This window comes from Macaca nemestrina, chromosome 20 (assembly GCF_043159975.1).
Source record: "Macaca nemestrina isolate mMacNem1 chromosome 20, mMacNem.hap1, whole genome shotgun sequence".
NCBI classification, from domain to species: domain Eukaryota; kingdom Metazoa; phylum Chordata; class Mammalia; order Primates; family Cercopithecidae; genus Macaca; species Macaca nemestrina.
The window spans coordinates 44878515-44945860 of record NC_092144.1 but is presented as its reverse complement, the minus strand read 5'-3'; the positions used below and the strand labels follow the sequence as shown (position 1 = coordinate 44945860).

Genomic DNA, 67346 nt, shown 5'->3' with positions numbered 1-67346 from the left:
CGGAGTCTCGCTCTGTCACCCAGGCTGGAGTGCAGTGGCTGGATCTCAGCTCACTGCAAGCTCCGCCTCCTGGATTTACACCATTCTCCTGCCTCAGCCTCCCGAGTAGCTGGGACTACAGGCGCCCGCCACCTCACCCGGCTAGTTTTTTTTTTTTGTATTTTTAGTAGAGACGGGGTTTCACCGTGTTAGCCAGGATATGGTCTCGATCTCCTGACCTCGTGATCCGCCCGTCTCGGCCTCCCAAAGTGCTGGGATTACAGGCTTGAGCCACCGTGCCCGGCCTATTAATATTTTTGATGTTCAAGTTGTACCAGTCTGGGCCGGTGGGCGCTCCTTCAAGTCAGCTTCTATGTCGAAAATGAAAATTATTTGTTAAAAGAAAGGTAAGTTATTAAAAAGTGATTCCAGCAGGTAAAAAGATTGAATTGCTACTAATGGTCGATGGGAGGCAGTGTTGTCCACCCAGTGCTTAAGAACATGGCTTTTGGTGGCAGATTTCCTGGTTCCCAATCCTGGCCCCTCAGTGGATTCACTGTAAGACCTGCACTGTGTCTTTCCAGCTCCCTGTGCTTTATCCTCAGTCTGTAAGATTGCAGGCTATATGCTTAGTGTGGAGATCAAAAGAATCAATACTCCGAAGGTGCTCATAACAGTGCCTTGCACTTGACTCCCAGAGTTCCTGCTTTCACCATCATTATGAAGACAAAGTACTCAAAATCTACTACATGAAAAAGATTACAGGCCCTGGAGATTTTGCAGGCATGTTCATTCCAACTTTTTTTTTTTTTTTTGGAGATGGAGTTTCGCTCTTGTTACCCAGGCTGCAGTGCAATGGCGTGATCTTGGCTTACTGCAACCTCCACTTCCCAGGTTCAAGTGATTCTCCTGCCTCAGCCTCCCGAGCAGCTGGGATTACAGTCGTGTGCCACCATGCCCGGCTAATTTTTATATTATTAGTAGAGATGGGGTTTCACCATATTGGCCAGGCTGGTCTCGAACTCCTGACTTCAGGTGATCCACCCGCCTCAGCCTCCCAAAGTACTAGGATTACAGGCATGAGGCACCACGCCCAGCCAACTCCAACTTTTAAGAAGCAAATAATTCCCATGACATAGAAATGTTTCCAGAACACAGAAACACATAGAATGCTTCTCAACTCATTCTGCATTGCCAGCACTGCCCCAATGCAAAGGACTGAGAACAGCCCCCAAATGAAAACTATATACGACCCAAATAAGGCATAAGCAAACCATATCCATCACATATTAAAAGAATAATAGAGGCCCGGCGTGGTGACTCACACCTATAATCCCAGCACTTTGGGAGGCTGAGGCGGGTGGATCACGAAAAATTAGCTGGGCGTGGTGGCAGGCGCCTGTAGTCCCAGCTACTCGGGAGGCTGAGGCAGGAGAATGGCGTGAAACCGGGAGGCGGAGCTTGCAGTGAGCCAAGATTGCGCCACTGCACTCCAGCCTGAGTGACAGAGCAAGACTCCATCTCTAAAAAAATAAAAAATAAAAAATAAAAATAATAGATTGTGAACCAGTAAAGTTTTCCCAAGAGTATAAGAATGGTTCATTGTGAATAATTTTGTTAAAAGATTGAATTAAAATCTCATATGATCATGTTAATAGGTGCTGAAAAGTATTTAATATGATTCAACACAATTTTTAGGGTCTCACTGTGTTGCCCAGGCTGGAGTGCAAGGGTGTGATCATGGCTCACTGCCGCCTCTAACCCATGGGTTCAAGTGATCCTCCCATCTCAGCCTCCTGAGTAGCTGAGAATACAGGCACCAAGCCTGGCTAATTTTTTTTTTTTTTCTTTTTTCAGTAGAGACAAGATCTAGCTATGTTGCTCAGGCTGGTCTCAAATTTCTGGCCTTAAATAATTCTCCTGCCTTGGCCTCCCAAAGTACTGGGACACAGGCATGAGCCACTGTGCCTAGCCTCAACATAAAATTCTAATTTAAAAAATCTTGACAAGCCAGGAATAGAAGAAAACATAACAAAATTGATGAAATTTTGGTTGGTCATGGTGGCTCATGCACGTAATTTCACCACTTTGGGAGGCCGAGGCAGTCAGATCGTTTAAGGCCAGAGGTTCAAGACCAGCCTGGCCAACACAGCAAAATCCCCTCTACTGAAAATACAAAAAACTAGCCCCACGTGGTGGTACGCGCCTGTGGTCCCAGCTGCTATAGAGGCTGAGGCACTAGAATCGCTTAAACCCGGGAGGCGGAGACTGCAGTGAGCTGAGATTGTGCCCCTGCACTCCAGCCTGGGTGACAGAGCCAGAGTCTGCTTCAGAAAAAAAAAAAAAAAGATGAAATTTTTGTCAGAAATCTACATCAACTGCCTGACTTAATAGTAAAACAATAGAACAATCCCATACGAGGACGGAAACGAGGTTATGATGCTAATTTATTTTTTGCTGAAAGGTTTAGCAGAGGAATTAAAAGAATACATATATAATGAGGTATTAAAATTGTTAAGAAATAATTCAAATTTAGCATAGACAATCTAAGCGTGTAAAATGATGAATTATTACACCCAGAAATTTCAGTAAGTTCGCCACACAAGATATCAACATTGGGATACTCAGTACCTTTCTTCTACCCCAATAATAATTTAGATTATGTAATGGAAAAAAGGATTGCTTATAATACATAAAATAAAGCTAAAGAGGTATAAGTCCTATTTGATATGTCATATTTATGAATAGGAAGGCTTATCATAAAAATGTTAAATCTCCCCAAACTGAGAACTACATTTATTGTAATGCAATCAAAGTCAGATAAGATTTTTTTTTTTTTTTTTTTTTTTTTTTTGAGATGGAGTTTCACTCTTTTGCCCAGGCTGGAGTGAAGTGGTGCAATCTCGGCTCACTGCAACCCCCACCCCCGGGTTCAAGAGATTATCCTGCCTCAGCCTCCCAAGTAGCTGGGATTACAGGTGTGCACCACCACACCGGCTAATATTTATATTTTTGTAGAGACAGGGTTTCACCATGTTGGTCAGGCTGGTCTCAAACTCCTGGCCTCAGGTGATCCTCCCGCCTTGGTATCCCAAAGTGCTGGGATTACAGGTGTGAGCCACTGCACCTGGCCTTATTTTTTACACTTATTTGTTTTAGAGACAAAGTCTAGCTCTGTCCCCCAGGCCAGAGTGCTGTAGCATCATCATGACTCACTGCAGCCTCCAAATCCTGGGCTCAAGTGATCCTCCCACCTCACCCTCCTGAGTAACTGAGACTACAGGCATGTGCCACCACGCCTGGCTAATTTTGAAAAATTTTGTAGAAAACAGTTATCGACTTGCTGCCCAGGCTGGTCTCAAAGTCCTGGGCTCAAGCCATCCTCCTCTCTCAGCCTCCCAAAGCATTGAAATTATAGGCACAAACTACTGTGCCTGGCCTCATTTTGTGTTTACCTGGTGCTAAATACCAATTGGATGCCCAAGAGTGAAATTCAGGTTGGATGAAGTCTGGGAGCTGAAGTAGAGGAGGCTGGCTGGCTTTCTGAGGCCTGTAGCAGAAGATGACACTTGGGTCTGCCTGCTTATGTTGACATGGGCCATCCTAACCTGACATGGTTTTGCAGCTGAATGTGACAGGCCCCGCCTGGGCTGGATCTGGAGAAGGACAGGGATAGCTAACCCTCTAGATCCACTAACATGACAAACAACTAGGCATCATCCTGTCTCCAGGCATCCCCATAACCCAGAGCATTGTCCCACAAACACACGGGACCTGCCCAGACACCCAGGCCCACAGAGGAGACAAACTCAGCATCACAACAGTTACAATTAAGGTGGACTAGGGCCTTTGTTATTTCCTTCTATTATTATTTCCTATAAACCACCTAATAAGATGGTTGTCTCTGTTGGGCATGAACTTGAAGCTGTAATCCCAGATGTGCAAGAAATAGAACTCTATTCTCCTGCATCTGCACTGGTTCGGGTGGGTTGGGCTGTGGAAACAGGCCAAGCATGTCATTTGTCGACACAGTAGCCTATGTTCTGCTTGACCACATGAGGCAGTTGGGGGAAGGGCTACTGTTCCCAGAATGATTCAGGGACCCAGGCTAATGGGGTTTTGCCATGTCTATAACGTGTGGCCTTCTAAATCATCACATGGGTATCACTTGTCCTGTTGGCCAGGGGAGGAGGAGTTTAGAGGAGTGTCCCAGGAGACATTGAAAAGCCAGCTTTGTTTGTGGTACATGTCAGTTCTGCTCACATTCCACAGGACCAAAGCACATTTCATGGCTGCAGAGGGGAACCTCTGAGATGTGGCCAGGCAATGTTCCCAGGACAAAGAGGTGATGGACTCTGGGGGACTGTGAGCAGTCTCTTCCCCAGCAGCTCCATTGAATTTCTACTGAGAATCCCCATTCTCCATGGTGGTGGGAACTTAGTTCTGCTAAATATTGTGCTAAATATTAATCTGGTTCTGAACTTGGGTTTGTCCATGAAGCTTGGGCATCAGAAGCAGCCCCTGGGTATCTGTGGCCCACATTGTCAGTCTAGATCTCTGTTTTGATTCATGCAGGATGGCTCCCTGCTTATCCCTAGTTTTCTTCTATAGTTCTCTCTCCACCTGACACTTGGGATTCCTATGGAAGCCATCTTCTTCTCACTAGGCTGGGCCATGGGGTATCCTCCTTGGCTGTCTGAGGTCATTTCTTTGTAAATGTCTACACCATGTAGCATATCATCTTTGAGAACTTGGAGGCTTTCTAGGCCTTATCTGTGAGGAGGGAATACAGATAACAGCTGGGGTCTCTGACACCCCTCTTCCTCAGATGCAGGTTCCAGGAACCTTATGGATGTACTATTATCCAATCTCTCTCCACATTCCCTTTTCCATGAATGGTGAACAAATGCCTTTCTGGAGTGGAGGAGAGGTGGTCTTCATCGGCTATTCTGCCAAAGCTATTTGCATTTCTTGGGGACTTTCCATTCTTCCCCTAAGAGCTTGACATTTGGATGGCAGAAGCTGGAAGAGGTTTCTGTTTTCTTATTGCTGCTCTGAGACACTAGACATCTCCAATCCCAGCTCAAATGAGAAGACTCCTAGAGAATAAACGTCAATTCAGATTTCTAAATATCATCCACACATTGGCAATTATGCCTGCTTTACAGACAAAGGAACTATGCTCAAGAAAAGTATCTGTTCAGGGCTATACAGTTTTTCAGTGTCAGAGGTAAGTTTTTAACCCCCATCTGCCTGAATTCTATGTCTGTGGGCTTCCCCATTGGGACATTCTGATTTTCACAGTCTAGGAAACAGCTCCAGGGAAACAGAGACACTGGTCACTGACCCAGAAACAGAATAACAATCGTGGGCATGTTGACACACACACACACACACACACACACACACACACACACACACACACACACACACAGGAAACCAGAACATTCTATTCCAGTTTTTTGGTTTAAAGATTCCTCTGAAAGAACAACCCAGTGTCAAGGAGTTAAAGGGATCTAGGGCATGAAGTGTGGACCCCTAGGGTGGATGAAGACAGCTCTGGAGCTGAGTGAGTTGAAGTAGCACAGGCAGGTGGTCTGGGTGTTCCTGGGTTCGTGGGTTTCTTGAATGTTGAGTTCCTTGGTTGGAGGATTTCTTGGCTAGATGTCTCAGCAGTTGAGTTTCTTGCTCGATGGCTGACTTGGCTGGCTAGTGTTTTGGTGAGTGGCTCGGTTGGGGAGCGGACCCTTGGGTTGCTATGCCTAGCCTTCATTAAAATAGGACTAAGCCATAAATGATGCCTAAGCCGATCATTACCGCAAATGCACTGAACCAACCAGTTCGGCCTGAGTTGGTGTAAGCCTCTTCCCATTCGCTTTTCTTGTTGGCCTTCATAGTCTGTAGGGGTTGAAGCACAGATGTGGGTTTCTGTGTCTAGGAACCCTGGGGAGAACGGTTGGAGACCTGCAGTCACTGAGGGAAAGCCCCTGTGCAGGTCCCAGGACAGGAGCAGATGCAGGGGCCAAATGGAGGACAGGGCAGGCTGGGTGCAGTGGCTTACGCCTGTAATCTCAGCACTTTGGGAGGCCGAGGCGAGTGGATCACCTGAGGTCAGAAGTTCGAGACCAGCCTGGCCAACATGGCAAAACCCGTCTCAACTAAAAATACAAAAATAAGCCAGGCGCTGTGGCCCGTGCCTGTAATCCCAGCTACTCGGGAGGCCGAGGCAGGAGAATCGCTGGAACTAGGGAGGCAGAGATTGCAGTGAGCCGAGATTGCACCACTGCTCTCCAGCCTGGGGGACAGAGTGAGACTGGGTATCAAAGGAAAAAAAATAATAAAGGACAGGGGCTATGACTTGGCCATTATTTTACCTGGTAAGAGAAGTACAAAGCTGGCAATCCAAATGGAGGGAATAAAAGTACAGCAAAGATGGTCAAACATAGGTAGTTTGGGGCGTAAAACGCCAGTTCTTCTGGTGTCTGTGTAGGCTCTTGCGGCTCTTTGGGCACCTCACCTGGGGCACCTGGACCACCTGTGGTAGGGGAGCCATCTGGAACACCTGTGGTAGGGGGCTCATTGGGAGCAGAAGGTTTCAGGGCCATGACCTTTCCCCTTAGACAAAGACGGACTCCGAGTGTCTTGAAAACGGAGCGCCAGACCCACTAGGCTTCCCCTTGTACTAACCAGAATCCCAGGACCCAAACCATCAAAGGCTGAAACTTCACAATGGAGAAACCAGCACCCCACGTCCTGATTGGCTGCCTAGTTAGGAGGCATGGCCCCACCATTCTAGCCCACCCCAAGACTCAGAGCGTGCAGCCAATCAGGATGTGGGCTCCGCCCACTCTGATAGGGATTGGTTGGAAGCCTAAGTGGTGGCTCTTGGCTCCTCCTCCTCCCACTGATCTCTCTCTGCAGGCCGCGCGGATGGGCGGTGTCAGGAGGGTCTCCCAGGAGTTGCTGAAGAGAGAAACTAGACACGCCCAGTAAGAGTAAGAAATTTACTGAGGGGAGGAAAATGAGTAATGTCAGAAGTGGATTGTAAAGCTTTGAGTTAAAAATGAATTCCGGCTGGTCGCAGTGGCTCATGCCTGTAATCCCAACACTTCGGGAGGCCGAGACGGGCGGATTACCTGTGGTCAGGAGTTCGAGACCAGCCTGATCGAAGTGGCGAAACCCCGTCTCTACTAAAAATACAAAAATTAGCCGGGTGTGATGGCGGGTGCCTGTAATCCCAGCTACTAGGGAGGCTGAGGCAGGAGAATCGCTTGAACCTGGGAGGCGGAGATTGCAGTGAGCCGAGATCACACTGCACACTCCAGCCTGGGTGACAGAGTGAGACTCCATTTCAAAAAAAAAAAAGAATTCCTTGGTTTATGCTGACAGAAAGACTAGAGAAAAAAGGGGAAAAGGGGGAAAGTCTTTCTTTTTTTTTTTGTTTTGAGACGGAGTCTCGCTCAGTCGCCCAGGCTGGAGTGCAGTGGCGCGATCTCGGCTCACTGCAAGCTCCGCCTCCCGGGTTCACGCCATTCTCCTGCCTCAGCCTCCCAAGTAGCTGGGACTACAGGCGCCCGCCACCACACCCAGCTAATTTTTTGCATTTTTAGTAGAGACGGGGTTTCACCGTGTTAGCCAGGATGGTCTCGATCTCCTGACCTCGTGATCCGCCCGCCTCAGTCTCCCAAAGTGCCAGGATTACATGCGTGAGCCACCGCGCCCGGCTGGGAAGGTCTTTCTTAAAGTAGCACACAACCTAGTGGAACGATGAAACAGGAAATCTCCAATGTGATAGGCAGAACTCTGAGATGACCTGCTCCCTGGTGTACACACTCCTTCTCCAGTCAGTCAAGTACTAGTCTGTATACCGCTGGGAAGGTGTCTTGCAGACGTAGGTAGGGTCCGAAATCAGTTAACTTTAAGGTAGGAAGAATATCCTCTGTGGGCCTCACCTAATGAGGTGAGTTCTTGAAAGGGACTGAGTCTTCCTGGCAAAAGAGGTTTCAGGTGTAAGAGGATTCGAGGCAAGCAAAGGTCTCCATTGCTGGTATGAAGATGTCGCCGGGGCCACCTAGGGAGGAATCCAGGCAGCCTCTGACTGAGAATGGCTCCCAGCTGACAGCCAGCAAGGAAACGGGGTCCTTAGCACTGCAACAGCAAAGATGCGAATCCTGCTGTAATCACATTCATTTGGAAGAGGATCCTGAGCGCCACATGAGAATCCAGCCCAGCGGACACCTTAATTTTAGCTTTGGTAGATCTGAGCAGAGAAGCAGTCATTCTGACTTACAGAACTGTGAGTGAATGACTGTGTGGGAATTTGTTATGCACCATTAGAAAACATTTTCAGGCCAGGCGCGGTGGCTCAAGCCTGTAATCCCAGCACTTTGGGAGGCCGAGGCCGGTGGATCACGAGGTCAGGAGATCGAGACTATCCTGGCTAACATAGTGAAACCCTGTCTCTACTAAAAATACAAAAAACTAGCAGGGCGTGGTGGCGGACGCCTGTAGTCCCAACTACTTGGGAGGCTGAGGCGGGAGAATGGCGTGAACCCGGGAGGCGGAGCTTGCAGTGAGCCGAGATCAGGCCACTGCACTCCAGCCTGGGAGACACAGCGAGACTCTGTCTCAAAAAAAAAAAAAAAAAAAGAAAACATTTTCAAATACCATGGTAATTGCTGATTCAGGTAGGAGCTTTTAATGAATGCTAATACTGTGGGGTTTTAGCTGATGCTTCCTTTAGCTGGTGGTTCTAGGGGAGTAGAGGGTTTGAGGAGTCACTTTTCAGGAAGTTGGGAGTGGATGGGAGATGACACTGTGCAGTCTACAAACGTAGACCTCAGTATGGCTTGTCCAAGACACAACCTGTGTATGTAAGACCAGTCCTGGACCTAGAAGTAGTTAGAAGAACAGTGACAACACATGCAATCCAGAAGTCAGGATATTCTTCATGGAGGAAATTGGTTCAGAGCCTTTCAAAGGACCAAGTGGATATCCCAGGACAACAGAACATGTGAAGGTTGGGTGAGATAAAGCATGTGTATTGGTTGCTGGCAAGTCCCTTGGATGGTGGAACAAACAAACTAAGACAGGCTTAGAAAGGAGCACATGGACAAATGTGTCAAGCCCTGAGACACGTACTCCAGCTCTGAAGGCGGGAATGAATTAGCTCCTTTGGTAAGGGCAGTGTCAGAGGATCAGCAGAAGCAGTGGCCATACTGCAGGGATCCAGGCAGTGAGTAAAAAGGGGGTCGTATAGACAATGTAGACATTTATTCCAAGAGCTTGGAGGCGAAAGAGTAAGGAGAGCAGTGCCACAGCTGAGAAGAACATGGGTTCCAGTTTCTGGAATGTTGTAAGCCAACACCTGGTTTCAGAGAGCCATGGATTGAGTGTGAGGTGTGGAACTGGAGAGAGTGTACACATTTGCTTCACGAATTTTGCCTATGGCTGGGTACAGTGGCTCATGCCTGTAATCCCAGCACTTTGGGAGGCCAAGGTGGGTGGATCACGAGGTCAGGAGTTCAAGACAAGCCTGGCCAAGATGGTGAAACCCCGTCTTTACTAAAAATACAAAATTTTAGCCAGGTGTGGTGGTGGGCGCCTGTAATCCCAGCTACTTGGGAGGCTGAGGCAGAAAATTGCTTGAACCGGGAGGTGGAGGTTGCAGTGAGCCGAGATCGTGCTACTGTACTCCAGCCTGGGTGACAGAGTGAGACTCCATTTCAAAAAAAAAAAAAAATAGTTTGCCTGTGAAGAGCCAAGAAAGGCAGGACTAGGGTAGATGCAAAAGGGTGAGAATGATGATTTTGCTTGTTTGTTTTAAAGATAGGAGAGACTTGATATGGAACTGAGATGGAGACTGCCAAGATGGTAGCATGGTTTCTATGTTCTGCCCCCTTTTTTGTCTCTGGAATTAAAAACCGAAAACCAGATTCATAACTTGAAGGGGCTGAGTGATCAAAGGATTTTGCTTTTTTGAAAAAAAATTTTTGGTGGGAAAGGTGAGACAGACCATGTCTCAATAAGAGAGAATGGAGATATGGGAGAAATATCTTTTTTTTTTTTTTTTTTTTTTTTTGAGATAGAGTTTTGCTCTTGTTGCCCAGGGTGGAGTGCAATGGTGCAATCTTGGCTCACTGAAACCTCCACCTCTCGGGTTCTAAACGATTTTCCTGCCTGAGCCTCCTGAGTAGCTGGGATTACAGGCGCCCACCACCACACCTGGCTTATTTTTATATTTTTAGTAGAGATGGGGTTTTACCACGTTGGCCAGGCTGGTGTTGAACTCCTGACCTCAAATGATCCACTCACCTTGGCCTCCCAAAGTGCAAGGATTACAGGAATGAGCCACTGCACCCAGCCAGGAGAGATGTCTTAATGGGGGTGAGGTTGTTCATTTGTACTGTCTACAGCTCCAACACCTAGAACAGAGCCCAACACATAGTAGTAGGTGCTCAGTAAACATGGGCTGAATAAACACACCTTCGAACTAGACTACCTAGGTTTGGATCCCCGACATGCCACTAACTAGCAATATCACCTTGTGCAATCAAAAGCTCTCTGTGTACCAATTTTCTCATCTTTAAAATGGGAATAATAATTATTTATCTCTCATTTCATTGTGAGGATTAAATAAATTAATGTATGTAAGTGGTTTTGAACAGTGTATGGCACAAAATGTGCACTCTGTAAGATGATGATGGCTGAGGGGAGAGGATCGTGTGAGACCAGGAGTTCAAAACCTAGCTCGATCAATACAGTGGGACCGTGTCTCTACAAAAACACACACACACACACACACACACACACATATATATATATATATGGCATATATGGCTCTGAGGGCAGGCTTCTATATTCTCAGCTGCTTGGGAGGGTATGGTAGGAGGATTGCTTTTGCTTAGAAATTTGAGGCTGTGTTGAGCCATGGTCGCACCCCTCCACTCCAGCCTGGGCAACAGAGGGAGACCCTGTCTCAAGAAAAAAAAAAAAAGATAATAATGATGAATGAGTGGGGTTCAGAGCATGTGAGAATCATTTGAAAATAATGGCCAGGAGTTCAAGATTGGCCTGGCCAACATGGTGAAACCTGTCTACTAAAATACAAAAATTAACTGGGCGTGGTGGTGGGTACCTGTAGCCCCAGCTACTTGGGAGGCTGAGGCAGGAGAATCACTTGAGTCCAGGAGGCAGATGTTGCAGTGAGCTGAGATAATGCCACTGCACTCCAGCCTGGGTGACAGAGTGAGTCTCCATCTCCAAAAACTAAAAATAATAATAAAAAAAGAGAGATCCAATTGTCCTAGCACCATTTGTTGGATCTCCTTTTCACATTGAATGTTTTTGCCACTTTTGTCAAAAATCAGTTGACCACAAATATAAAAGCTATTTCTGGACTCTCAATTTTGCTTCATTGAGCTATATGTCCATCCTTATGCCAGTACCACACTGTCTTTATTCTTACAGCTTTGTAATCAGGAATAAATTTTGAAATTGCGAATTGGAAGTCCTCTAACTTTATTTTACTTTTTCCTTTTTTTTTTTTTTTTTTTTTTGGAGACGGAGTCTCGCTCTGTCGCCCAGGCTGGAGTTCAGTGGCACCATCTCGGCTCACTGCAAGCTCCGCCTCCCGGGTTCACGCCATTCTCCTGCCTCAGCCTCCCGAGTAGCTGGGACTACAGGCGCCCGCCACCTCGCCCGGCTAGTTTTTTGTATTTTTTAGTAGAGACGGGGTTTCACCGTGTTAGCCAGGATGGTCTCGATCTCCTGACCTCGTGATCCGCCCGTCTCGGCCCCCCAAAGTGCTGGGATTACAGGCTTGAGCCACCGCGCCCGGCCTTACTTTTTCAATATTGCTAGATTATTCTGCATCCTTTGCATTTCCACACAACTATTAGGATCAACTTGTCAAATTCTGCAAAAAAACAAGCCAGTTGAGATTTCGATAAAGATTGCATTGACTCTTTAGGTCAATTAGGGGAGTACTGCCTTTTTGCTGCTAATATTGAGTTTTCCAAACCATGAACATGGGATGCCACTTCATTTATTTAGATCTTTAAATCTTTAAAGGAAAGATTTATAGTTTTTTTTTTGTTTTTTGTTTTTTTTTGAGATGGAGTCTTGCTCTGTTGCCCAGGCTGGAGTGCAGTGGAGTGATCTTGGCTCACTGCAAGCTCCGCCTCCCAGGCTCACGCCATTCTCCTGCCTCAGCCTCCTGAATAGCTGGGACTACAGGCTCCTGCCACCACACCCGGCTAATTTTTTGTATTTTTAGTAGAGATGGGGTTTCACCGTGTTAGCCAGGATGGTCTCGATCTCTGACCTCGTGATCCACCTGCCTAAGCCTCCCAAAGTACTGGGATTACAGGTGTGAGCCACTGTGCTCGGCCAAGATTTATAGTTTTTATTGTACAACTCTTGTACTTCTTTTGTTAAATTTATTACTTTTTTTAAATTGAATTTCTTTTTCTTTCTTTCTTTTTTTTTTTTTGGAGATGGAGTCTCTCTCTGTTACCCAAGCTGGAGTGTGGTAGCACGATCATGGCTCACTGCAACCTTCACTTCCCAGACTCAAGCAATTCTCCTGCCTCAGCCTCCCAAGTAGCTGGGATTACAGGCACCTGCCACCATGCCTAACTGATTTTTTGTATTTTTTAGTAGAGACGGGGTTTCACCATGTTGCCCAAACTAGTCTTGAAGTCCGTCCTGACTTCAGGTGATCCGCCTGCCTCGGCCTACCAAAGTGCTGGGATTACAGGCATAAGTCACCATGCCCAGCCCGAATTTATTATTCTTTTTGATCCTATTGGGAATGAATTCATTTTATTAATTTCATTTTTTTTATTGTTCATTCCTGGCTTATTGACATACAATTGATTTTTGGATATTGATCTTGTCTTGTGCAACATTGCTGGACTCATTTCTTCTAGTGGTTATTTGTGGATTCATTAGAATTTTCTACATGCAAATTTAAGTCAACTGTGGATCAAAGCAGTTCTTCCTTTCCAACCTGGATGCCTTTTCTTTCTTTTTATTGACTAATTGTACTGGCTAGGATCCCCATTACACTGTTGAATAGAAGTGGTGAGAATGAACATTCTTGTTTTGTTCTCTATCTTAGCCAGGAAGCATTTAGTCTTTCACTCCAGCCTGGATGACAGAGTGAGACTCTATTTCAAAAACAAAACAAAAAAAGTGTCTTCTTTTACAGGGGTAGGTGCAATGGCTCGTATCTATAATCCCAATACTCTGGGAGGGCAAGGCAGGAGGATTATTTGAGCCCAGGAGTTTGAGGCTGCAGTGAGCTATGATCTCACCTGGGTGACAGAGTGAGACCCCATCTTTAAAATAAATGAATAAAATTTATTCTTTTACTATGGTGTGTTACATTAATTGATTTTCAGAACTTAAACCAATCTTGCATTTCTGGGGTAAATCTCACTTGATCTTGATGTATAATCCTTTTTATATATTGCTGTATTGGGCTTACTGATATTTTACTAATGACTTTTGTATCTATATTTATGAAAGAGATTGTACTCTAGTTGTCTTGAGATGCTACTGTCTGGTTTTGATATTAGGGTAATACTCACCTCATATAATAAGCTGGGAAGTGCTCCCTTTCTCCATATTTTGGAACAGATTGTGAAGAATTAATATTACTTATGCTTTAATGTTTTGTGAAATGCACCAATGAAACCATCTAGGCTTGAGCTTTTCTTTGTGGGAGTATTTTAAATTACAAATCTCTTTTTGTTATACATCTCCTCAGATTTTCTGTTTCTTCTTGAGTTAGTTTTGGTAATTCATCTTTCTAAGAATTTTTTTTTTTTTTTGAGACGGAGTCTGGCTCTGAAAAAAATTTAAAAAGGACAAGTTTCTACAACCCAGTCCCTTTATGCGTTGAATCAATCCCAAGGGCAGGAAGAAAGGAAGTGGCTGGGCCACGCCCCTTTACACACATGGAACCAATCAGAAGCCAGATTGAAGCACTGGAGACCCGCCTATAAAGAAGTAGCCAATCATAATGAAAGAGTGGCCCATAGAGGCCATGCCCTTTGACCGAAATCACCAAAGCCGCCTCAGTGAAGGGAAGCCCTAGGGTCATTTAGGTTTATGATGATGGCGTAAAAACCCGGGAGGCGGAGCTTGCAATGAGCTGAGATCCGGCCACTGCACTCCAGCCTGGGCGACACAGCGAGACTCCGTCTCAAAAAAAAAAAAAAGAGGAGGAAAGTGGAGCAGCCAGAGGGGAGCAGGGAGGGGGTTGTGAGAGGCTAGAGGAGGGTGGCATGGGTGTTCCGGAGCCAGCAAGGCTACTGTGGTGGGTTCTGGCTTGGGGCGCTGTCCCCTGGCTTGGGGCAGTGTCAACTTTCAGCACCTTTCTAGCCAGAGGAGTTGGTTTGGGTGGTCTCAATTGCTCGGGGACTCAAATGTCCCCTTCCCGGATCCATGACCCCTGTCTGCAGATTCCACTCACCCAGCATCTCCTCCTCAGGCCAAGACCCATGGCTACTGCAACGAGCCCCAGGGACTTGAAGTCACCGGTCACTCCGATGCAGCCACTCATCCCAGTGCAGCTGTTCACCCCAATGCAGCCAGTCACCCTGATGCCCTTGCGTCCTCCAGAAATAGATTATTTGCTGCTCGCCATCATATCCTTCTTCTGCATCCTGCTGGCAATCCCCGCTCTGGTGTTCTCCCTCAAGGTGGGCACCACCCAGCTACCACAAACTCTCTTTGTCCCCAGATCTGCCTTCTCTTTCCTGCCGATGCCCTGCTTCTCCCCAGGGACCTCTTCTCCCCAGGGACCTCTTCTCCCCAGGGTGTTTCTTGGGGATTTGCCTCCTCCCTCTTCACCATCTGTGTGCCCTTGCCCCTCTCTAGGGCCACCTCTCTGCTCCTCCCTCTGGGTTCTGCCCAGATCTACTCCCTCATCCTGGCACCCTGGTTTCTTCCTTTTTCCCCTGGTAGACTGAGCCTTGCCCCCCCTGCCCTCCCTCAAGCCACCACCCTGATATTCCCCTCTTCGCCTCTCCCCAGGGATTTTCCTCCCCCGCCCGTCTTGGAAATATTCACACCGGCTTGTCTTTACCCCCACAGACCCGGGAAGCCAACTTCCTTGGGAATCAGAGAAAAGCACGGATCAATTCCAGACTGATTTTGGGCTTCAGCATTGCCAGCATCCTGGTGGGCTGCATTGTGATCATTTGCTCCATTGTAATCAAAAGCTTGAAACAGAAAATATGAAAACCTGCCTCCCTCAGTGACTAATGGACTGTTCCCCCTGGAACTAGGACATCAGTAACTGCCTGTGCTGGAGGAAGTCCCCCTCCATCAGCATTTTTAAGAGCAGTAAAGTTTATGAGGAGGTTTCCACTTTCTGATTCATCTGCTGCATGCATGTACGTGTGCCCACATTGCCAGGTACCACGGGACTCTCATATATATAATGAACATTTATTGGGTAACAGTGCCGGGCACTGTTTTAAGCCTTAGTGGTTCAGCGCTGATTCAGGCAGATGAGGTATTTGCCTCCATAAAATTTACATTATATTGAGAGGACACAGGAAAAAAATAATAAAAGAGTAAAATATAAAGCAACAAGATAATTCTAGGTCAGTGCTGTCTAACAGGACTTTTTTTCAATGATAGAAATTTCTATAATCTACTTGGTCCAATATGGTGGCCACCAGCCAAACATGGCTATTGGCTCTTGAAATGTGGCTAGTGCACCTGAAGAACTCAACCTATTTTTTTTGTTTAATTATAGTTGAATTTAATTTGCCACATGTATTACTGGCTACTATACTGGAAAGCACAGTTCTAGGTGGTGAAAAAACAGAATGAAATAGGAGCATCAGGCTGGATGCGGTGGGAGGCAGAGGTTGCAGTGAGCTGAGATCCTGCCACTGCACTCCAGCCTGGGTGACAAGAGCAAACCTCTGTCTCAAAAAAAAAAAAAAAAAAGAAGTTAAATTATTGTAAGCTAAGGTCAATTTATTATTGCAGAAAGAAAAATGTTTATAAATTTAGTGTAGGCTAAGTATAGTGTTTGTAAAGTCTATGGTGGTGTGCAGTAATGGCCTAGGACTTCACATTCACTCACCCCTCACTCAGTGACTCATCAGAGCAACTTGCAGTCCTGCAAGCTCCGTTCATCGTAAGTGCCCTGTACAGATGTTGTATTAGTCCATTTTCCCACTGCTGATAAAGACATACCCAAGACTGGGTAATTTATAGAGAAGAAGAGGTTTAATAGACTCCCAGTTCCATGTGGCTGGAGAGGCCTCACAATCATGGTGGAAGGTCAAAGGCACGTCTTACATGGTGGCAGAGAAGGAAGAATGTGTGCCGGGGAACTCCTCTTTATTAAACCATCAGATCTTGTGAGACTTATTCACTATCACAGAACAGCATGGGAAAGACCTGCTCCCATGATTCAATTACTTCCCACTGGGTCTCTCCCACAACACATGGGAATTGTGGGAACTATAAGATGAGATATGGGTGGAGACATGGCCAAATCATATCAGATGTGTACCACTTTGATCTTTTATACTGTAGTTTTACTGTACCTTTTCTATGTTCAGATATGTTTAGACATACAAATACTTACCATTGTGTTAAAAATTGCCTACAGTATTCAGTACAGTAAGATGCTGTGTAGGTTTGTAGCCTGGGAGCAATAGGCCATACCATATAGCCTAGGTGTGCAGTAGGCTGTCCATTTAGGTTTGTGTAAGTACATGCTATGATGTTCAAACAATGATGACATCACCTAACAATGCATTTCTCAGAACTTTTTTTTTTTTTTTTTTTTTTTTTGAGACGGAGTCTTCCTCTGTCGCCCAGGCTGGAGTGCAGTGGCCGGATCTCAGCTCACTGCAAGCTCCGCCTCCCGGGTTCACGCCATTCTCCTGCCTCAGCCTCCTGAGTAGCTGGGACTACAGGCGCCCGCCACCTCACCCGGCTAGTTTTTGTATTTTTTAGTAGAGACGGGGTTTCACCGTGTTAGCCAGGATGGTCTCGAACTCCTGACCTCGTGATCCGCCCGTCTCGGCCTCCCAAAGTGCTGGGATTACAGGCTTGAGCCACCGCGCCCGGCGCATTTCTCAGAACTTATCCCCATTGAGTGACTGGATTTCTCAGAACTTATCCCCATTGAGTGACTGGATTAAAGCAATGAGTGACTGGATTTAAAATCCAAAGTGAGCATTTTTCAGACTGAAAGGGGAGTTCTGAAGAACTTGCTAGGACCAGACCTAACTGGAAGCACCGGCAAACCAAGAGGTAGTGCTTACTGGAGAACCGGGATGGTTTAGGGAGACAGAAGACAACAGGGGTTGTGTGCGGTGGCTCACGCCTGTAATCCCAGCACTTCGGGAAACCAAGGCGGGTGAATTACTTGAGGTCAGGAGTTTGAGACCAGCCTAGCCAACATAGTGAAACCCTGTCTCTACTAAAAATACAAAAATTAGCTGGGCATGGTGGTGCAGGCCTGTGGTCCCAGCTACTCAAGAGGCTAAGGTGGGAGGATCCCAACCTGGGAGGTTGCTGTGAGCTGAGATCACACCACTGCACTCCAGCCTGGGTGACAGAGCAAGACTCTGTCTCAAAAAAAAAAAAAAAAAAAAAAAAAGCAGCCAACAGGATACTTTGAGGGTGTTATAGGGCCAGCAAGGGTATTATGGGGTCAGTGGGGGCATTGCAGAGTTATTTTCCTACAAGAAAGGCCAAGTTCACTGTGGGTTGAGTGTTCCCAGCACATTCCTATTGATGGGGTTGATTCTATCGATCCCCATTCCTTGGCGTCTGCCGATCCTTCTCAGTCCTTCTGCAGACCCCGCCCCTCCCTCCACTGGGGTTCATGCCTGTGTGACTGATCTCTGGAGCCCAGAGGTCAAGGTCATGGAGACGACCATCTACAAGATGCCCTTAAGTGTTCCTGTGAATGACTGCCTGCGTCTCTGCATCTTTTTCGTCTTTTGTTTCTTCCTGCTGGGAATTGCCACTGTGTCATCCTGCTTGGTGGGTGGGGACTGACCCTCCGTCCCCCACAGTGAAACATCCCCCGCCCCATCTTGTACCCCTTTCCACGGGTGCCTCAGAAGCTTCCCCTCTTCTCTAGTTGCCAGCCCCAACCCCTTCTCCATCCCACCCTTCCTACTGCCCTGGGACTTGTCCTCACTTTGTTCACAGTCCTGCCAACCCCACTTCTTCCCAAGGTCTCCCAGCATGCCCTCCTACCTGGGCGTGCCCAGGACCCCCCCGCACTGTCTTCCTGCATTTCCTCCTCCTCTCCTCTGCCGAATCCTCCCTCTCCCAACCCTAATCATGGCCTTCAGTTTCACTCCAGGTGGCCCTTCGGCAATTTCACCCCTTCTTAGAAAATTTCACCCCCGCCGGGCGCGGTGGCTCACGCCTGTAATCCCAGCACTTTGGGAGGCCGAGGCGGGCGGATCACAAGGTCAGGAGATCGAGACCACGGTGAAACCCCGTCTCTACTAAAAATACAAAAAAATTAGCCGGGCGCGGTTGTGGGCGCCTGTAGTCCCAGCTACTCGGGAGGCTGAGGCAGGAGAATGGCGTGAACCCGGGAGGCGGAGCTTGCAGTGAGCCGAGATCGCGCCACTGCACTCCAGCCTGGGCTGGGCGACAGAGCGAGACTCCGTCTCAAAAAAAAAAAAAAAAAAAAAAAAAAAAAAAAAAAGAAAATTTCACCCCCATCAGCCTGTCTTCATTTCCATAGGCACGGATAGTGAGCCGTTTGGAAAACAACTTCAGTACAAAGAGAAATTGCAAGCGGGCTTTGGGCTTCAGCATCAGGGCCATCATTCTGAGCTTGTTAATGATCCTGCAGGTTCTTGTGACAGCAGACAGCCCAGAAGCAGAAGACCCATGAGCCAGAAGCCCTCTTGTAATTGCCCTGTACCCTTCACAGTTCCAGGCACCACAAGGCTTCCTTGCTCCCCTGGGAACTTCTGAGCTTGGATTTGGACATCAGCACCCTGCCCTTGACCCGTCCCATGGAGGAAGTCTCTCCACCAGTACTTTTTTTTTTTTTTTTTGAGCTGGAGTCTCACTCTGTCGCCCAGGCTGGAGTGCAGTGGCACAATCTCGGCTCACTGCCACCTCCGCCTCCCAGGTTCCAGTGATTCTCCTGCCTCAGCCTCCCGAGTAGCTGGGACTACTACAGGTATGTGCCACCATGCCTGGCTAATTTTTGTATTTTTAGTAGAGACAAGGTTTCACCATGTTGGCCAGGCTAGTCTCGAACTCCTGACCTCAGGTGATCTGCCCTCCTCAGCCTCCCAAAGTGCTGGGATTACAGGTGTGAGCTACTGCGCCCGGCCCTGAATATGATTTTTTAAGATCCCAGAGTGAGGACGGCCTGGAAATTTCCTGAAGAAGTGAAGGGCTCTGCATCCAGCCCAGGATGGCTGACCTTTCCAATCTGCACAAACATGGGAGAGGAACAGAATGCAGGGGCCTGGCTGCCAGCTTAGCTGGGCTGGGGGCCAACTCCTTGACTCCTTGACAATTTTTTCAATTCTGACCATCTGCCCCTGCACCTGGCCTGGAGAGGAGGGAGAAGCAAGGTCCCTGCATGCCCAGCCCCTCGCTTTCATCCCCCCCAGGGTTGAAAGGGTGGGGTGACCTGCTCAGGAGGTGAAAGGCATTGCTGGGCCCATTATCTTATCAGGGAGACGCAAACACCGTACCCAAAGTCACGGTCACAGTGACTCCTGTCACTCGGCAAACACTCCCCGAGGCCAGCTCGGGCCGGGCAATGCAGGGCACACAGTAGTGACTGAGACATCCTGGGCCCTGCCCTCATGGATCTGGAGGGGGAGATGAAATGTCACCAAAACATGACAGCCCAGAGTGGTCAGGGCTGTGATGGAGGAATTATGGGGTCAGACTTGTCAGGACTGGGATGGGGGAAGCACAGGCAGGGAGGTAGGGGCTGTGATGGGGAGGCCCAGGGGTCGGTGGAAGCCCAGGGAGGTGCCTGACCCAGCCTGGTGGGATGTCCAAGGCTTCCTGGAGGAAGGATCGTCTGTGCTTAACAGGAAAGGTGAGGAGGGGTTGAACATGGGGAGGAGGTAGGGTGCACGCTTCAGGTAGAGGAAATTGCATGTGCCGAGGTTTTGAAATGATCGCTTGGAAAAGCAGAAGGCCTGGGCGGGCAGGATCCCAAAGCATGAAAGGGAAAAGTGGAACATGGGAAGGAAGAGGATTAGCCAGGGGTCTGATTTCATCAAGGTTTACAGGGTGCTGGGTCCCTAAGAGTGTGTATGGCCGCAATTCTAGGACGCTATTGTTCAAATTCCCCTTCAAACCCATGTAATGTTCACCATCCACCTTTTTTTTTTTTAGACGGAGTTTCGTTCTGTCACCCAGGCTGGAGTGCAGCGGTGTGATCTTGGTTCACTGTAACCTCTGCCTCCTGGATTCAAGAGCTTCTCCTGTCTCAGCCTCCTCAGTTGCTGCGACTACAGGCGCCCACAAATTTTTGTATTTTCACTTGGCAAATTTTTTTTTTTGGAGACACAGTCTTGCTCTGTCGCCCAGACTGGAGTGCAATGGCGCAATCTTGGCTCACTGCAATCTCCACCTCCCGGGTTCAAGCGATTCTCCTGCCTCAGCCTCCCGAGTAGCTGGGATTACAGGCATGTGCCACCATGTCCAGCTGATTTTTGTCTTTTTAGTAGAGACGGGGTTTCACCCTGTTGTTCAGGCTGGTCCTGGACTCCTGACCTCGTGATCCACCCGCCTTGGCCTCCCAAAGTGCTGGGATTACAGGCATGAGCCACTGCGCCCGGCCAAATTTTTGTATTTTTAGTAGAGACAGGGTTTCACCATGCTGGCCAGGCTGCTCTTGAACTCCTGACCTCCAGTGATCTGCCCGCCTCGGCCTCCCAGTGCTGGGATTATAGGCATGAGCCACCGCTCCTGGCCCACCATCCATTTAATAGTCTGTCCTCTGCCCCCTCTTTCGCAAGAAAAGAAAAATTTTTTCAATTCTGACCGCTAATTGTTCTCAAAAAAGTTTCCAGTGTTCTATGCGCCCCAGGCTCAGAGAAACTTGCACTACTGTGGACCGTGTCACGCTTGCAACATTCTTGTGAGAAGTTTCTTTGCCCCTGAGTTGTGCTAGAGGCTGTCCACCTGCCTGAAATGGCATCGTGTGGTCCACCCAGGCTTCATTCCAGGGTGCCAAAGACTTGGAACACTTCCCAACTTATCCAGATCCTGCCTGTGGACTAAGGCCTCTGTGTTCACCTCCCAGAGACAGGGGTTAGTATTGCTTAGACACACGGTGAAATAATAAGTTGCACAAGCAAAGACCCTCCCCACAAAAACACAGAACTTGCGTACCATCTGAGGACTACAAAATCAAGGGAGTAGGTAAAAGTATTTACCCATGAACCCAGCTGAGCAGGGGACGGTCAGAATGGACAAAAGTGGCTGGGTGTGGTGGCTCATGCCTGTTATCCCAGCATTTTGGGAGGCCGAGGCGGGTGGATTACTTGAGGTAAGGAGTTGGAGACCAGCTTGACCAACATGCAAAACCCCATCTCTACTAAAAATACAGAAATTAGCTGGGCGTGGTGGTGCCCGCCTGTAGTCCCAGCTACTTGGGAGGCTGAGGCAGGAGAATCGCTTGAACCCAGGAGGTGTAACCCAGGTTGCAGTGAGCCAAGATCGCACCACTTCAGCCTGGGCGACAGACCAAGACTCCGTCTCAAAAAAAAAAAAAAAAAAAAAAAAAAAGGACAAGGCCTTGGGGCTGGCACAGGCATCACTTTAAGGGGTTGGGTGTGGGAGGTCTGGAGTCTTAGGGGAAGTGCTGGGGGCTCAGGCAATGGTTGTATTTCAATTACTTTAACCACCAGGGCAGCTGGGTGTCAGCCCTGGCTGTGGCACTGTTTTGAGTAGAAAGTAAAGATGGCATAGAATGGTTTCCTGATCACTCCCTAAGGCTCTTGAGACCCCTCCCCACCATGTCCACCCTGCTCTAGACAAGTTACAGACTCAAAAATGGGGCATGGCCTGACACGGTGATGTTCTGGGGCGGGAGGTTGGGGGGACACACATCCCTTCTGTGTTCCTGCCAAAAGCACACAACCCGAACCTAATCACGAAGAACCAGCAGCAAACCCACACCAAGCGAAGTCTACAAAATCACTGACTCATACTCTTCCAAAACGCCAAGGTCATGAAAGATAAGGAAAGACGGAGGAATCGTCACGCAATGGAGGAAGCCAAGGAGACACAGCAACAGAATGTGAGGTGTGGTCCCGGACTGGATCACGCACTAGGAAAAGGACATTAGTGGGAAAACTGGGGAAATTCAAATAAATCCTCTAAATCACAGGTGTTCAATCTTTTGGCTTCCCTGGGCCACATTGGAAAAGAATTGTCCTGGGTCACACATAAAATACATTAACACTATCGCTAGCTGATGAGCTAAAAAAAAAAAAAAAAAAAAAAAATCGCAAACAAATCTCATAATGTTTTAAGCAAGTTTACGAATTTGTATTGGGTAGCATTCAAAGCAGTCCTGGGCCACGTGCGGCCCGCAGGCCATGGGTTGGACAAGCTTGCTCTAGATTATTTACTAGTGTTTGATTAATGTTAATTTCCTGAGTTTGATCATTAGACTGGGATTATGTAAGGAAATGTCCTTATTCATACAAGACACATGCCTAAGTATGGATAAAGGGGATCCTGTCTTCAACTTGCTCTCAAATGATTCAGCCAAAAATTTAAAGAATTCTGGCCAGGCACGGTGGCTCATGCCTGTAATCCCAGCACTTTGAGAGGCCGAGGCGGGTGGATCACTTGAGACCAGGAGTTCGAGACCAGCCTGGCCAACATGGTGAAACCCCATCTCTACTAAAAATACAGAAATTAGCCGGGCATGGTGGCAGGTGCCTGTAATTCCAGCTGCTCGGGAGGCTGAGACACAAGAATCGCTTGAATCCAAGAGACAGAGGTTGCAGTGAGCAACCAAAAAAACAATTCTATCAGTCATCTATCATTTATCATTTATGTATCTATCTATTTGTCTAACATCTATTATCTATTCTTTTTTTTTTTTTTTTTTGAGACAGTCTCACTCTGTCACCTAGGCTGGAGTGCAGTGGCACGATCTTGGCTCACTGCAACTTCCACCTCCCAGGTTCAAGTGATTCTCCTGCCTCGGCCTCCCAAGTAGCTGGGATTACAGGTGCGCACCACCATGCTCAGCTAATTTTTGTATTTTTAGTAGAGACAGGGTTTCACCGTGTTGGCCAGGCTGGTCTCAAACTCCTGACCTCAGGTGATCCATCCGCCTCGGCCTTCCAGAGTGCTAGGATTACAAATGTGAGCCATGGTGCCTGGCCCAGTCCTCCTTCTAATGAACACCAAACAAATAAAAAGGAGATACAGTGTCGGGTTGGAGTAAGAGGTGTAGATACAGTGGGGTAAAGGAACAGAACACAGTAGGGTGCAGTATTACAGAGTGGACTCTCTGAAGAGGTGACATTTGAGCTGAGACCTGAAGGAGGTGAGAAAGCCAGTGCAGACATCTAAGGAAGGGGGCCCAGGCAGAAGGAGCTGTAAGTGCTAAGGTCCTGAAGCAGGAATGACCTTGGTCTGTGCAAAGTGCAGCAGCGAGGCCAGTGCCCCTGGAAACCTAGTAGCAATGGAGGCAGGACAGGTGACCAGGGCCAGATCTTGCAGGAAGGAATGCAGAGTTTATTCTGAGTGGGAAGGGAAGGTTTTGGGGGGTTGTAAGCAGAGGGGGTGACACAAGCTGTCTAACACGGCTCAGAGCTGACGGGTGCCCAGTGAGTGGGCAGATTCACTGCAAAGACAGTGTGTGGCCCCACACCACCTCCTCTTTGGAGGTTTCTTCTAGCAGGCTGGGGATGACCAGCCATGTGGGTGCGGGGAGGAGCTCCGGCTGCCCAGCAGCTTTGAGTTTCCCAGGTGACCTGCCCCAGCGGAGAAGGACGTTGCCAGCGCAGTTATCTTATCAGGTGCACTCTCACCTGCTCCTGGAGACATGCCCACCCCTTAACATACCAAGGTCCCCACCATTCCACTGGCCCAGCCCCTCACTGCTGCCCATGGAGGTCCCTACCTGAGGGATGAGGAGGGAGTCCCCAGGCTTCCTGGCATCTGTCACCAAACACCAAGCTCAAGTCAAGACCCTCGGACACATCCTTTCCCCATGTTGCACCTTGGTTTCCCCATCTGGGGTAGGGACAGGGAATGCTTGAGAGCTATAAAGGCTCTAGCTGGGTATGTGAGTCCCTCTGAGCCTCAGTTTCCCCCTCTGCACAACAGGAATGATAGTGCCACCTGCACAGGGTTTTTTTGCAAAGACCCGTGAGGTCACACGTGCAGAACATGGCATGTGTATGGTGCTGCTGTGGTGAAGTTCGGGTTTTTCCATTGGTGGTGCCATACAAGAGCCAGGCTCTGGGGTCAGGCCTGGGCTGGAACCCTGTCCCTAATTCTTAGATGTTGAAATCTTCTGCAAAGTCCCTGGTGGGGGCTAAGAAGAGAACATCGCTTTACAGGGCTGCTGTTAGATGCTAAGGAAACCATTCGAGTGACACACAGAGCATACCCAGCCCACAGTGAATAGTCCGAGTTCAGTAAACGTTCAGCCACCATAGAGAGTGTTGTAAGCACTGCAGGGTGTGGTGGCTTCTGCCTGTAATTCCAGCACTTTGGGAGGCTAAGGCGGGTGGTTCACCTGAGGTCAGGAGTTTGAGACCAGCCTGGCCAACATGGTGAAACCCTGTCTCTACTAAAAGTACAAAAGTTAGCCAGGTGTGGTGGTGCGTGCCTGTAATCCCAGCTACTCAGGAGGCTGAGGCAGGAGAATCGCTTGAACCCAGGAGGCAGAGGTTGCAGTGAGCCGAGAGTGCACCATTGCACTCCAGCCTGGGTGACTCAATCTCAAAAAAAAAAAAAAAGTGTGGGAGCACCCTCCTCTTCCATGCCTCTTCAGGCATGTGCTATTTAGACTGAAAGAGGACACTCTGCAGCCAGCCGATCTGGTTCTCACTCCATTACATCCTAGCCTGTGACGGAGCCATATGAGAGTGACTCAACCCCTCCATGCCTCAGTTTCCCCATCTGTAAAGGGTCTTGTCGCCTCAAAGGGTTATTGGAAGGTTAAATAAGTTAGCACACGGAAGCCCTCAGCACAATGCCCATAGGAACAAACCTTGTGTTTGCTCTTCTTGTTGCTGAGGTTGTTCCCAGGGGCTCCCTGATCTCAGGGCAGGTTGACATGGGGGGATCTGGGCGGGGGGAGCAGCCCAGGAGGGAATGCCTGAGGCACCCAGGCCTAGAGGTCACCCCAAGGAGCCCTGTAATCAGCTGTGGTCGGGCGGTTCTGCTCCACGCCCCCGCCCTCCCTGGATATATCAGGACTGGACCAGGCCCAGGCTCTGTCGGGTGGGAGCACAGGCACCGGGCACCATGGGGAAGGCTGTGAGTGGGGCCCAGGGGTCCGGGGTGTGGTGGGGACAGGGGTTGCAGTGGAATCTGAGGCCTCCCTCCCTCCATCCCATCCATCCCCAGGAGAACTACGAGCTCTACTCGGTGGAGCTGGGTCCTGGCCCTGGCGGGGACATGGCTGCCAAGATGAGCAAGAAGAAGAAGGCGGGCGGCGGGGGTGGCAAGAGGAAGGAGAAGCTGGAGAACATGAAGAAGGAGATGGAGATTGTGAGCTCTGGCTGGGGAGGGGCGGGAGCTGGAGGGTGGGCTGGTAACCAGGCAAGTGGGTGGGGAGGGGGCCAGGAGAGCCCAGAACAAGCATCCTGCCCCACCCCACCACACAGAATGACCACCAGCTGTCAGTGGCGGAGCTGGAACAGAAATACCAGACCAGTGCCACCAAGGTGAGCTGGAGACTGGGAGGGTACAGAGAGGGGAGGGGGAGAGAGGGAGGGAGAGGGAGATGGAAGGAGGGAGATGGAGAGAGGGAGAGAGAGAGGGAGATGGAAAGAGGGAGAGAGGGAAAGGGAGAGATGAAGAGAGGAAGATATGGAGAGATGGAGAGAGGGAGGGGGGAGAGGGAGAGGGAAAGAGAGAGATGGAGAGAGGGAGGGAGAGAGGGAGAGGGAGAGATAGAGGGAGAGGGAAAGGGAGAGATGGAGAGAGGAAGATATGGAGAGAGGGAGAGAGGGAAGGAGGGAGGGAGGGAAGGAGAGAGGGAAGGAGATGGAGAGGGGAGAAAGAGGGAGAGAGGGAGAGAAGGAAAGAGACAGGGAGGGAGATGGAGAGAGGGAAGAGAGGGAGAGGGAGAGAAGGGAGAAAGCATTAGAGAGAAAGGGTTAGACACAGAGATGGAGAGAGGAGTAGATGAAAAGAGATAGCAACACAGAAAAGGCAGAGACAAATACGGAGAGAGCAGCAGGAGAGAGACACACAGAAAGGTGAATGAGGAGAGACAGACAAAGGGAGAGATGAAGGAGGGAGGGAGAGACGGGGTGGGGGCTGGAACCAAGAGACAAAGAGATGAGAAGGAGCAGGACAGACCGAGCTGGGGAAGTGAAACCGAGGCAGGGGGCTTCCTTCAGGGTGTGCATGTGGAGGAAAGTCCCCAGCACTGCCTCGCCCTACCCCTCTGTCCCAGGGCCTGTCTGCGAGCCTGGCTGCCGAGCTGCTGCTGCGGGACGGGCCCAACGCGCTGCGGCCACCACGGGGCACCCCAGAGTATGTCAAGTTCGCAAGGCAGCTGGCTGGGGGCCTGCAGTGCCTCATGTGGGTGGCTGCCGCCATCTGCCTCATCGCCTTTGCCATCCAGGCCAGTGAGGGGGACCTCACCACCGACGACAATGTGAGTCATGTTGCGGGGGCAGGCTCGGGACATGGGGACCTGGGAATGCAGTACACTGAGAATGGGACTTGGGACAAGAGGGGCAGAGGAGGATGGGGATAGAGGAACACGAAAGGCAGTCTCAAGACAGGGGTCACGGCAGGTGGAGGACATTGGGATATGGATGGGGCAGACCTAAGGACACAGGGACACTGGGGTGAATCTCGGGTATGGGGACATAGGTGGGGGCATAAAGAGTATGGCAATGCAATACGTAAGAGATGGGACTTGGAGGCCGGGTGCATGGTTCACGCCTGTAATCCCAGCACTTTGGGAGGCTGAGGCAGGCAGATCACCTGAGGTCAGGAGTTTGAGACCAGCCTGGCCAACCTGGCAAAGAATGGTGGGAACCCAGGAGGCGGAGCTTGCAGTGAGCTGAGATCCGGCCACTGCACTCCAGCCTGGGTGACAGAGCAAGACTCCATCTCAAAAAAAAAAAAAAAAAGATTCTCCTGCCTCAGCCTCCCGAGTAGCTGGGACTACAGGCGCCCACCACCTCACTCGGCTACTTTTTTGTATTTTTTAGTAGAGACGGGGTTTCACCGTGTTAGCCAGGATGGTCTCGATCTCCTGACCTCGTGATCCGCCCGTCTCGGCCTCCCAAAGTGCTGGGATTACAGGCTAGAGCCACCACTCCCGGCCTTGGAGAATCATTTGAACCCGGGAGGTGGAGGTTGCAGTGAGCCGAGACCGTGCCACTGCCACTCCAGCCTGGGTGACAGAGTGAGACTACATCTTAAAAAAAATAAAACAGAGATGGGACTTGGAAGCAGAGGACATGCAGTGCAGACACAGGACAGACTGGGGCATGCAGAACAGGAGACCCTGGGACTCAGACATGGGACACCACGGCAGGGATACAAGCCTCAGGACACAGCACATGGAGAAACACAAAACATGAGACATAGAAGCACAGAGACAGAGAGAAAATGGAGGTGCAAGGCAAGGGACATTGGACATATGGCAGAGATCAGGGCAAGGGACATGGGGACTCAGGGACATGTGACATCGGACAGAGGCTCGAAAAGTCATGGCTGTGGGACACAGGATGGGCACTTGGAGATACGCAGACATGGGAGACACAGGACACAGTGACTGGGGAGCTGGAACACGGGGGCCATGGCCACGGAGGACACAAACCATGACATACAAGGTCTGCAGCACATGCAGGGATGGGGATGTGAAGACGCAGGGACAAGGGGGCCCAGGGGACACAAAGGTGGCAGCAGATTATGGAAAACCCAGGATGTGAAACTGGAGACACGGGGAATACAGGCCATGGGGACAGGAGGAGACATGGGACAGTGGACATGGGGAATGCAAGGCTTGGGGACACAGGAGAAGGGAATGTGTCAGACCAAGGCACACAGCGATATGGGGCACAAGTCACAGATATGGGGACACGGAAGATTGAGGATTCAGGGCCAGAGGATATGAAATATAGACAGGAACACAAGACACTGAGAAGACTGGGCAGGCCGAGTGTGGGGTATGAGGGACGTGGGAAGGGGGCTAAAGGCTACAGGGAATGGTGCATGAGCTTCCTAGTAGGCGGGGAAAAGCATGGGGAAAACCAAGAACATCAGAGCCCCAGGGAGCAGGCGGGTGGCCTCAGGTAGGCAGCTTCCAGCCCCTCTGAATAACCCCAGCCCTGTCCCTGTCCCCAGCTGTACCTGGCAATCGCTCTCATTGCTGTGGTTGTCGTCACCGGCTGCTTTGGCTACTACCAGGAATTCAAGAGCACCAATATCATCGCCAGCTTTAAGAACCTTGTGCCACAGGTGGGTTCCCCAGCACCCAGCCACTCCAGATCCCAGAGACTCCAGACTGCTCGGGTAGCCTCCTCCCATCAGGCTCAACCTGCCCCTCATCCGTGGCTTCCATCTTTCCCCATGGGTCCCAGTTCTCTCCATCCTCTACCTCTCCACATGCAGCAGCTCCCACCCCCTCAAAGTCCACCTCAACTTTGGCGTCCCTGCCCCGCAGCAAGCCACTGTCATCCGCGATGGAGACAAGTTCCAGATCAACGCCGACCAGCTGGTGGTGGGCGACCTGGTGGAGATGAAAGGCGGGGACAGAGTGCCTGCCGACATCCGCATCCTGGCGGCCCAGGGCTGCAAGGTGGACAACTCCTCACTGACCGGGGAGTCCGAGCCGCAGACCCGCTCACCCGAGTGCACGCACGAGAGTCCCTTGGAGACCCGCAACATCGCCTTCTTCTCCACCATGTGCCTTGAGGGTCTGTCCACTGGGCCTGCCCGCCCAGTAACTGCTGCCTCCACTGGTCCTTCTCCTCTACCTTCTAGGACAGGGGGCTTCTGCCTCCCTGTCTCTCCCCTGCATGACTGCCACCTCCCCGGGGCACACTGCTTCTCTGTCTCCCACTGTCGCTCCCTTCTCCCCAGGTCACATCCTCCACTGGTGGTGACTGACTGTCCGTCAGCTCACACGGCAGTGCACACCCCACTGCTGCCCCCTATGCCTGAGTCACTCCTTGGCCCCCCTGCAGGCACCGCGCAGGGCCTGGTGGTGAACACAGGCGACCGCACCATCATTGGGCGTATCGCGTCACTGGCGTCGGGGGTGGAAAACGAGAAGACGCCCATTGCTATCGAGATCGAGCATTTTGTGGACATCATCGCAGGCCTGGCCATTCTCTTCGGTGCCACGTTTTTTATCGTGGCCATGTGCATTGGCTACACCTTCTTGCGGGCCATGGTCTTTTTCATGGCCATCGTGGTGGCCTATGTGCCTGAGGGGCTGCTGGCCACTGTCACAGTGAGTGGGGGCAGGCGGGAATGCAGGGAGCTGAGGGGCCTACCCAACCATCTGTTCTTTCCTCCACACTTCCCCCATCACCTCCCTGCCTGTCCATCTGTTCACTCAGCTCCCATCCACTCTCCCACCTTCCCATCACCCACTCATTCAGCAAGTGCATCCTGATGCAAGCCTGCCACACATGGAGGGTACAGAGACGATGAGGCCAGGTCCTTAACTGGAAGAGGCTGAGGTCCTGTGCAGGCAGCCAGCATATCACAGGGCCTCCCACAGTCAGCACCCAGCCCCAGACCAGCCCCCAGGAAGGTGCGGGGAAGGTTCCTCTTCTCATTTTGATTGTGTGAAGAGAATTTTCAGAACCTCAGCTGGGACAGCTCAGAGAGGGGCCTGGCTACTGTATCTGGGCAGACTGGGGAAGGAGTCCCAAACAAAGCACAGGCTCAACAAAAGCTGAGGCCAAGAAACAAACACCTGGTTTTTGCAGAAGCACGTTGCACACGCAATCCCGTGGCTGGGGTAAAGCCTTCCAGGTTCTGTGAGGTGGGGAAGAGGACTGGAAGCAAGGGTGGATCCCCAGCCTGCGGTGCTCACCCCTTCCCCAGGTCTGCCTGTCCCTGACAGCCAAGCGCCTGGCCAGTAAGAACTGCGTGGTCAAGAACCTGGAGGCGGTGGAGACATTGGGCTCCACCTCAGTGATCTGCTCAGACAAGACAGGGACTCTCACTCAGAACCGCATGACTGTGTCCCATCTGTGGTTTGACAACCACATCCACACAGCTGACACCACAGAAGACCAGTCAGGTGTGGGGCAGGGAGGGCACAGGCGCCAGGGCAGGATCTGGTGGATGGTGGAGACCTGAAGGGGGCTAGGGAGGTAGTGAGGGCTTTGTACGAAGGCAGGGCGGCTCGGCTCCAGGTCTCAAAGGAGACTCGATACTGGGTCTAGAGGGAAGGGTCATCCTGGGGTTGGGTCCCTCAGGGTTGGGTGGAACCCAATCCCACCCAGGTCTGGGGAGGGGGCCCGCGACATGAGCCTAGGAGGAGGGGGCTCTGTTCTGGTCTGGGAGAGCCGCCATGCGGGACCCAGCCTGGACGCCTGGTCTGCAGGGCAGACTTTTGACCAGTCCTCGGAGACGTGGCGGGCGCTGTGCCGGGTGCTCACCCTGTGCAACCGCGCTGCCTTCAAGTCCGGCCAGGATGCAGTGCCCGTGCCCAAGGTGAGAGCGAGGGGGCCTCCAGGGAATCCCGGGAGGCAAGTGTAGCCGGCTTCGCCCCTGACACCGGTCCCCGCTTCCAGCGCATCGTGATCGGAGACGCGTCGGAGACGGCGCTGCTCAAGTTCTCCGAGCTGACGCTGGGCAACGCCATGGGCTACCGCGACCGCTTCCCAAAAGTCTGCGAGATCCCCTTCAACTCCACCAACAAGTTCCAGGTGCGCAGCCGGCCCCGCCCACGGCCTGGTCCCGCATCTCGGGCCCCGCCCCAGGCCACACCCACATCAGGAGGGCCACGCGGGGCTTCGCTCCCAGTTTCCTCTCTCCGCAGCCAAACCCCACCCCATCTCCCGCTCTGCCTATGGCCCCGCCCACCAGAGGCAAGGTCCCGCTCACCACCCAGCCCCGCCCACAGCTTCTCCTCGGCGGGACTCTCCTTGAGGAGCACCTCGCTCTCTAAATCCCGCCCCCAGCCCGCAACTCCGCACCCTAATTCTGTTCATTCCCTGCGCCCAGGACCCCAAATATGCGCCTAGCCCCGCCTTAAAGCTCACCTTCTACCAAGGACCTCTCTACACAAGGTCCCCATCTTCCACCTTCACTCTTCCCCGCAGCTCTCAGGCCCCGCACCAAGCTCTCGGCCCCGCCCCTCTCCTCAGCCCCGCCCTGTTCCTCCGCCCATATCCCCGCCCCTCCCCGCCCACAGCTGTCCATCCATACGCTGGAGGACCCGCGGGACCCGCGACACTTGCTGGTGATGAAGGGCGCCCCCGAGCGCGTGCTGGAGCGCTGCAGCTCCATCCTTATCAAGGGCCAGGAACTGCCGCTGGACGAGCAGTGGCGCGAGGCCTTCCAGACCGCCTACCTCAGCCTGGGAGGCCTGGGCGAACGCGTGCTCGGTGAGATCCCTGGGCAGAGGAGGAGACTCTAGGTGGGAGGAGGAGCTAGCACAGACTCTGCCCACCCCGCCAGGCCCAGCCCTGACCGTCCGCATCCCTGGCTGCTGGCTGATCTGTCCCAGTCCACAGCCTCACCCTTGACTTTCCTTGTACCAGTCCTGACCCCTGTCTGTCCTCACTTTCTACCTTGACCCCAGTCCTCACCTGGACTTTTCATCCTTATCCTGACCTCTGACCTCTCCCAATTTTTGTCCTGACGCCTTAAACTTCCCTGCCTCTACCCTAGAAAACAGATCTGTGGTCCAATTCTGGGCCTTTTACTTGCTGTGTGACCTCTGGCAAGAAATGTCCCCTCTCTGAGCCTCAGTTTCCTCATCTGTAAGATGAGAATGGGCCTCAAGGGTGGTTGTGAGGGTAGATTCAGATAATGTGAGTGAAGGGGTTAGCACAGGGTCAGACATCCATAGATGTTTGGTGCAACGGGCCTGGTTATTTTACTCATTTCCTGGCCCTGCTAAGGAAGGGTCTGCCCAGGGCTCCTCCCTGACTTCCCCGTTTCCGGCCAGGCTTTTGCCAGCTCTACCTGAATGAGAAGGACTACCCGCCCGGCTATGCCTTCGATGTGGAGGACATGAACTTTCCATCTAGCGGCCTCTGCTTTGCGGGACTTGTATCCATGATTGACCCACCCCGGGCCACCGTCCCTGATGCTGTGCTCAAGTGTCGCACGGCAGGCATCCGGGTATGCCACTGTGGGGAGGAACAAGTGGGGTGAGGACAGAAGATGGCAGCAGAATTTGGGTTGAAGAACCCCATGACAAACCCATCTGAAACTGGCTTGAGCAAAAATGCATTGGTTTATGATACTGAAAAATTCTGGGGAATTAAGCTTCAGGTATAGCTGGATCCAGGAGCTCAGGGTCATTAGGAATTTTCCTTTCTCCATGTCTCAGCTCTGCTCTTTGCTCTGCTGGCTTTATTTGCAAGCACTCCCTCCACTTGGGGACACACACACCCCTGCTCAAGCAGCTCGAACTTAACTCCCACCTGTTTAGCCACCCCATAAAAAGAGAGTGCCTCTTTTTCAGTAGCATCAGATTGGGTCACTCATTCATCCCTGAGCCAGTCACTGTGGCTGGGGGATGGAAGACCTTGATTGGCCAGATCTGGGCTTTCTTGCCCAGTCTTAGCCAGGGACTTCACTGCAACCGATGGTCTAGGGAAGAGGAGTGGTTCCCCAAACACAAAACAAGGGTGGGAAACCCAAGGCCAGGCAGGCAGTGCCCAAGCCCTTCCTATGTCTCTAAGGCCCTGTTAGATCAGGGCCTTGTTACCTTTCTAAGCTCGTTCCTTAGCCCTCTTTGCTTGTTCACTCCTCTGCGGTTATGCTGTCCTCCCTGCTGTTCCTCCGACAGTTTGGGCCTGTCCTCACCTCAGGGCCTTTGCACCTGCTGTTCCCTCTCCCGGGAGCACTCTTCCCCCAGCTTTCCATGTGGCCAACTCTCTCGCCTCTTACAGGTCTCTGCTCAGATGTCACCTTCTCAATAAGCCCTTCCCTGGGTACACTTAAAATCGAGTCACCATTTTCTCCACCAAGCTTAATATGTTTTTCCCACCTTGTAACATACTATATAATTCATTTCTTTATTTTCTGTCACCCGCACTAGAATGTCAGCTCCTCAAGGACGGGGATTTTTGTCTCTTTTGTCTCTGCTATATCCCAGACATGTAGCAGGTGGTCACGCTTGGTCAAGTAAATGAACACGTGTATCAGCAGATGTCTCCCAGGGAGGACGGGGGATTGGGCTGATCTGAAGGGGTCAGGGATCCACTGGTTCCACCTACAGGTGATCATGGTGACGGGTGACCACCCTATCACCGCCAAGGCCATTGCAGCCAGTGTGGGCATCATCTCGGAAGGCAGTGAGACGGTGGAGGACATCGCTGCCCGCCTCCGTGTGCCCGTGGACCAGGTTAATCGCAAGTAAGCCCCCCTCAGACCTCTCGGGGTTCTCCCCACATCTGGCACAGACTAAGGTCCCAGTGAGGTCTTCCCATCTCCTCCCCAGGGACGCCCGTGCCTGTGTGATCAATGGCATGCAGCTGAAGGACATGGACCCATCGGAGCTGGTCGAAGCCCTGCGCACCCACCCCGAGATGGTGTTTGCGCGCACCAGCCCCCAGCAGAAGCTGGTGATCGTGGAGAGCTGCCAGCGGCTGGTGAGCCCTGCTGATGAGGGCGGGCAGGCGGGCAGAGGGGCGGGGCTGGTCCTGGGCCAGCCTCTCACTGACCACCCGCCCACCCGCCTGCACCCGCTGCCTGCAGGGTGCGATTGTGGCCGTCACAGGGGATGGTGTGAATGACTCCCCAGCTCTGAAGAAGGCAGACATCGGAGTAGCCATGGGCATCGCTGGCTCGGATGCTGCCAAAAATGCAGCTGACATGATCCTGCTGGATGACAACTTCGCCTCCATTGTGACAGGCGTGGAGCAGGGTCCGGGCCAGGCCAGGGAGGGGGTAGGCGGTGTGGGCACAGGAGGGAGAGGGCTGTGAGGAGGCTGAGGTGCCTGCCCGACCCCACAGGTCGACTGATCTTTGACAACCTGAAGAAGTCTATTGCCTACACGTTGACCAAGAACATCCCGGAGCTGACGCCCTACCTCATCTACATCACCGTCAGCGTGCCCCTGCCCCTCGGGTGCATCACCATCCTCTTCATCGAACTCTGCACTGACATTGTGAGTCCATAGCCCAGGGTACCCATCCACAGGGTGCCCAGAGACACTTGCCCACAGATGGACAGGAGGGGCAGAGACCACCACAGACACTCTTGGGCACAGAGTGACAGACAAGACCTGTGTGTGCAATGACAGCCAGTGCAGGACACACGGCTGGCAGGCAGGTGGACAGACCTAAATGGACAGACCTACAGCCATGCATACACAGGTGGACACTCAGGTAGGCCCGGGCCGACATGCACACATGGGGACTCAGATACAGATACGCAGACAGAGATGGAAACAGAACAGGTATCTAGCCTAATCTGAATCACAGACACGTGCCCCTAAACAGACATGGACAAATAAATGCCCTCAGATAGACCCCATCGCAGACAGACGGAAAAGAGCCACAGATACAGTCATGAATGCAGACAGAGGTATGGCTGGGTTGACAGGTATTTATTCTGTAACATTTACATAGTGCTTTTTCTGGGCCAGACACACAATCATTTCCTTAATATTGTACTCCTAACCACGCTATGAGATGAGTTTTCTTACTATCACCCCTACTTTACTGATGAGCTCATCGAGGCATAGACAGGTAGAGTGGCTTGTCCTAGGTCACTGGGCAAATAAGTGGCCTGGCTGTGCCTTGAGTCCGGGCAGTCACAGGTCCCACAGCCTGTGGTCGTGGTCAGTATGCTCTGCTGCCACTCTAGGCACAAGCAGATAAGGGGGCACAGTGACACCAAGAGACTGAAGATACACAGAGATAGGGAGTAACGCAGAAACGCACAAAAGCAGAGATACAGTCACAAGAGAATTATATCGGAGACAGGGACGGAGAAACAGAGTGAGGAACAGAAAGAGAGAGAGAGGGAGACAGAGGGAGAAGATAAAAGCAGATGTTCTTATGAAGCTGGACACCAGGGGCCCAGGCTGTCCAGGCTGGTGTAGCTGTGCCATCCCTGCAGGTCCTGCCTGCTAACCTCAGTCCTGTTCCTGCCCACAAGTGGGGGAAGGGGGACCCGGAGTGGAGGGGACAGGGGCCCAGCCAAACCCTCAGTCCCAGTTCCTTCCACTCCTGGCCAGTTCCCATCTGTGTCCCTGGCGTATGAAAAAGCCGAGAGCGACATCATGCACCTGCGTCCACGCAACCCAAAGCGCGACAGATTGGTCAACGAGCCTCTGGCTGCCTACTCCTACTTCCAGATTGGTGGGTGCCCATGGGCCAGGGAGCCTGGAGGTGGGGGGCTCTGCGCTGGGCTGCTCGCCTGCCCCAGGCTCTGCCTTGGGCTCTGGCTGGTTCTGGACCTGGGTGTCTGCATTTGGTCCTGGGTCTCCATTGTCCTCCGTGTCCCTCTCTGTGACGATCTCTCTGGTTCCACTGTGTCCCTGCTCTGTCTCTGACCTTGCTCTCCATGACCCTGTCATTGCCTATTTCTGTCTTTTTGGGTCCTGGATGTGTCTTTTTCTCTCTGTCCCTGCTTCTGTCTCTCTCTGCCTCTGTGTCTCTTTCTGTTTCTGCATCCCTGTCTCTGTGTCCTTGACCTTCTTTGTGTATCTGTGTCCCTGTCTCTTCATATCCTTGTCTCTCTTCCCGTGTCCGTCTCTGTATGTCCTTGACCTTTGTGTATCTGTGTCCCTGTCTCTCCATGTCCCTCTCTTCCCATGTCCCTGTCTCTGTGTCCATCTCTGTCTCCCTGTGTCCCCTTGCCTCTCTCCAGGTGCCATTCAGTCCTTTGCTGGCTTCACTGACTACTTCACGGCCATGGCCCAGGAGGGCTGGTTCCCACTGCTGTGCGTGGGGCTGCGGGCGCAGTGGGAGGACCACCACCTACAAGATCTGCAGGACAGCTACGGCCAGGAGTGGGTGAGCCTCGCCCCATCCCTCCCATCCCTGGGCTCCCTCCTTCCCAGGGCCACTTGCCTTATGTGCAGTCCACTTGTTCCTCCACATGTGACTGAGTTCAGCCACAGTATCCCGGACACCCAGACTCCCTGCCAGTTCTGGGGGCCAGGACCTTTCCCACCATCTCCAGCTGCAAACTCCTGCTTCTGATGATGGCAACTGCAGATGGGTGTCTCTGCCCTGACACTAACGCATCATCTCAGATGTGGAACCAGGCCTCTAGTCTGCTATTTTCCCTACAGCATCACTCCACAGGGTATTTGCACATGTGGCCCATTTTAATGAAGGTGTGGAGCACAGTGAGGCTAGATTTGGCCAGCAGATGTGTTTAGTTCAGCTGTAGAGTTCCATACAGATGAGGATATTTCCCTTAAACATTTTCTGTCATGGTTAAGATAGACATTGAAGCCAGACCGTTTGAACTCATGGTCTGGTACTGCTCCTCACAAGCTGTGTAACCCTGGGCAGGTTGCTTTGCCTCGCTGTGCCTGTTTTTTCACCTGCAAAGTGGAGAGAATACCAAAGTCTACCTCAGTGGTTTTTAGTTTGTTCCCAGACCAGCAGCATCAGCATCACCTGGGAACCTGTTTGAAACGCAAATTCTCAGGCTCTACCCCAGCCCTCTGGGAGCCCTTGCGGGGATTCTCATGCATGTTCAAGTTCCAGCACCACTGATTTACCTCCTAGGGTTACCCAGAGGATTAAATGAGCTAATGCACATGCAACACTGGAGCAGTCGGGGATCCCCACAGTTAGCTGGTCTTAGAAGGAGCTGTGTTGCCAGGCATGGTGGCGCATGCTTGTAATTCCAGCTACTTGGGAGGCTAAGGCAGGAGAATCTCCTGAACCTGGGATTTGGAGGTTGCAGTGAGCTAAGATCGCACCAGTGCACTCCAGCCTGGGTGATACAGCGAGACTCCATCTCAGAAAAAAAAAAAAAAAAAAGAAGTAGCTGTGTTGAAGAAATGGGCTACATAGTGGCTGCCCCCTTTAAATGGGGCACGTGCCCTCTGTTCCCCAAAGGACCGCGGTGCCTGCCTCACCTATTTTTGCCATCCGCCTGGCCCCTGGAGTCACTGGACTTTGCAAATCCCATCTGAGGATTTCAATTCCCCTTTCCCAGGCCCTTTCTTTTGGGTGCCTCCCCACTTCCACTATGAAAGCAGTCGGCCCAGCCTACTGTTTTCCCGGGCACTGTCATATAAGCTCTGCTAGGCTGAGGTTTCTGGGCCCCAGTCTGGGGTCCTGCACACCTGACAGACTCTGCCTCTCGCCTTCCCCCCACCTCCCACCCTCTGATGCAAGGCAGAGAGAGCATTTAGGGGTTCACAGCCCTGGGACCCTATGCCTGGTGGGCTGCAGAAGCTCTCCGCCGGGACTCAGGCTGTTTCCGTTTGCCCCTGGCCTGCAGACATTCGGGCAGCGCCTGTACCAGCAGTACACCTGCTATACCGTGTTCTTCATCAGCATCGAGGTGTGCCAGATCGCTGACGTCCTCATCCGCAAGACGCGCCGCCTCTCTGCCTTCCAGCAAGGCTTCTTCAGGTGTCCCTGGCGGGCCCCATTTCTGCCCTCCAACCCCTGGTCCCAACTCCCATCAGATCCTGACTGTGGTTTAGAACAGCCGGCAAATGCTAGCGGGTGCCGGTGCCAGATGCTGACATGCCAAAAAACTTTTCTAACTGACCAACAGCTCCCCCCAACGGCCCCCTCATTTCACTAAAGGGGTGGTGCTGAGAGGCCCGGGCCACTCCAGTGTTCAGCGTGTAGAACACCTCCCTGCTGCTGCTGACATCTGACCTACTTTGACCCACAGTATCCTGATTTGCATCACGTCCCCAATTCTTAATGGCCTGTCCTATCCTGCCCACCCCCAGGAATAAGATCCTGGTGATCGCCATCGTGTTCCAGGTCTGCATTGGCTGCTTCCTGTGCTACTGCCCCGGCATGCCCAACATCTTCAACTTCATGCCCATTCGGTGAGAGGCTGTGAGGGGCCAGGAGAGGGAGGGGGCTGTGAGGCACAGGCCTGGGATGGCCTTCACCTTGCCATGTGCCTTCAGGTTCCAGTGGTGGCTGGTCCCCCTGCCCTACGGCATCCTCATCTTCGTCTATGATGAGATCCGGAAGCTTGGAGTTCGCTGTTGCCCAGGGAGTGAGTGTGGAAACTGAGGGCCTGGGGGCGGGGGACTGAAACGTTTTCGAGCAGCTGCACCCACCTTTGATCCTCAACACTTGGCCTCCAAGCCCTTGACCCTCCATAGCAAACAGCACCAATCTCTGACCTCTCAGCCCCTGGCCCTGCCTAAGTGGCACCCCCAGCACTGAGTCTCCTTTCTCCCTCTCTCTCCCAGGCTGGTGGGACCAGGAACTCTACTATTAGAGGGACGGCTGCCTTCAAGCATCCCTGCAACTGCCACAGCAGGTGGGGGCGGGGCTCGTGGGAGCCTCTGGACAGCCACCAAGTCATCTGAGCAACCAAGAGTCCCAGCCCCACCAGAATCTGCTTCTGCAGCCCACGGCACCCCACATTTGGAGGGACCTGCCCACTCCCCTCCCCCATCCCCAAGTTTGCACCTCCCGGAGCAGCAGCACCTGGGCAGTCCTCTGAGCTGGCCTTGGGAAAGCTCCCACCTACGGTGGCGGTGGGGCTCTGACAGGGAGTACAGCTGGCCGCTCCTGCAGGGTGTTTCTGTCCTCAGGACTCCAGTCCAGGCAGGAGGGCTGCCCGGGGGCCCTTCGGTAAAGACATGATTGTGTCCTGGGCGATGGTAATAAAACCAACTCATGCTGACTGTGCTGTATCCGGTGCCAGGCACTGTTCTCAGCATCTCTCATTAGTACTTGTGATCTTCCACAGTCCTACACGTGGGGGCTGTTTATTCAGGGCTATATCTTCAGTGCCTAGGACACAGCCTGGCACATAGTAGGTGCTCAATAAACCTGCCTTGGGGAAATGATTCCTATTTCTTTGCCCAGGGTCATGGCATCTAAAGGCAAGCTGGGCCGTGACCACAGGCGCCCCCCATCACCTCTGGGCTTTCTCTGTTCTCAGCACCTTTCTCCCTCCTGGGGGCTCCCAGACACGAGGGGGCCCAAGTCATTTCCACATCAAGCATCCCCCACCCCCCACCGGTGTCTCCTCTCTGAGCCTACCTGCTTACTCCTCTGTCCCAGAAATGGCCAGTTCCTGAACAACTCCTGGAGGTCCCCTCCTCACACCCCTCACCTGAAAGGTTAACCCCATCCCCCCACCTCCCACCTCTGCTGCTCCTTTCCTAGCCTCTCTGTTCACTTCTCTTCCTCTTTCTTATGTAGCTTTCTCTGGCTAGGTCCTAGGCTTCTCCTTCCTTGTGACCACAGCCCCCCAGACCCGCATGGCTTCAGTTGTTTCTGCCGTGAGGTCCACATCTGTCCCCAGCTTCCCCCAGTGTCGGAGGTGACCTACACTGGCCTCTTCATCATCCTCCATATCCCCCATACCTGTACCCATGCACTGACCCAATCTGATAGTCCCACTGTCTCATCAGTGTGGGCTTACAGGCCCCAAACTCCAGTTATCCTGGAACTTTTTGCTCCTCCCTTACCTGTTACCACCCCACGGCGCCCCCTGCCGGTAAATAAATACACACAGCCCACTGATCACCAACACCTCCGCTTGGCTTCCAGTCGCTACCCTAACCCCACCAGCCCCGCTCTAGTCCAGCCCTGGCCTCCTGGCCTCAGCCTTCCCACTCCAGACAACAGCCATGCAGAGCTTCCTAAAGCCAAATCTGACCCTGTTCTTCCTCTGCCTAGAGCTCTCCATGGTTCCCAAAGCCTTCTGTGATCTGACCCCTGCCAGCTTCTGTAGTCTCACAAGCCTCCTTGAACTCATTCCAACCAGTTATGTTCCCTTGGGAAAAACAGGCCTCCTCTCTGACCTCAAGACCATTACCTCTGCCTTGCCCCAGTCACTCATTCTTTAGGTCTCAGCTCACATGTCCTCTGCTCAGGGGAGCCCGCACTGCTTCCACGGCAGGCCAGGCGGCTCCTCTGGATCCCCACAACCTGGTGTTTTCCCATCATAACCCTGATTACCTGCAGCCTGGCTCCCCACAGTCCAACCGCCCAGGCTTCACCGTCTTCTGCCAACTCAGCCCTAACCACTCCAGTCTCTCTCCCTGAACCCCATGTAAGCTGGGATTATTCCAGCTGGTAATTTCTGCAACCTACACTTATCTCAATGTATGTGGGGCATGGAAGTGTGGGAGAAAGTGACCTTGTCACAAGTCCACCCAGATAGACTGCCCCATCTACTTCGTTTCCACATCAAAGTCAAAGCGATCAATCACTCCCAGCTCCCGAGACCCGTGGACCCTGTCTTTATTCCAAACAATGAGAAAGAGTGGGCCTAGATGGCAGCTGCCCTGTCTGAGGGCAAATGCTCCCTCTGGAAACACTGAGACAGTCATAGCGAGCTTTCCTAGGCCTAACCTTAAAAAAAAATCATGGGCCGGGCACGGTGGCTCATGCCTATAATCCCAGCACTTTGGGAGGCTGAGGCGGACAGATCACAAGGTCAGGAGATCGAGACCATCCTGGCTAACTCGGTGAAACCCCGTCTCTACTAAAAATACAAAAAAATTAGCCGGGCGTGGTGGTAGTCCCAGCTATTTGGGAGGCTGAGGCAGGAGAATGGCGTGAACCCAGGAGGCGGAGCTTGCAGTGAGCCTAGATCGTGCCGCTGTACTCCAGCCTGGGCGACAGAGCGAGACTCCGTCTCAAAGGAAAAAAAAAAGAAAAAAATCATATGGAACCTTAACAGCCTGGAGGAAGAGGGGCAACTGCCCTAACCTACTCCCTGGGGTACCCCACTGGGAACGTCAGGGCTGGGGAACATCTTCCTGAGTGGGGAAGGTGTGTATCAAAGTGGAGCTTAAACATGACATCCAAAACTTCTGACACATCCCCCTCAGAGAGAGGCGGGGAGCTGGCTTCAGTGGACCAAGGAAGGCTGAGGATGGAGGGGGGCATCCAGGACAAGGTCAAAGCTGGGGGCCCCACTGCTCTGCTCCTTGGCTGCAGCTGTCTCTCCACTCCACCCTGAGAAGGCTCAGGCTGGGATCTGAGCTGAGGGCCATAGAACTGAGGAGCTCACAGTCACAACTCTCCCCCCAGCCTCATGCTGACCCCATGGCTTGAACGATGTTAAGAATCTGGCTGGGCATATTATTCTAGGGAGCAGTTTCAGAAAAGCTGATTTTGCTGGTTGGATAAAACCAAAGGCCGAGCAATTGGACTGTCCACTGTGTAACAAGGGGCTGCAAGTGGTTGCAAGCGGGAGGATGACCTGGTTACATGGGTTTCAGATAGATCCCCTGGCTGCCATACAGAGGATGGATTGGAGGGGGACACTGGGGCCGGGAGCCTCAGAGGTAACCAGCCCGGGAAGGACCTGTGTGGGGAGGCCCAGGTTGAGGCTGTGAGGAGAGGAAGAGCCCCCAAGGGCCTTCTCTTGGATTCTAGCTCCCCTCTATCACCTGTTCCCTGAGGGCCCTGGCCTCTGCCATTGCTCAAAGATCATCCAAACATTGTCTACTCCTGACAAACTAGGAGCCTGAGGAACAGGACATGGGACAAGCCAGTGACTGGCTAGCTTCCAGCTTGTCTACCTGGCTCCTGAGCCAGAACCAGGGCCTCTGGGACCTAGGTGGGCACGGTATTGGGAGACAGTTCCCAAGAGAGAGAGAAATGGAGGCAGCAGCAACTTTCCAAATACTGTTTACTTCACTAAAACCTGAAGCGAGTCAGGGAAAGGGTACATCAGTATCTGAGACACCAAGCCTAGGAGTGCACATTGACAACGGCGACGTACAGGGCCAAGGTGCTGAGGGCCAGCAGCCCCGTTACCACTGCTCGGGCCAGTAGGGCTGTCCAGCTGCCCAGTGAGCAGAGGTGGACGAAGGTCCTGCAGGAAAATGTCACCATGAGGGAGGGAGACTAGATAACCCACCCCACTTTGGACCCAGCCCTAAACCCCACCCAGCTCACTCCATCACGAAGGCCTTGTAGACACTGAGGAACATCAGTAGGAGGACAGCCGGCCGGAAGGTGTGGTACAGATCATAGCGTGTTATCATCCAGACCTGAGCAGATGCGACGATGTAATGGACCTGGAGGGAGGCGGAAAGTTGGGGCCAGGCCTCGATAGGAGTATGGCCGCCAGCAGAAATGTGTGTGTGGGAGAGCAGGACTGCCTACCAGACTGATGTTGGAGTCTATGCTCATCTGGATGTACTTCCAGTCAAACTCAATGCCCCGGGCTCCGACCCATAGGGGAATGCAGCTGAGGAAGGCAAAGGATGGGATTCTCCAGTACCCAGACACCTTCAGTACCAGGCTGTGAGCCCCTGCCCTCCAGCACCCCCGTGGAACCCAGGTGTCCCTTCTCAGGTGTCTGGGTTCCAGGCTGCTGCACGCACCGGGACATAATAAGCTCGGCGGTGGCCCAGCCCAGGGCAGCAACCATGATCTTGTACTCCCCCTTGCCGGCATTCCGGGACATGACAAGGTTTAGACCTATCAGGTCTGCCACATCCACGCTGGCCTTCATGAACTCCTGCGGGTCAGGTTGAGGCTTAAGTAAGCACAGGGGACAGGGAGCCCCGCTCCTGCATGCCCTGCCCTTCCCTGGCCCCTCTCACCCCAATGAAGTCATAGATGCCGCCTTCCCAGGTGGGAAAGAAAGTGGCCAAGAACAGCATCTGAGAAGAGAAAGCAGAAAGAGGTCACTTCAAGGTGAGGGGATCAAGATAAACCACGTGGGATTTGTGGGAAGTTCGTGGGTATGAGGAGGGCAGGACAGGTTCTGGGGACCCATCTGGAAGAGGAACCACCAGATGGTGGCAAGATTACAGGAATGGGGGAGATAGAGGATAGGTCCCCGGGTCCCCGAGGGGGCTGGAAGTTGGAGTTCTGGGTGATCACAGGGCATCTGAGTCAGGTTTGAAGGTGCTGCTCCTTGGGCAGTGTTAACAGCATGTAGGGAATCAGTGATCACTCTTAATCGCACCAAAAAAAAAAAAACACCTCTTAGCCAACCACACTACTGACGTTTTCTCAGTTTTACTAAGTGCGACGCAAAAGTTGCTTTTAGGCCTCTTCTCAGGTCGTGCCCTCTTTAAAGTCTATCCTTTCTAGGTATCCTGACGCCTCCCTACGCTGAGTCCCGAGGGCGGTCCCACCGTGGCGGGGGATACGCAACGGGGGCGGGTCCCTGGGTCTGCAGAGCCTGGGGGCCAGAACACGTGGATTCCGGCGGCCCTTACCTTGCAGAGTTGGACAAAGAGGTAGGTGACTCCAGCCTGGACGCATTTCCAGAAGGCGTTGTACTCGGACCTGGAGAAGCGGGAGGTGAGGCTCGGCCCGGGCCCCGCGCCCTCTCCGCCCCGCGCCCTTCCCGCACTCACAGGCCGCTGCACTTGTAGGTGATGAAGTAGGGGAAGTAGGCGAGAGCGAAGCAGTTCCCGAAGTGAAACAGGGTCATGACGCCGGCCGCCCGGTCCCGCCCGCGCGGGGATCGCGAGGCGGCGTCTCCGGCAGCGGGTCTCCGGCTCCGCCGGTACTTTCGCCACGGCCAGGGCCTGGCGCCCACCTGACTGGCGGGGGCCCGCGCGCGACCGTCTGGGATCAGTAGTCTCGGCGCGGGGCGTCGCGCCCAGTGACGTCAGAGCGCCCGTGGCCGGGCCCGGTTGCCAGCGCTCCCGGCCCAGAGCTGTGGGGAGTGACTTCCGGCCATGCGGGACCTCTCCCGCTGCCATCGCTGTCCCCGTCTCCCGAAGTGGAACCCGGCTTGACGTCAAGCGCGACCCCTCGCCCGTGGGCGCAGGCGATCGAGTAAGGGTGGGGCGGGCCTCAAATCCGGATCAGAACCCGCCGTGACCGGCGCAGAAATACGGGACGCAGCTGTGAGCACTGTTTTTTATTTCACCATGGACCCAGCGGCGTGGGGCGTCCGCCCCGGGTGCCCTTCCTCCCCCGGGCAGCCAGATGCAGGAACGGGAGGCACATGTACCGGCCCTGGCCCCTGGGAAGGAAAGAAGGGACCTTTCCGTTTCACTTGTCTCGGCTGAACATGTAGCGGAGGAGGTCGACCACCCGGTGACTGTAGCCATATTCGTTGTCGTACCTGTGGAGGAGGGATTGGCAGGCTCAAGGGGGTTCCTTCCGACCACCCCTTAGTTCCCCGCAAGTCTCCAGCTCCTTTCCCCTTACCATGAAATGAGCTTCACGAAATTGTCATTGAGCGCAATGCCGGCCTTAGCATCGAAGATGGACGAGTGGCTATCACCGACGAAGTCCGTAGAGACGACCTGGGCGTCAGAATTTCAAAGATAAGTGTGTCCGGCAGAGCAAGGACTTCCAGGAGCTGACAGTGCTCTTAGCTCTATCGCCCATCCATGCATTCATCTATTTTTGATGTAGCCCTACTGTGTTCAGTCTCTGGGGACAGGGACCAAGGCACTCTACTGGGGTCTGACCAAAGGGCACAGGTCACAAACACCCTCATGCTGTACCAGTACATCCCTTTCCTAGGAATAATGCAAGCATTTGAAATGGGCCAGTATGGAGGGCCTCTCTGAGGGGTGGCCATGAGCCTGGGTCTAGATGACTAGGAAGATCTCACTGGCTCTGGCCCTCAACACAGCGTCTGAGGTGGAAGGAGCTGCAGGAACGGAGAACCTGAGGGTTTTAGCCCTAGTGTCAGGAAAGGCCACAAGAGTGTTTTCACTCCTGAAAATGGGTGATGCAGTGTGATTCCATTAAAACAAAAGATCCTGGCGACTGTGGGAAAGTGGACCTGCAGGAGTTAATGCAGGGAGACAGCACCAAGGTAGATGTACGGGGTCGACCATGACCATGGCATCCACTCCTCACAGAGAAGGCACCTGGCCATGGCCTGGCCCTGAACAAGTATTGAAAAAAATGAGAACTGTTGTCTTTTGTTCACTAAGCATGTATTGGTCACCTGCTGTCTGCCAGGTTGGAGCCCGAAAAGTGAAAACGCAGCCCCTAAATCCCTGTTTTCTTGGAATGCACACACCATTGGGATCAACAGTGACTGACCAGAAATTTCAGGTGAGGAATAGGGCCACAGAAAGAACATCTTTTGAGGGGGTGCCTTGCTGAAGAGGGAGGTTGAAGTAGAGACTTGGAGGAAGTAAGGACAGACTGTGTGGTCATCTGGGGGGGCAAGCATTCCAGACCAAAGGAACAGGAAGTGCAAAGGCCCTGAGGCAGGGAGATCTCCCTTCCCGCCCTGCAGTTTCTGTCTTGACACATTGAGAGCAGCTCCCTGGCAAGTGGAAATCATGTCCATCCCCAGAGGGCTCCTCCCAGGGTCTCCTCTCCTCAGCCCCTACCTCATCCTCGGTGTAGGCAAGGATGCCAGCCATGGGCCCCTTGGCTGCTGCTTTTATAGCCTCCTTGATGGCTGAGTAGGGGGCAGGCTGGGCGAGACGGCAGGTCAGGTCCACAACAGACACATCCGGGGTTGGTACCCGGAATGCCATCCCTGTCAGCTTCCTGGAGAATCCCCCATGAAGAACAGGAGTCAGAACTTAGGGACGTTGCCTTCCAATCCCCCTTGCCCTGTGGCCGGGCCAGGCTCCTGCTTTCCCCTTAAGGACTGAGGGCCAGGCCAGTCCTCCCGGGGTATGCCCCCACCCTGGTTGCGGCTTCTTGTTCTCATACCCTTTGAGCTCTGGGATGACTTTGGTCACGGCTTTCGCAGCCCCAGTGGAGGCTGGGATGATGTTCTGGTGGGCACCCCGCCCATCTCTCCAGGCCTTCTTTGATGGCCCATCCACTGTCTTCTGGGTGGCCGTGTAGGAATGGACTGTGGTCTTGGGGAAGAGAAGGACCAAGATGAGGCCTTCATGGTCCTAAGCTCCCATACCTCTTTTTTTCCAGGACTAGGGTAGTGGCCTAGGTGTGGAGGCTGGTGGGGCCACCACCACAGACCACAGGAGGGGACGTGTGCAGGCCAGGGTCCAGCCTTGACTGAGGGTTGTACAGTGTTTTAAAACACTTCTGCACTGGTGGGCCTCTCCTCCCGAAACCAATCTCTCCCTCTTAACTCCATATAGTAAGCAAGGCCTGGGAAGAAAAGGTTGGGGTTTCCCTGCCATCCTGCCCCAGCCCCTCATCCTCAACTCACCATCAACCCTTCCACGATCCCAAATCGCTCGTGGATGACCTTGGCAAGGGGGGCCAAGCAGTTGGTGGTGCAGGACGCGTTGCTGCAACAGCCAAGGTGTGCACGGGCACTGTGAGGTGAGTTGCAGAGCCACCCCTCCACCCTTACCCCTCTTGGGGTATGCACGCAGACTTGGTTTTGTGAAACGTCAGGATGAGGGTGAGAGGGATCTGTGCAGACACCGTCAGACTGCAGGAGGCACCGAGATGCAGCTGGGGAGGCTCCCCACGCTTGTCCTCCAGAAGTCATGCGTGTTTAGCAGATAGTTTCGGGAAGGAGAAGTAGAAGCCGAGTGACCAGGAATCCAGTGGAGCTGAGAGTGGGGAGGGCGAGTCTACCCTCCCTCCCACACATTGCAGGATGTCGCTGCCCCCCTTACCTCACAATGTTCATGGAGCCAGGGTTATAGTTGTTTTCATTCACACCCATGACGAACGTTGGTGCGTCTGGCGAGGGTGCGGAGATGACCACACGCTGAGCACCTGCTGAGATGTGGGTCTGGGGAGGAAGCGCGGTGTCAGGTGCTTCTGGCGCCATCATCCCCCCAGCTGGCCCTGGACACCTCTCCCCGGCTTACCGAAGCTGCCTCTATGGAGAGGTACACGCCTGTGGACTCCACCACGTAGGGGCTCCCGACATCCCTCCAGGGGATCTGTTTGGGCTCCTTGCTGTGGGGTAGTGGCAGGGCTGAGTCAGTCTCCCCTGCTTGAGCCCCACCTTCATAGTCCACGGCCTTCACCATTTGAAAGGTTGAGCAGATGCTGGCCCACCTGCAACTACCTGCATCCCCCACCGACATACCTACTTGCTCCAGATGAGCTCCACCCCGCTGGCCTGGCTTTTCACCACTGCCCCACTTCGGACCACCTTCCTTTTGTTGATTGCACCACCTCTGCTATGCCTGGGTACAGGCGGTGACCTCCCCAACTCAGCCCTCAACCTCCTTAGAGGCGCCAACCCTGACTGCTGTCAGCCAGCTCAGACCCTTTCTCCGTATGCTGCCTGGGATATGGACTCTGTGACTGTGAGGCCTGCCCAGCTGCTTTCTGGTCCCTAACCCCGACAACCTCGCCACGAACCCTCCTAGATCCTCAGTTCCTGCAATAGGAAGCTGGCTGCCAAGGGCCAGGAGAGTCCCTGAAAACAGACACTGCATTAAAGAGAAAGCTCCTGGAGGACGCCTGAAGCCTGAGGCAGCCTTGGGGTAGCAGTGGCTCGTGGTTTACATTAGAAAGGTAAGTGGGGGGAGGTTTCTGGTTTCCTGTTTTATAAATTTACGTTTTTTTATTTTTTTTGAGACGGAGTCTCGCTCTGTGGCCCAGGCTGGAGTGCAGTGGCCGGATCTCAGCTCACTGCAAGCTCCGCCTCCCGGGTTCACGCTATTCTCCTGCCTCAGCCTCCCGAGTAGCTGGGACTACAGGCGCCCGCCACCTCGCCCGGCTAGTTTTTTGTATTTTTTAGTAGAGACGGGGTTTCACCGTGTTAGCCAGGATGGTCTCGATCTCCTGACCTCGTGATCCACCCGTTTCGGCCTCCCAAAGTGCTGGGATTACAGGCTTGAGCCACTGCGCCCGGCCCTAAATTTACGTTTTAACTTGGTATTTTGACAAACGTTTGTATTTGAAACACATTAAACATCTAGTATTGCCATTATCTACTTGGCTTTAGCAAACAAGCATTAAGTGAATATACCTTCCCAGGTTTATTGCGAGTAACCGAGTAACCGAGTGCTTTCCTTCTGTGATTCTCGGTTATGTGGGTCTGTTTCTTTTGCGCTTGAGCCTGCCCCCCTCAATGGGGGGTTCAATCAATGTTTGTGGGGTTGGTTTGTTTGTTTTGAGACAGGGTCTTCTTCTGTCGCCCAGGCTGGGGTGCAGTGGTGCAATCAGAGCTCACTGCTGCCTTGATCTTCCTGGCTCAAGCCATCCTCCTGCCTTGGCCTCCTGAGCAGCTTGGGACTACAGGTGCACACTACCATGCCCAGCTAAATTTTAATTTTTTTTGTAGAGATGGGCTCTCACTTTTGTTTCCCAGGGTGCTTTAGAACCCCTGGGCTCAAGTGATCCTTGGCCTCCCACAGTGCCGGGATTACAGGTGTAAGCCACCGTGCCTGGCCTCATGGGTTTTCTTTGTTTGTTTTGTTTTGTTCTGTTTCGTTTTGTTTTTGAGACAGAGTCTCACTCTGTCACCCAGGCTGGAGTGCAGTGGCACGATCTTGGCTCACTGCAACCTCCACCTTCCAGGTTCAAGCAATTCTCCTGCCTCCGCCTCCTGAGTAGCTGGGGTTACAAGCATGCGCTACCACACCTGGCTAGTTTTTTGTTGTTTTTTGTATTTTTAATGGTCACGGGTTTTGCTGTGTTTGCCAGGCTGGTCTCAAACTCCTGACCTGAAGTGATCCGCCCACCTCAGCCTCCCAAAATGCTGGGATGACAGGCATGAGCCGCTGCACCTGGCCTCATGTTTTTTTTTTTTTTTTTGGTCAGCCATTTTATACATGTTTACTGAACACCTGTCCTGTGCCCATATTCTAAGTGCCTTACCTGTATTAAACTCACGTAACCTTCACAACCCAATGAGGAAGTGCTACCACTGCCATTTTTTGCATTTTTTAACCGCTGTCGGGGCGGAGGGGAGGGGAGTGAGAGGGAGAGCCTGCTGGAGTGCAGGTGGCTGGCCCCAGCTCGGGTCTGCACTCCTGTTTCCACTGCCTGAATGAATGGATGAATCGGCCACCAGGCAAGGCCCCAGGCAAGGCCATAGTACATGGTTATCCTCTTCCTGTCTCCTGCTCTGTCAGTCCGCTTTCCATCATCTGGCCCAACTAGCTCTTCTCAGCTACCCCCATTTCCTGCCTTCCAAATTAGGGACACTTCCACTTCCTCTGCAGCAATTGCTGACTTGGCCTGAGGCAAGGAATGTGCCCCAGAAGACCCCAGGCCCTCCCCAAGGCTGCCATGGGCCCCAGCCTCCTGCCCACCGGCTGTTTTGAGGATTCCATTTGTTTATTCAAAGGAAGTTCTTCATGTCTACCAGGGCCTGTACCTGCTAATGCCAGAGCAACTGTGGTGGCACCAGTTGACAGAGCCCTCCCTGCAAGGCCATGGCCTTGTGGGAAGTGCCTGTTTAAGTGTCCACAAACACGTGTTCACGCCACTTGTGCTCCCAGCTACCGCTGTGGTGGGTTCCCCATCACATCGGGGAACTGAGGCTCAGGCGAGTTTGGTCCCTTGCCCAAGGTTACCCAGCCAGCTAGCGGCAGCGCAGGGCAGAGTGCAGGCACACAGCTTGGCTTATGCAGCCCAACAGTGCAGGGGTGGAGAGGGGGCTGGAGGGGCGGGGAACCACGTTGCATTGCACGAGTGACCAGAGAAGGCACCACCCGGGTTGGGGCCGTGGATGGAGGGGGCAGCTAGGTGGGGAAGGGGGATGACTCCAAGTGGTAGGAATGGTGGTGGCCACGTTGAAGTCTGCGTGATAACTACGGTGCTGGAGTTGTTTCTGCTGTGTTGATTTCAAACTTGGATTAAGCAGCTTTCTTCCGTTTTCGCTGACTCTCCTGTCTCTGCCCCCCACCCACAAACTTCCTGCACCCATCCCTGCTCGTTTATCACTCACCCTACCCCCAGTAACTACAAGCAGAAGGGCTGAGATTAGATCTGTGGGGAGGGGCGCTGGGGAGGCTGCAGACCCTGCCTGGGCCCGGACAGGGTTCACTAGTGTGCCTGTGTGTATGTGCATGTGTGCGTGCCTGTGGGTGTGTGTGTGTAAAAGCCCCAGGCAGCCACAGAGCCAGGTGTGGCTAATAGTTTATATTAAAAAGGTGAATGTCAGCCAAAAATAAAATTCTAAGCTCTCCCAACTAACTGAATGCAGCCCTTCTCTCGGCCCAGGGCATTCTCAAGTAAACCTGAAACACTGGTTCAGGCCATGATGGGAATGGATGTTCGGATGTTCGCACAAGCCTCATTATACCTTCCTCTCTTTGGATTTCAGGCACAGTTGACCAGCAGTGGTCAGTGGGAGCTGAATAGGTGTGGGGGTGAAGGGGAATCAAGAGTTGAGTTCTGGACATGTTGATATGCCCACGAGAAAACATACCAATGTGTGTTAAAGCAAAATGTGATGGCTCGCGCCTGTAACCCCAGCACTCTGAGAGGCCAAGGTGGGAGGATTGCTTGGGGCTAGGAGTTTGAGACCAGCCTGGGCCAAATGGCAAGACCTCATCCTACAGAAAATTTGCCAGATATGGTGGCTTGTGTCAGCTACTCGGGAGGCCGAGGTGGGAGGATCACTTGAGCCCGGGAGGTCAAGGCTGCGGTGAGCTATGATTACACCACTGCATTCCATACTGGGCAAGAGAGTGATACCTCGTCCCTAAAAAAAAAAAAAATAAAAAGCATTCTTGAGTACAGTGAGATATCTTTTTAGATTAGTGCTTCTTAACCACTTTAGGGGTGAAGGACCTATCTGAGACTTCCCTCTTCAAATTAGTACCTAGAGGCATGCACATGCAATTTTGGGGGCGGTTTCAGAACCCCATGTGAGAGGCTGGAATCCCATTTTAGCCACCTCCACATCCCCTGTCTCACTATGTCACAGCCGTGCATCAGACAGATGCTCTCCTTACCACTGGTAGACAGAGATCTCGTGGTTGTCCACGACCAGCTGTCCGTTCCTGAATTCCACACTTCCCTTGTATCGGCCGTGGGTGGAGTCATACTTAAACATGTACACCTGTGGGCGATGGAATGGCTCCCAGTCTTGGGGTGGCAGGGCGAGGATCCCTAGAGAGTCCCCTCTTTGGTGAAGGCCTCACATTGCAGCTGAGAGCCTTCCATATGGCTTCCCTGAGCCCCCTTCCCACCCTAGTCCCACCCTGCTGTTCCTGCCCCCTGCCAGCTACTGACCATGTATTCCGGGTCAATGAATGGATCATTCACAGCCACCACCTTAACACCCTTCTCCATGCAGGCGCGCAGGACCAGGCGACCGATGCGTCCAAATCTGGCCGGGGACAGACAGAGGAAGGGATGGGAGAGAGGGGGTGATGGAGAGGAGGCTGGTCGGGAATCCTTAATCCAGGGGAAGAAGGCAACCACCTCTGTGCCAGCCATGGTCATCTCTTGCTAAGATGACCTAACCAGCCCCTTCACTGCTTTTTCAGCTCCCTCTCCCAATCCGTTCCCTAACCCCTATTTTTTTTTTTTTTTTTTTTTTGAGACGGAGTTTAGCTCTTTTGCCCAGGCTGGAGTGCAGTGGTGCTATCTGGGCTTATTGCAACCTCTGCCTCCTGGGTTCAAGTGATTCTCCTACCTCAGCCTCCCAAAGAGCTGGGACTACAGGCACATACCACCGCACCTGGCTAATTTATATATATATATATATATATATATATATATATATATATATATATATATATATATTTTTTTTTTTTTTTTTTTTTTTTTTTTTTGAGATGGAGTCTCGCTCTGTCGCCCAGGCTGGAGTGCAGGGGCCGGATCTCAGCTCACTGCAAGCTCCGCCTCCCAGGTTTATGCCATTCTCCTGCCTCAGCCTCCCAAGTAGCTGGGACTACAGGCGCCCGCCACCACGCCTGGCTAGTTTTTTTGTATTTTTTTTAGTAGAGACGGGGTTTCACCGTGTTAGCCAGGATGGTCTCGATCTCCTGACCTCGTGATCCGCCCGTCTCGGCCTCCCAAAGTGCTGGGATTACAGGCTTGAGCCACCGCGCCCGGCCTATATTTTTTATAGAGACGGGATTTCGCCATGTTGGCCAGGCTGGTCTCGAACTCCTGACCTAAAGTTGATAGACCCGCCTTAGCCTCCCAAAGTGCTGGGATTACAGACCTGAGCTACCGTGCCTGGCTCCTAACCCCTATTCTTAACCTTGTAGCTGGATGGATCTTTTATTTGTTCATTAAACAATTAAAAATATTTTTTTTTGTAGAAACAGGGTCTCGCTATGTTGCCCACGCTGGCCTCAAACACCTGGTCTCAAACTCCTGGTCTCAAAGGATTCTCCTGCTTCGGCCTTCCAAAGTGCTGGGTTTACGGGTGTGAGCCTGGATGGATCTTTTAAAGCTTCAAGACAGATTACGTCACTTGCCATGAAAACATCCCCGACTGTCCATTAGTAAAACAAGATCCACATTCCTCACTGTGGTGTAGCAGCTGCCCTGCTGGGCTTCCCACCGGCCTCCCTCCTTTTTCCTTTGCTTGGTGGACACCAGCCACTGTGACTTCCTGGCTGTCCCTGAACACATGGAACTCGCCTCTGCCCCAGAATCATTGCTTGTCCCGCTGCCTGGAAGACTCCTTCCCCGGCAAGGTGTCCTGAGAGCTGGCTGCGCCTCATCACTGTGATCCAACCCCAATGACACCTTCTCCCTGAGGCCTTCCCTGATCACTGGCAAAGGCTGCCCTCTCCAGCCTTACTTTTCCGCTGGGTTCTACGCTGTTCCCAGCACACTCTACTGAACAATGTCGTTTCTTTATTTGATTACTGTCTTCCCCACCAGAATGTGGGCTGGGCGTGGGGCCCTGTCTGCCTTACTCCGGGCTATTTCTCCAGGGTCGTCGGAATGAAAGCATTGATGGGGGGCAATGTGGAGGTGCCTCCAGTTAGCGGCCAGAGGAAGGGCTGGGCTCTAAGGCTTCAGACTGATCAGGGGCTGGAGTAGACTCACCCATTGATGCCCACAGTCAGCTCCCGGGGCGCAGGCCCCATCTTAGGAGGAGGAGTAGCAGGGCGAGGAGGCGGTGATGGTGGCGGCGGCGGCTTTATTTCCTCCCTGACTGGTGTGGGCTCTGGTTGTGGCTGGGGCTCTATTTCAACCTTGGGCTCAGGTGGAGGCGGTGGTCTGGTCACTATGCGGGGAAAGGGAGGGAAAATGGGTTGCGCGACCACCAAAGTGAAAGAGAATAAACTGTCTTTGCTGCCTAGAATCTGTTGCTGGTTCCTGGCCCCTAGTGACCAACTATTTAGCCCAGTGTTTCCCAAACCCACTTTCTCTACAGAATAAACTTGTTTAAAATATCGATCCCAAGGGCTCTTTCCTGAGATTCTAATTCACTGGGTATGTACTTTCGTTTTCTTTTTTTTTTTTTTTCCTGAGACGGAGTATTGCTCTGTCACCCAGGCTGGAGTGCAGTGGCCTGATCTCGGCTCACTGCAACCTCCGCCTCCTGGGTTCAGGCGATTCTCCTGCCTCAGCCTCCCGAGTAGCTGGGATTATAGGCACCTGCCATGGCGCCTGGCTACTTTTTGTATTTTTAGTACAGGTGGGGTTTCACCATGTTGGCCAGGCTGGTCTCGAACTCCTGACCTTAGGTGATCCACCCGCCTCGGCCTCCCAACGTGCTAGGATTACAGGAGTGAGCCACCGCACCCAGCCTGGGTATGTACTTTCAACATAGATCGCTTGGGGTGACATTCTCTGTGCCTCAGTTTCCTCCTCTGTAAGGTGAGATAATAGTACTTTTCTTAGAGGGTTGTTGTGAAGATTAAATGAGGTAATACATAGAGTGCTTATGACCAAGCCCAGGAAACGTTTGACATGCATTAGTATTTTGGAGATTGTTCCCCGAACTTGTCCAATAATTGATTTAGCCCAGTGGTCCCGAAACTGTTCCAATGATAGGAATCATCAGAGTGGTCAGGCGTGGTGGCTCACGCCTGTAATCCTGGCACTTTGGGAGGCCAAGGTGGGTGGATCACTTGAGGTCAGGAGTTCAAGACCAGCCTGACCAACGTGGAGAAACCCATTCTCTACTAAAAATACTGTAATCCCAGCTCCTAGCGGGGCTGAGGCAAGAGAATCTCTTGAACCTGGGAGGCAGAGGTTGCAGTGAGCCGAGATTGTGCCACTGCACACCAGCCTGGGCGACAGAGTGAGACTCTGTCTCAAAAAAAAAAAAAAAAAAAAAAAAAAAAAAAATCACGTGAGGAGGGCTCTTCCTAGAAAAATTGGACTCTGTAGGTCTGTATGGAGGCCCAGAAATCCTGTTTTTAATAAGCACTCCAGGCCAGGAGCAGTGGCTCACACCTGTAATCCCAGCACTTTGGGAGGCCGAGGTGGGTGGATCACCTGAGATCAGGAGTTCGAGACCAGCCTGACCAACATGGAGAAACCCTGTCTCTTCTAAAAATACAAAAAAAATTAGCGAGGTATGGTGGCGCACGCCTGTATTCCCAGCTACTCAGGAGCCTGAGGCAGGAGAATCGCTTGAACCCGGGAGTAGGAGGTTGCGGTGAGTCGAGATTGCACCATTGCACTCCATCCTGGGCAACAAGAGTGAAACTCTGTCTCACACACACAAATAAATAAATAAAATAAGCACTCCAGGCATTTCTTATCCCCAGGCAAGCTTAGAGAGTGCCGTGTATCATACTCTGTGAAGCCCATGGAAGCTCGCATTGGCTCCCACCTCTCCACACACACTCCCACTCCCAGACTGTACTTACAAACACCTGCACCTGGTGGTAGCAGCCACCTGAGCTACAGAGGAGGGCTTGAGAAGAGGGGAGAAGTGGAGACTTGGGACCTGGTGGCAGAGAGTTTCAAGCTGGAAAGTCAAGCCTGGCTCAGTCCACACAGACCTGCTGCTCTGTGGACTTGAGCAAGTTAATGAACCTCTTGGGGCTGATCCTCCGCGTTGGGGCTGCTGTGAGGGCTCAGTGAGATCTCGAGGCCCACACATAGGAGCTGATTTTAATAGAGGAGGGAAGTCTGATCCTACGCAGATTCACGAGGAAAGGGAGACAGCAGAGGGTAGAGAGGGGCTGGAAGGGGATAGTGGGAGTCCAAGTTTTTGGCACCACATTAAAGGCATCTGGGAGGTGGTGGGGCTGGGAGCTGGGGGCCAGCTGGCCTGTCTGTCTCCCTGACCTCTCCCTGCTGCCACAGACCTTGTGGCCTGAGGCTGGACTATGGGTGTTTCCAGTGGCTGTCCAAGTTCATGAAGGTGTTAGTGTTTATCGGTGAACTTGAGGATGTTAGAATCCCTGGGGGTTGTTTCTGCTATCGGAGGAAGGGGATTTGTACATCTGGTTCAGGGTGGGAATCTGAGCCCAATGGGTGACCTTTCCGAAGAAAACTCAGATGCTCCTCCTTTCTCAGCACCCCCAGCCTTGCACTTTCTTCCCCTCCACTGTAGGGGTGGGGTGTCTGGGTTAGAGAAAAGCCTGGGGGCTAGCTGGTGCTGTGCGGAGCTCCTCACTACTGTCCTCCCACTGAATCCTGAGAGGCATGCGCTATAAACCCACTTTACAGAGGGGAAAATAAAGCCCGAGGCCACGGAGCAGTGATGCGCAGGGCAGGGGTTCAAGTCTCATGGCTGTTATGGCTGTTAAGCCTGTCTGCTCCTATGTCTTCCAGAGTCTCCTGCACCCAAGCCCTGCCCCCATCCCGGCCACACCTACCCCTGCGGCCCCCGCCCGTGGGAAGTGAGGGAACAGTGTGGGAATGGGGGCAGCCCACCCGGAAGACCTGGTTCCTCCGGCTAGGATGAGTGAGTGTATGTGTGTGTGCGCGCGCCACCCTAGTTGAGAGACTGAGGAAGTAGTTTGCCCTCTCTTAACCTCTGTTGTCCGCTCTGCAAACTGCGGGCACACACTGGCCTTCTCAAGTGGTGGTGAGGCTTCCCTGAGCTCTCGCCTGCGAAGTGGTCAGTACGTCCCCGGCAAGGTTGCAAGTGTCCTTGTTTTGTGCATCACAGGGAGGGCAAAGCCCACCTCACGCAAAGCGCCATGAACATCACTTTTACGTGGAAGCCCAGCACCCCTGGGTTCTCCATGAGCCCCTCCTAAGCCCTCCCACTTTCCGCCACTTTCAGGCTGCAGCCTCCGGTGCGCGCTGGTTTCTGCTCTTTCCACCGCCTGATAGCGGCGCAAAGCCCACCCAGCCCTCGGGGCGGAGGCCCAGTCTCCCCGCCATCGCGGTAGACCCTAGTCTGCCAGCACACTGGCGGGTGTGGAGGGAGGGAGGGCAGACGATCCCCTTGTCCCTAGATGGTGCACACGCCAGGAAGGGCTGTTGGGATGCGGCACAGGTGTGAGGGTGCAGATGCTCCCCATTACCCTTTCCACCCCTCCCCCGCGCCCTCCGCTGCTTCCCTCACCCGGGCACGGCTGTCGCAGCAACTGGACAACAGTGACATTAGTGAGGACGATGTCTCGCTTCGACATGGTCTCTTATAAGGTTATCATTGGCCTGGCTGCCCCGGGACCTGCCGCGATGTTACTGAGGTGCGTGCGGAGCGCCAGGGCTGGTGGGTCCGGGGCTTCTTGCCGTGATGTCACAGTGCCCAGTGATGTCACAGTACACAGTGACGTCACAGTATCCAGTGACGCCACCCAGGAGGCAGTGCCCAAGCCAGAGGCCTGAGACCACCGCATCCCATCCCCATAGAGGCATGGGACCTCAGCATGCTATGCACCACCGTTCCATGGCCACGCTCTGCCGTCTGGAGTGGAATCCCACTTTTTAAAATTATCATTTGTTTATTTATTTTGAGACAGGGTGTCACTCTGTCTCCTAGGCGGAGTGTAGTGGTGCAATCATGGCTCACTGCAGCCTTGAACTCCTGGGCTCAAAGCGATCCTCCCGCCTCGGCCTCCTGAGTAGCTGGGACTACATGTGCAGCCTTCACGGCAGGCTATTTTTATTTTTTATTTTTTTGTAGAGAGAGAGTCTCACTCTTTTGCTCAGGCTGGTCTAGAACTCTTGGGCTCAAGCGATCCTCCCACCTCAGCCTTCCAAAATGCTAGGATTGCAGGAGTGAGCCACCACACCCAGCCTGGAATTCCACCTTTTACACCGTCCTGAAAGCCTTTTCCTCCTCTCTGTCTCCTGAAGTACACAGTCTCCATACTGTTCCTTGGCTTCTCCCCCCGGAGTGACTCTAGCTGCCTCCATATCCCTGGAAAACCCACCCAGGGCTTCCCTTGGCTGCCTCTTGGTTTCCCACCCTTTAAGAGAGGCTTTCTAGACTCCCCATCTAAGTTCCCTCCTTTCTCTGTCACTGTCAGCCGTCACCCCCTTCCCCCCAATCTCTGCCCATCTTCCAGGAAGCCTTGTCTGACTTCTCCATTCTGGGTTATGTTCCAATGTGCAAAATTTCTCTAGGGCTACACTGTCTATGTTTTTATTTTCCTTAGAGCACATGTCTCTCTAAAAATTGTTTTCTTGCCAACTGTCTTTGCCCACTAGACTATAAGCTCTGAGAGACCAGGGACGTCATCTCTGTCACTTCTATATCCCATTGACAAGAAAGGTGTTTGGCACTTAAAAGGTGTTTGTGAGCTGGGCGCAGTGGCTCATGCCTGTAATCTCAACACTTTGGGAGGCCGAGGTGGGAGGATCACTTGAGCCCATGAGTTTGAGACCAACATGGGCAACGTGGCAAAACCCTGTATCTACAAAAAATTAAAAAATTAGCCAGGTGTGTTGGTGCACACCTGTCGCTCCAGTTATTAGGGAGACTGAGGTGGGAGGATCACTTGAGCCTGGGAGGTCAAGGCTGCAGTGAGCTGTGATTGTGTCACTGCACTCCAGCCAGGTGACAGAGCAAGACCCTGTCTGAAAATCGGAAAAAGGCATTAGCCCAATAAACTATGCCTGAATGAATAAATGTCAATTCCTGAGGTTTCATCTGATCGCTAATCTTTTCTTTTCTTTTCTTTTTTTGAGACAGAGTTTCTCTCTTGTTGCCTGGGCTGAAGTGCAATGATGTGATATTGGCTCAGCACAACCTCTGCCTCCTGGATCCAAGTGATTCTCCCGCCTCAGCCTCCTCAGTAGCTGGGACTACAGGCATGCGCCACTACACCTGGCTAATTTTTTTTTTTTTTTTTTTTTTGTATTTTTAGTAGAGATGGGGTTTCACCATGTTGGCCAGGCTGATCTCAAACTCCTGACCTCAGGCGATCCATCTGCCTGGGCCTCCCAAAGTGCTGGGATTACAGGCGGGAGCCACCTTGCCCGGCCCTGATTGCCAATCTTATCACACTCTTCACGTCACATCTTCTCGCAGCACCCATTCTTTTCCTTGTAGCTTTTCATGTAGTTTGTCATGATCTATTGATTGGTTTATTTGTTCGATGTCTCCCCCTTGGGCTCTAAGCCCCTCACAGGGCTCCCGTTCTTGTTTGTTCACAACTGTGCCTCTAGCACTTAGAACAACACAAAGCAGGTTTTCAATAAACATCTGACAAACCACAAGTGGACAAACAGCTCCCTCCCCTGCAGCCCCGGGGTAGGGGTTTGCTTGCACCTCAGTGACTCACAGGCAGGCACCCTCACCTGCACAGCAGGTTGACACGCAGCTGTGACCAAGATTCGGGGGAGTCGGGGTTTGCGCCAGGAAGGAGCCACCATCCCAGAGAGGGATGGATGCAAGAAGGGGCAGAATGACATAACCTCTTCCTTCCGCCAACATCCATGGGAAATTCATTTGCCAAGCACCTGCCATGGGACTGGGGCAGGGGGAGGTTCTCCTTCTTTGATAGCCTGGGAGAAGAAAGTAAACTGGGTGTACAGGTGAGGAGGTTTTAATGAACTGAGACCAAAACACAGATGATTAATTAAACAAAGGGGGCTACATTTTGGTGTACAATCAAGGAGGTGAAAAATATAACATCGACAAAACCAGGATTAAAAAAGGGCTGATTTTGGCTGGGTGCAGTGGCTCACGCTTATAATCCCAGCACTTTGGGAGGCCGAGGCAGGTGGATCACCTGAGGTCAGGAGTTTGAGACCACCCTGGCCAACATGGTGGAACTCCATCCTACTAAAAATACAAAAATTACCCAGGTGTGGTGGCGTGTACCTGTAATCCCAGCTACTCAGGAGGCTGAGGCAGGAGAATTGCTTGAACCTGGGAGGCAGAGGTTGCAGTGAGCTGAGATCACGCCGCTGTACTCCAGCCTGGGGGATAGAGCGAAACTGTGCCTCCAAAAAAACAAAAAGAAGATGGAACACAGTTCAAAGTGGGAGAAACGCCACCTCTTGATCTCCGGGTGGATTAGGATTCTGACACTCATCACCCACTCTTCTCTGCCCAGCCACCTCCTGGTGTGGGAAACTCCATCATTTCAGCCCTGGACCAGAGCAGAAAAACCACACCTGAGTTTGCCCAGGAAGTTGGCTTTTTCCCTGGAGTGTGAAACCGGGAAACAGATTTGATGAACTCAAGCTTGGAGAGGTGGCACACTTAGTCACCCTCTATAGGCAGAGCCCAGAGAAGGCAGAAGCTTCTGGGTATCTGTCCTGGGATGCCTGTCTTTGGGTGGAGTCAAGTGTCCAGGAGCTGGAGAGGAACCCTGGGTCCTCTGAGGGGAGTGGGCCTTAGCACTCTTGTTTGAGCAAAGCCTGAAAACACGTGCAGATTCTCGCCACACCTGGGCACCCACACACATAGCTCTGCCACCTCCAGCTGCTCACACCCTGCACATTCCTTCCTGCCTGGCCTTCCCACCAGCAATCCCACCTCCACCCCTCTCTCAGTCTCTCCCCTTGGCACCAAAACCCAAATATCTTTCACCCTTGCACCCACTGTAGCCACCCACTGGCTCTTGTTCTGGTCTTAGCCTCCTCCAAACCGGCTCCTAGATCCATCTGCTGCCCCAAGCCTGCCCACCACCACCTGCCCTTCCTTCTAATGCCCTTTTCATGCCCAAGGTCAGACTCTCAGCTGTTTCCCCTCCAACCTGAGCCAAAATGTCAACGCTTGGAGCTTCAGGTTGGGGCTTAGGAGGGCCCATGCGGGGAGGGCAGGAAGGATGAGCGCCTGGCCCCAGCCCAGGTTCTGTCTCACAGGCTCCTGCTGCCCCGGGTCTTCGGCCCCTCCCCGTGGCTGCCTCGACCGGCTTTTCAGGAGACACTGCGTCCTGTTCCAGCTCATGGCAATCAGCCCCCTGCCCTTGCCCAAGGGCTGGGAGGCAGGCGGTCTGGGTTCTGTGACAGGAATGATATCCCGCCTCCAAAATCCGCAACACTCCCCAAGAGACCCTATGCTGTCCTGGCGACCTAGGCGCCCTTCCCTCCAGCACCCTGTGAAACCCAGACTTGGGCTTGGAGTCTCTTCCTTTGGCTTCCTTGAATCTATCCATTTGTCCAGTCAATAAATATTTACTGAACCCCAGGCAGTGTTCAAGAAGCTATGAATACAGCAGTGACCAACATGACCAATTTACATTCCTAGTAGGTGAGACAAGCAATAAAAAATAAAGATAATTTCAGAATTTTTTTTTTTTTTTTTTTTTTTGCTGTGAAAACAAAAGGGTGATACTACAGAGTATAATTAATGTCATGTTATGGTCAGGGGAGGTTTTCTTTCAAAGTTGGCATTTAAGTCAAGTATGGATGAGGAGGAGCCAGCCATGTAAAGATCTGGGTTCTGCATTCCAGGCAGAGAGAGGAGCATGTGCAAAGGCCCTGTAGCAAGAATGAGCTTGGTGTGTTTGTGGAACAGGGAGAAGGCCTGTGTGGCTGGAATGGAATGAGTGAAGGGCAGGGGCCGGCCCACAAGAATGAGGTCTGATGACTCCCTCAAACCCCCTAGGGTTCTTCCCTCTCCAGACGGTGCCTCCCATCATTGTAGCCCCTCACTGCTGGGGGAGCTGGAGGCTTAGATGCCTGAGAGGAGTGAGGTGTTGAGGAATCCCCTGCATCCCAGGGACAGAGAGTGGTGGAAGGTGGGTTTGAGAGAGAGGAGTCCTGGACAGTGGGTGAGGAATGAAAAGAGGAGGTGGTTGGAAGGGCAGACACCCATCTCTGGGGTGGAGGGCAAGAAGCAAAGATGCCAGAGTTCTTCTCCATCCATGACTCACCCTCTCTTCCTCCTCCTCTCCATTGCTCAACTCCAAATCTCCCTGGGAAACACCTCCTTGACTGAGGACCAAGTCAGTGCCTCACAGAGGTAATTGAGTCATGAGGGGTGGAGAAGAGGGCTAGAGGGAGAGAGAATAAATAGCAGTGTGGCTTCCCAGGCTCCTCTCTGCATCCTCCCCGACCTTCCCAGCAATATGCATCTTGCACATCTGGTCAGCTCCTGCTCCCTCCTTCTGCTACTGGGGGCCCTGCCTGGATGGGCGGCCAGCGATGACCCCATTGAGAAGGTCATTGAAGGGATCAACCGAGGGCTGAGCAATGCAGAGAGAGAGGTGGGCAAGGCCCTGGATGGCATCAACAGTGGAATCACGCACGCTGGAAGGGAAGTGGAGAAGGTTTTCAACGGACTTAGCAACATGGGGAGCCACACCGGCAAGGAGTTGGACAAAGGCGTCCAGGGGCTCAACCACGGAATGGACAAGGTAGCCCATGAGATCAACCATGGTATTGGACAAGCAGGAAAGGAAGCAGAGAAGTTTGGCCATGGGGTCAACAACGCTGCTGGACAGGTTGGGAAGGAGGCAGACAAACTGATCCACCATGGGGTCCATCACGGGGCCAACCAGGCGGGAAGTGAGGCAGGGAGGTTTGGCCAGGGGGCCCACCATGCTGCGGGGCAGGCTGGAAATGAGGCTGGGAGGTTTGGCCAGGGTATCCACCATGCTGCAGGGCAGGCAGGAAACGAGGCAGGGAGGTTTGGCCAGGGGGCCCACCATGGTCTCAGTGAGGGCTGGAAGGAAACAGAGAAGTTTGGCCAGGGGATCCACCATACTGCTGGTCAGGTTGGGAAGGAGGCAGAGAAGTTTGGCCAGGGGATCCACCATGCTGCTGGTCAGGTTGGGAAGGAGGCAGAGAAGTTTGGCCAGGGGGCCCACCATGCTGCTGGTCAGGTTGGGAAAGAGGCAGAGAAGGTTGGCCAGGGGGCCCACCATGCTGCTGGTCAGGTTGGGAAGGAGGCAGAGAAGTTTGGCCAGGGGGCCCACCATGCTGCGGGGCAGGCCGGAAATGAGGCTGGGAGGTTTGGCCAGGGGGCCCACCACGCTGTGGGGCAGGCCGGAAATGAGGCTGGGAGGTTTGGCCAGGGGGCCCACCACGCTGTGGGGCAGGCCGGAAATGAGGCAGGGAGGTTTGGCCAGGGTATCCACCATGCTGCAGGGCAGGCGGGAAATGAGGCAGGGAGGTTTGGCCAGGGAATCCACCATACTGCTGGTCAGGTTGGGAAGGAGGCAGAGAAGTTAGGCCAGGGGGTCCACCATGCTGCCAGTCAGTTTGGGAAGGAAACAGAGAAGCTCGGCCATGGGATCCACCATGGGGTTAATGAGGCCTGGAAGGAAGCAGAGAAGTTTGGCCAGGGAGTCCACCATGCTGCCTCGCAGGTGGGGAAGGAGGGAGACGGAGCGGTCCAAGGCCTCCATCATGGCATTAGTCAGGCTGGAAGGGAGGCGGGGCAGTTTGGCCACGACATTCACTATGCAGCAGGGCAGGCTGGGAAAGAGGGAGACATAGCAGTCCACGGTGTCCAACCCGGGGTCCATGAGGCCGGGAGGGAGGCTGGGCAATTTGGCCAGGGAGTTCACCACACCCTTGAACAGGCCGGAAAGGAAGCAGACAAAGCGGTCCAAGGGTTCCACACTGGGGTCCACCAGGCTGGGAAGGAAGCAGAGAAACTTGGCCAAGGGGTCAACCATGCTGCTGACCAGGCCGGAAAGGAAGCAGACAAAGCGGTCCAAGGGTTCCACACCGGGGTTCACGAGGCTGGGAAGGAGGCAGAGCAGTTTGGCCAGGGAGTTCACCATACCCTTGAACAGGCCGGAAAAGAAGCAGACAAAGCGGTCCAAGGGTTCCACACTGGGGTCCACCAGGCTGGGAAGGAAGCAGAGAAACTTGGTCAAGGGGTCAACCATGCTGCTGACCAGGCTGGAAAGGAAGTGGAGAAGCTTGGCCAAGGTGCCCACCATGCTGCTGGCCAGGCCGGGAAGGAGCCGCAGAATGCTCATAATGGGGTCAACCAAGCCAGCAAGGAGGCCAACCAGCTGCTGAATGTAGGTGAACAGGGATGGGGAAATGGGGGACATGGGGGTTGGGGGAGGGAAAGGTTAAACCCCTGGGACATTTGGGGGGGTCCACGTAGTCTTCGTTTGGTGAAAGAAGCTTGGGCAGCTGTATCACTGTGCTTCTCCCCTTTCCCCATCTCCCTTACAAAGGAGCTGGTGGTAGCTGGTCAGATAGGGTGAGCCACCTTATCTGCAAAGCATGTATCAGACAGGGTGGTGGGCACTCCTGGTTAAGGGGGCCTCAAGTGGGGACCGTGAAGCCCCTCCTGGGGAATGGGAAACAGTTCCTGAGATCAAGATCTAGTATAGGCACTCACTGCAAAGGCATTGAGTGTTGAGAAAACCTGGTGAGGAGAGTGAGCATGAGGAACAGCTTTTGCAGAGGAGCCTCGGCCTGTGCAATCTTCGTAACTACCCTCTGATGTGGTCAAGATGAGGCTGCTGGCGCCCTGATTCTCAGATAAGGAAACAAAGGCTCAGAGAAGTTAGGGGACGTGCCGAGGTCCTGTGGCTAGTGCCCAGCTTTGGCGGAGGGCAGGCCAGTGTTTTCTTCCCCTACACTGCCCAGCCAGGAGAGTTTTTCTGGAAGGTTTCTCTCACCCATTTATGCAGAGGGAACAGAAGCTGGGTTCAGTGGCTCATGCCTGTAATCCCAGCACTTTGGGAGGCCGAGACAGGCGGATCGCTTGAGGTCAGGAGTTCAAGAGCAAGCCTGGCCAACATGGTGAAACCCCGTCTCTACTAAAAATACAAAAATTAGCCGGGTGTGGTGGCGGGCGCCTCTAATCCCAGCTACTCAGGAGGCTGAGGCAGGAGAATCCCTTGAACCTGGGAATCGGAGGTTGCAGTGAGCCAAGATCGTGCCATTGCACCCCAGCCTGGGCAACAGAGTGAGACTCTGTCTCAAAAAATAATAATAATAAAATAAAATATGTAGAGGGAACAGAGACTGGAGGCAGGCAAATAGCGCCACTCACAACAGAACAGACACCAAGAAGGGAGCGTGGGGAGCAGGAGAGGGTGGACTCCTGTGCGCCCTCACTTTCCAGGCTCCATGAGGGGTCCTGGGATCTGCAAGATGTGACTGGCTCCGAACTCAAAGCCCAGAGCCGCATCTGCCGCCAGACAGAGCCGGGGTGGGGAGGAACGGTGCAGTAGAGGAGTGGGCGCGGCAGGCTGCAGGGTGCCGCGAGCAGAGGTGCACTGTGGGAGTTGGGGCTCACAACAGCAACCGGGGTTGGGGGCGCTGCTGGGGTGCATGGCTGAGTGTCTGGGGCTGGGTTAAGGACGAGGATCAGTGGAGTTAGGGATGCAGCTAGACAGGGCATAGAAGGGTAGATGTGAGATCAGGGCTGAGGTGAAACTAGGTCCTGCTAATGGCATGGGTCCTCTACCTTCCCTTTCCACCAGCCCCTCCTCCGTGACTGAGGGCACTTCGTTAAGGAAATTAAAAGGGGCTTTGGGGAGGAAAAGGTAGCAGGAGGCAGAATGCCCACGGGAGCACAGGCTTTGGGTTTTCTTCTGGATAGTGAGGAGGCAGTGGGTTAAACTGTGCCTCCCACTCCAGCCCCAGTCACCCTGGAGGGGACCAGGTCACTGGGGAAAGGGAACTGGGAGACCCCCAGGATTAAGGGTTTGTAACAAGAGTCTGGGCTTTGTCCACAGGGCAACCATCAAAGCGGATCTTCCGGCCATCAAGGAGGGGCCACAACCACGCCGTTAGCCTCTGGGGTAAGTGCGGACTCCGGGGTAGGGGAGAGAAGGCCCCTGGGAGTTCCCTAGCATGGCTGTGGGTCGGACACTGGAAACTGACCTTCTTGTCCTTGGATTGCAGGCCTCGGTCAACACGCCTTTCATCAACCTTCCCGCTCTGTGGAGGGTGAGTGCCACACGGTGTCTCCTTTCTGCTCTTCGTCCTGATAGACACTCTCACCCTGATCCCTTCCCAGTGTCTGTTGGACCCTCCAACCTGATACCCAGTCCTGGGCTTTCCTCTCTCCACCCGCTCTCTCCCCTTTGCACCCTGCCCTCATCTTTTGGGTGCTTTTCATTTCCACCAAGGCAAACACAAGCTAGCAGAGAAGACCTCCAGGGCCCTGGTGCCCCTGGGAGCCAGGGAGTGGGGAGGGGCTGCTGACTGTTCTCATTCCCTCTCTCTCCCTGTCCTCGTTCCTGACTGACTTCCCTCCTGTCCCCCCACCCTGCTGCAAATGCCTTTGCTTCATGCTGAGAGGAGGAGCCTGTGGCTTTGTCCTCTCCCTGGTGCAAGGTCACCCCAGTGTAGAGGCTCCTATGGAATCCTTGTTCCCACTTGGGGCTCAAAGTAACCTCCTGACTCTCTTTCTTTATTTTAATTTATTGAGACAGAGTCTCACTCTATCTCCCAGGCTGGAGTGCAGTGGCGCAATCTCAGCTCGCTGCAACCGTCACCTCCTGGGTTCAAGTGATTCTCCTATCTCAGCCTCCTGAGTAGCTGGGATTACAGGTGTGCGCCAACATGCCCAGCTAATTTTTGTATTTTTAGTAGAGACGGGGATTTCACCATATCGGCCAGGCTGGTCTCGAACTCCTGATCTCAAGTGATCCCCCCCCCTTCCTTGGCCTCCCAAAGTGCTGGGATTACAGGCATAAGCCACTGTGCCCAGGCTTTTTTTGCATTTATTATATCTGCTGCCTGAGACCGGGTGCAGGCCAGGGTGAGGGTGTGTTACGGAGGAGGAAGGCCCACCCTTGTGTATCCTGGGCTATGGGGGCTGCAGAGCATCCTCTGAGGCTAAACACACGAGGCTTGCTTGTTCCTGCAGAGGCCCCGGCCCCTCTGGCTGCGGGAGCTGGCTTCCTCATGTTCTTAAGTTTAGATGCTGCCTTCCTGAAGCTGTTCCTCAGAACCTAACTCCCGGGCCAGAGCAGCCAGTGCCTCTTGCACTTCTCCTGAGGGGTGGGGCTGAGGCCCTCGTCATGACTGTAGACCCAGCATTCACCCTGCTCTCCTTCTCTCTTCCAGAGCGTCGCCAACATCATGCCCTAAATGGGCACCTGCCCTTGCTGGGAGACTAATGTTGCCGTTGTCACATCAGCTGACATGACCTGGAGGGGCTGGGGGTGGGGGACAGGTTTCTGGAGTCCCTGAAGGGGGTTGTACTGGGATTTGTGAATAAACTCGATACACTATGCTGTCTCATCGTGGTCCCCTGGGCTCCCTAAGGAGGGATGGAGAGGGAGGCGGGAGGGGCTTGTCTTTTCTTGTTACTTTGCTGAAGGAGTCAGGGTGTCTGATGCACAGGGGGGTTGGGCTGGAGATTTCAGGCTGATCAGCCGTAAAAGGGCAGGTAATGGGGGCAAACTACACTTTACTGGGGTGCAAAGTTCGTGCTGGCTAATGGCAGGAGGACTCGTGCAGGGAAAAGCACTGCCGGCCACTGGTGGGGACAGACACACCGGGAAAGAATGGTCTGGGTCCAGGAGGTAGCATCCTCAGTCAAGGGGGTGGGGCGCCAAAAGAATAACAACAATAACTTGTATTTATTGTGCAGTTAAGACATGCCAGGCTGCCTGCCAGGCGCGTTACCTGCATGACATCATTGACTCCTCCCAACCACCCAGTTAGGTGAAAGGGACTGTTATTGCCCCATTTTATAGAGAAGCACGTGGGGGCTTGCACACATTAAGAAACATGACCAAGTTTACACAGTCAGTGAGTGGAGGGAGAGAGACAGTGAAGAGCTACAAAGGATATTCTGGAAAAACAGAGGTCTT

At 52.9% G+C, this 67346-nt stretch overlaps 5 protein-coding genes across 9 annotated transcripts; 2 read left to right on the top strand and 3 right to left on the bottom strand.

The window, feature by feature from the left end:
- Positions 1 to 5426: 5426 nt before the first annotated feature.
- Positions 5427 to 6688, bottom strand: LOC139360222 (PMIS2 transmembrane protein). The gene is made up of 2 exons (XM_071086348.1): positions 6354 to 6688; positions 5427 to 5877 (listed from the first exon to the last, which is right to left on the bottom strand). The coding sequence occupies exons 1-2, from the start codon at positions 6582 to 6584 to the stop codon at positions 5752 to 5754; spliced, it is 357 nt and encodes a 118-aa protein (XP_070942449.1). The 5' UTR covers positions 6585 to 6688; the 3' UTR covers positions 5427 to 5751.
- Positions 6689 to 25412: 18724 nt separating this feature from the next.
- Positions 25413 to 39197, top strand: LOC105495516 (ATPase H+/K+ transporting subunit alpha). Of its 3 annotated transcripts, XM_011765169.3 has the most exons (22): positions 25415 to 25488; positions 25579 to 25722; positions 25839 to 25898; positions 26636 to 26839; positions 28546 to 28659; positions 28865 to 29117; positions 29388 to 29656; positions 30259 to 30457; positions 30764 to 30873; positions 30954 to 31088; positions 31577 to 31769; positions 32336 to 32511; positions 33617 to 33753; positions 33839 to 33989; positions 34096 to 34264; positions 34354 to 34508; positions 35583 to 35706; positions 36218 to 36363; positions 37814 to 37947; positions 38280 to 38381; positions 38466 to 38557; positions 38757 to 39197. In XM_011765169.3, the coding sequence occupies exons 1-22, from the start codon at positions 25477 to 25479 to the stop codon at positions 38783 to 38785; spliced, it is 3108 nt and encodes a 1035-aa protein (XP_011763471.1). In that variant the 5' UTR covers positions 25415 to 25476; the 3' UTR covers positions 38786 to 39197. The 3 variants fall into 3 exon arrangements, with proteins under 3 accessions (XP_011763470.1, XP_011763471.1, XP_011763473.1); XM_011765168.3 differs by having other exon boundaries at positions 25413 to 25488; positions 28865 to 29656; XM_011765171.2 differs by lacking the exons at positions 25415 to 25488; positions 25579 to 25722; positions 25839 to 25898 and adding an exon at positions 26172 to 26435 and having other exon boundaries at positions 28865 to 29656.
- Positions 39198 to 42148: 2951 nt separating this feature from the next.
- LOC105495518 (transmembrane protein 147) lies at positions 42149 to 44062 on the bottom strand. The gene is made up of 7 exons (XM_011765172.3): positions 43854 to 44062; positions 43713 to 43782; positions 43089 to 43148; positions 42867 to 43003; positions 42646 to 42730; positions 42436 to 42557; positions 42149 to 42352 (listed from the first exon to the last, which is right to left on the bottom strand). The coding sequence occupies exons 1-7, from the start codon at positions 43928 to 43930 to the stop codon at positions 42229 to 42231; spliced, it is 675 nt and encodes a 224-aa protein (XP_011763474.1). The 5' UTR covers positions 43931 to 44062; the 3' UTR covers positions 42149 to 42228.
- Positions 44063 to 44350: 288 nt separating this feature from the next.
- On the bottom strand, positions 44351 to 56947 carry LOC105495520 (glyceraldehyde-3-phosphate dehydrogenase, spermatogenic). Its single transcript, XM_011765180.2, has 11 exons — positions 56765 to 56947; positions 53332 to 53512; positions 51553 to 51649; positions 51273 to 51379; positions 47220 to 47310; positions 47022 to 47140; positions 46604 to 46685; positions 46138 to 46289; positions 45807 to 45969; positions 44659 to 44756; positions 44351 to 44572 (listed from the first exon to the last, which is right to left on the bottom strand). Exons 1-11 carry the CDS (start codon positions 56829 to 56831, stop codon positions 44500 to 44502), a joined length of 1230 nt encoding a protein of 409 aa, XP_011763482.2. The 5' UTR covers positions 56832 to 56947; the 3' UTR covers positions 44351 to 44499.
- Positions 47304 to 66761, top strand: LOC105495519 (suprabasin). 3 transcript variants are annotated; one of them, XM_071086346.1, is made up of 6 exons: positions 47304 to 47877; positions 58340 to 61958; positions 63129 to 63578; positions 65256 to 65321; positions 65425 to 65469; positions 66595 to 66761. In XM_071086346.1, the coding sequence occupies exons 2-6, from the start codon at positions 61671 to 61673 to the stop codon at positions 66616 to 66618; spliced, it is 873 nt and encodes a 290-aa protein (XP_070942447.1). In that variant the 5' UTR covers positions 47304 to 47877; positions 58340 to 61670; the 3' UTR covers positions 66619 to 66761. The 3 variants fall into 3 exon arrangements, 2 of the variants coding, with proteins under 2 accessions (XP_070942447.1, XP_024652963.2); XM_024797195.2 differs by having other exon boundaries at positions 58340 to 63578; XR_011617460.1 differs by lacking the exons at positions 58340 to 61958; positions 63129 to 63578; positions 65256 to 65321; positions 65425 to 65469; positions 66595 to 66761 and adding an exon at positions 52593 to 53590.
- Positions 66762 to 67346: the final 585 nt, after the last annotated feature.

What these genes read in the sequence shown, in the direction of transcription:
- LOC105495520 (XM_011765180.2), bottom strand. Translation starts at nt 56,831, where the DNA reads ATGTCGAAGCGAGACATCGTCCTCACTAATGTCACTGTTGTCCAGTTG. An exon ending in TTGCCTACACCGAGGATGAG is followed by an intron (nt 44,757 to 45,806) that starts GTAGGGGCTGAG and finishes TCTGACGCCCAG; the next exon opens with GTCGTCTCTACGGACTTCGT. An exon ending in TTCGTGAAGCTCATTTCATG is followed by an intron (nt 44,573 to 44,658) that starts GTAAGGGGAAAG and finishes CCTCCTCCACAG; the next exon opens with GTACGACAACGAATATGGCT.
- LOC139360222 (XM_071086348.1), bottom strand. Translation starts at nt 6,584, where the DNA reads ATGGCCCTGAAACCTTCTGCTCCCAATGAGCCCCCTACCACAGGTGTT. An exon ending in CTTTGTACTTCTCTTACCAG is followed by an intron (nt 5,878 to 6,353) that starts GTAAAATAATGG and finishes CAACCCCTACAG; the next exon opens with ACTATGAAGGCCAACAAGAA.
- LOC105495518 (XM_011765172.3), bottom strand. Translation starts at nt 43,930, where the DNA reads ATGACCCTGTTTCACTTCGGGAACTGCTTCGCTCTCGCCTACTTCCCC. An exon ending in ACCTACAAGTGCAGCGGCCT is followed by an intron (nt 43,783 to 43,853) that starts GTGAGTGCGGGA and finishes CCGCTTCTCCAG; the next exon opens with GTCCGAGTACAACGCCTTCT. An exon ending in GCCGAGCTTATTATGTCCCG is followed by an intron (nt 42,731 to 42,866) that starts GTGCGTGCAGCA and finishes TGCCTTCCTCAG; the next exon opens with CTGCATTCCCCTATGGGTCG.
- LOC105495519 (XM_024797195.2), top strand. Translation starts at nt 61,671, where the DNA reads ATGCATCTTGCACATCTGGTCAGCTCCTGCTCCCTCCTTCTGCTACTG. An exon ending in CCACGCCGTTAGCCTCTGGG is followed by an intron (nt 65,322 to 65,424) that starts GTAAGTGCGGAC and finishes CTTGGATTGCAG; the next exon opens with GCCTCGGTCAACACGCCTTT. An exon ending in ACCTTCCCGCTCTGTGGAGG is followed by an intron (nt 65,470 to 66,594) that starts GTGAGTGCCACA and finishes TCTCTCTTCCAG; the next exon opens with AGCGTCGCCAACATCATGCC.
- LOC105495516 (XM_011765168.3), top strand. An exon ending in ATGCAGTGCCCGTGCCCAAG is followed by an intron (nt 30,874 to 30,953) that starts GTGAGAGCGAGG and finishes CCCCGCTTCCAG; the next exon opens with CGCATCGTGATCGGAGACGC. An exon ending in TCGAACTCTGCACTGACATT is followed by an intron (nt 34,509 to 35,582) that starts GTGAGTCCATAG and finishes ACTCCTGGCCAG; the next exon opens with TTCCCATCTGTGTCCCTGGC.